This window comes from Brachycentrus maculatus, unplaced genomic scaffold, assembly GCF_059751285.1.
Source record: "Brachycentrus maculatus isolate JH-2025_06_01 unplaced genomic scaffold, ASM5975128v1 h1tg000491l, whole genome shotgun sequence".
Lineage (NCBI taxonomy): Eukaryota > Metazoa > Arthropoda > Insecta > Trichoptera > Brachycentridae > Brachycentrus > Brachycentrus maculatus.
Genome location: NW_028281238.1, coordinates 253,137 through 325,225, shown reverse-complemented (window position 1 = coordinate 325,225; position 72,089 = coordinate 253,137). Strand labels below are relative to the sequence as shown.

Below are 72,089 nucleotides of genomic sequence, written 5' to 3'. Positions count from 1 at the left end.
CAGGCCACAGACTGAGCTGAGCCGAGGCAGATGAAGGCATCATGTAAAGATAGGGCTGCGGCCTCGAAGCACGACCAAACGCTCTAATTGGCTCGACTTTGATTTGCCGCCCAAAGCCACAAAAACCAGAACCGGACGAGGCGTTTGATAATAAAAGCGATAAAAATACAGCGACAAACAGGGTTGCATTTTTTTATTTTCAATATTAGTTTTAATAATGAGCTGCTGAGGCTCATGACAAATACGTGAAATTGAAATATGTGTAAATGTAAACAAGAAAGAAAAGAAAATTTTCTCTTTACAAACAATAATCAGTAACCTGAAAAATATACAAATACATGCATATAATACTAATATTAATATACATTTAAACGAAATTGATTCTTATGTGACCCCTTGAAAGTTCTGCGTTAAGGTGACAACTTGCATTTATATTTATTTTATTTTTAACTACATAACAGTAAACTTAATATTACATAAGTAAGTAAATAAAAATATTTTTTTTAATAATGTTTTACAATAACTTAATAGTTAACTTTACTTTTAAAACTTTCAAAGTTATTTTTATTGCTAACTATCACTGTTTCTTAAAATCTTTTGTGACAAATATTTCGATGCATTCTGCATCATTCAAACACCGCATGATGAACAAAAAAATGATACGGAATGCATTCAAATACGTGTCAGAATAGATTTTAGTCGTTATTTGATTCGGTCATTCAAAGCTAATTACGCCAATAAGTAAATTAATTTAGTTTCGTGTAGTGTATTTTTAACTCCTAATATATTTGACTATTTGACATCAAAATCTTTAGCTGGAAAGATATATATAAACTGAGAAAATGTAACAAATACCATTCCATTCAGGTTACAGAAAACTTAACAGACATCGTATAAAGGCTATTATTAGAAAAACGGAAATGAAATATTTTAATCGATTATTATTTTAATCGATTGCGGTTTTCGATCATAAATCGGAAAACACAATTTCCTCCCTTTTTAATGTCCGGAATGTTGTAGGAAAAGTACGACCATGTAATGAGATGGCTTGGTACTAATATTACTCACAGGACAGGTGCTAGGTTATATTATATTAGTATGTAGTGTATCCAATATGGAATAGTGAGTAGGAGTCAGATTCCAGTTTCCAGTTACCACCTGCTCCAGTATTGCGTGCTTCATAATATTATGTATATTTACCCAACGAAATTCCACTTCATTTCATATACGTACAGCTAGAAATGATAAATGTTTGACAAGCAACAATGGATGCTTCGATAATCGCTTACACGTTCCTAGAAATCACGACACTATGGGATATGTTATTTCCAAATGTATTAATGGGTTTCATGTATTATTTATTGATTTGGCATTAACGCGTTTTTAAAAGTACATGATCATTCAAATATTTAAAGAAAAAACACTTGTATTTTTTTAAGGAATTAATGAAGGAAATACTTGTATTTATGAGTTGTAAATTATTATTAATTGAACTAACTAACTAACTAACCATCACGCCGCTTCCCCACAGGGGTAGGCAGAGAGAATAGAGCGCCACACCACTCTGTCCTTGCAAACATTCTTCGCCTCTTCCACGTTCATGCATCTCCTCATACACACCCGCCGATTGTTACGACTCCTAACCTGACCACTTTCAAGTATTTGGTATACCTGATCGTGCCATGTTTTTCTCGGTCTTCCTCTGCTTCTTTTCCCGCTAACATTCGCCTCATAAATTTGTTTTACCGTTCTTTCCTCACTCATTCGTTCCACATGTCCAAACCATCTCAACACACCTTTCTTAATTATTAATTCTTTCTTTCTTATTATTAATTGCCTTTTTTATTTCTAATATTTCTAAGTAATCTAATTTAAGTCCTTTATTGCATGTGAGTAATATATTTATACCTTTATTTTTATCAAATGAGTGATTATTTTCTATAAGGTAATTTTCTATAAGGTAAAAATAATAATTATTATTAAGACATCTTGCATACTCTTTACATCGGATGTTAAAATTCCTAGATGTTTTTCCTGTAGTCTTGATAAAGAAGCGGTTAGCTTCGAAACCGGTAGACATTAAAATGATTATGTCACAATAAAATATTTAAAGTGATTTTAAAACAAAGTTATATTTTAATTATAAAATAGAAAATCACAAAGTTAGTGCTTCAAATATAAATTATATAAAATAATTAGTTTAAAAAATATCTTCCACAATTATACGACACAGTAAAGCTCAGATATTACATCAGCTATAAATGTAAATAAACTGAATAATAAATAGATTAAGAATATAAAAAGATACTTCTTTATTTCTTCACACCCTTATCCACACCCCAATGGTTCATAGGGCACTGCATCATACAAATGCGGTGTTATATTGATCATTAACACTCGAAGGAAAGGTGATCAGCCCTCCACTTCAGGTACCTGTCCAGGGTAATATTGAATAAATATTTGAGTGAAAAAAATCACTCGTATTTATTTCACTCCCCCCCTAGGAAATGAACCCAGAACGGTAGCCAAGCGTGTTGAAAAGATATTTAATGAGAATAATTATTAATCGAACTCCATATTGCATTTCCTCGAGGACATTTAACGTAGAAATGAAGAATCGCTTTAAAGATCGAAGATAGTTGCAATTTACCCAGAACATAAGCTTCTCTACCCTAATAATAAGTTTCCTAGATAAATGTTCGTTGGGAATATCATGAGTTACATTGCTTTCTCAGGGGGGTCATAAGTCTGTAACAATACTAGATTTCTAGCGATTTATACTGCATTGCTGCTTCGATCGAAAACATAGATTAGTAAGTCATTTTTCCAACCGACATGTATATGGTACTATATATACAAGGCACGCCATTTTCAACTTTAAACTAAACCAAAACGATTTATTTTGTTTTTATCATATTTTATCCCTGCATTGCACAATTTTACTCATAAATACAGATTCTCCTTAAAATGACCATAATATTTTCATTACAGTAAAACCACGATATAACGGACGTCTATTTAAACCAGTGTTCCGCAATTTTTTTCTGTACGAGGTACACTTGCCAAATTAAGAAATTTCAGAGGCACACCAAATTTAAAAAAAGCAGAGTTTATTTAATATTGATTTATTATTAAAATAAAATGCGAAAACATATTATTATATGTTTTTCATAACAAAGTTATTTTAATATCTTCACAAAACTAGACGTTTTTTTGTTTTGTGCTTTTTTGATTTTAAGAAATAGTGGTATTTACTAAGTAAAAGATAAATTAAAAATGCATAGATTTTACCACAAAGTGACTGCCAAATCAATTAATGAAAATATATAACGTCTTTGTTTTGCAAGATTCGTTAAAAATCATAAAAGTGCAAAAATACAAATTTAATGCTTCAGACGTAAATTATTACGAATGCCAATTCATGAATATATTTAATATTTAATGCCATTTTATTACTTTTTAAGTACGCGTGTTTCAAACATTACTGTGAAAATTTATGGGCTCTCTAGAATAATCGGATTCTTTATAAGGCTGTTAAATAATCATATAAAATTAGCGTCAAAATAAAATAAATTATGATAAGTTAAATTTTATTAATAAATATAAATAAATTTTATAATTAGAGAAACGTTGAAAGTGTGGTGAAATATCAAGAATGAAATATATGTTGGAGGATGAAAAAATCGATGACATATGTTTTCGAAAGCCAATGACGGATTGTAAGCCCTAAACGTCTAGAATTTCATATTAATATCCATCATTTTGAGATGGCAAAAATAATATTTATTTAAATAACTCTTTAGTGGACCAAACCAGAATCAGTGAAGGCTTATTTTTTGACATCTTAATATGGATGAAGAAGAATATGGAAGTCTGGATATTTACGGTGCTGACGACCGCCATAGGCTAGTTTAGGTGATTACTTTACACACGTGTAACATTTACCAATTCTACCAATGATTGACAAACACACTTCTCAAATTCTTGAGAGTTCTATATTTATATATATATATATATATATATATATATATATATATATATATATATATATATATATATATATATATATATATATATATATATATATATATATATATATATATATATATATATAACGTGGTAATTTTTTCCTTTTGAAAATTAAGTGTAAATAATATGTAAAGTGGGTGTATAATAATAAAATAAACAATGTGTTGCTTTGTAATTAAAGTTTATTCTTAATTTATCTTTATAATAATTTTTATATCTATCTATCTATCTATCTATCTTATTCTGCCAGTTAATAATATTATCGGAAGTCTTTTGTTTTATTCTGAGCGACGCATGCGGCATCTGGTGGTAGAACTGTTTTATGTAGGTACTTTTTGTAAGTACTTAATAAAATGTATAGGTAGGTACCTAGTTATTTTATTACATCTCCCCCCTTGGGGAAGAAAATTCATAGTAAAATTTTCACTCGTCCTCCGGATCATCTCCTTGTAGTGAAGGGACTGGTATAAGTTTAGTGATATGATAAAGTTTTTTTTTCTTTTTTCCGTTCTTTTTTTTTCTTTCTTTTTTTTTTCTTCTTAACCCTTTTAAAGTAGACACAGTTTTTTTTCAATCCATTTGTTTTTTTCTTTTGAATTCCTTCATTTTTATTCTGATCTCTTAAAGTATCTTCTAATTTAACCAAATTTACAACTTTTAATTGTTCATCTGCATTTTCATTCGAGTTTAATACTGGATTCCTGCTTAGACAATCTACTTCTAAATTCTTCTTTCCTGGAGAATATTTTATTTTATCTTTCGTAGAAGTTTTTTCTACTTTATTTTTATTTTCATTTTTCAAGCACTGTTTCTGTGTTATTTGTATGTCTTTATTTTTATTCTGATCTTTTAAATTATCTTCTAATTTAACCAAATTTATAACTTTTAATTGTTCATCTGCATTTTCATTCGAGTTTAATACTGGATTCCTGCTTAGACAATCTACTTCTAAATTCTTCTTTCCTGGAGAATATTTTATTTTATCTTTCGTAGAAGTTTTTTCTACTTTATTTTTATTTTCATTTTTCAAGCACTGTTTCTGTGTTATTTGTATGTCTTTATTTTTATTCTGATCTTTTAAATTATCTTCTAATTTAACCAAATTTATAACTTTTAATTGTTCATCTGCATTTTCATTCGAGTTTAATACTGGATTCCTGCTTAGACAATCTACTTCTAAATTCTTCTTTCCTGGAGTATATTTTATTTTATCTTTCGTAGAAGTTTTTTCTACTTTATTTTTATTTTCATTTTTCAAGCACTGTTTCTGTGTTGTTTGTATGTCTTCATTTTTATTCTGATCTTTTAAAATATCTTCTAATTTAACCAAATTTACAACTTTTAATTGTTCATTTGCATTTTCCTTCGATTCTAATACTGGATTCCTGCTCATACAATCTGCTTCGAAATTCTTCTTTTCTGGAGTATGTTTTATTTTATATTTTGTAGAAATTTTTTCCACGTTATTTTTATTTTCATTCTTCAAGCACTGTTTCTGTGTAATTTGTAAATCTTCATTTTTATTATTAATCTTATCATCCTCCTTTGTTTTAAACCAGCACGTTGCTTCAGAGTGATATCGAGTTCCCTTATTTAAATTTTCACAAATCTTACATGGTCTATTATCTTTAATTTTATCACTAGTTCTTAGATTTCCACGTCTTCTTTGATCTTCTAATCGTTTTCTTTGATCATCTTCTAATTTTTCTCTCTCACTCCGAACATATCGTAGTAATTGTTTTAATACATCTAATGTTTCATAATCCATTTCCAATTAACATTTATTGTCGTTTTATAACGTGGTAATATTTTGCTTTTGAAAATTAAGTGTAAATAATATGTAAAGTGGGTGTATAATAATAAAATAAACAATGTGTTGCTTTGTAATTAAAGTTTATTCTTAATTTATCTTTATAATAATTTTTATATCTATCTATCTATCTATCTATCTTATTCTGCCAGTTAATATTAATATTATCGGAAGTCTTTTGTTTTATTCTGAGCGACGCATGCGGCATCTGGTGGTAGAACTGTTTTATGTAGGTACTTTTTGTAAGTACTTAATAAAATGTATAGGTAGGTACCTAGTTATTTTATTACATATATATATATATATATATATATATATATATATATATATATATATATATATATATATATATATATATATATATATATATATATATATATATATAATAATTTAGGTGATTACTTTACACACGTGTAACATTTACCAATTCTACCAATGATTGACAAACACACTTCTCAAATTCTTGAGAGTTCTATATATATATATATATATATATATATATATATATATATATATATATATATATATATATATATATATATATATATATATATATATATATATATATATATATATATATATATATATATATATATATATATATATATATATATATTTATTTATTTATTTAAATATATTTATTTATTTGAACCCCCCTGGGAATCGAACCCGGGACCTACAGAACGGTAGCCGAGCGTGCTGACCATTACACTACGGAGGCAGACAAATAAATAAAAGTGATTTTCCACTGTAATATTTATTCAATATTACCCTGGACTGGTACCTGAAGCGGAGGGCTGATCACCTTTCCTTCATGTGTAAAAACGATCAAGATAACACTGCGTTATATGACGCAGTGCCCTATCCACCATTTGGGTGCGGATAAGGGTTTTATAATTTATTATTATATATATAAATATATATATTTATATATATATATATATATATATATATATATATATATATATATATATATAAATATATTTATATATATATATATATATATATATATATATATATATATATATATATATATATATATATATATATATATATATATATATATATATATATATATATATATATATATATATATATATATATATATATATATATATATATATATATATATATATATATATATATATATATTAATCAAACTTGAAAGAATGTATGTAAGTTATTACACACTGACATTAAATATTGTATCAAGACGATAAGGGTATGCTTTCAATTAAACAATGATACTTTTGAGCCATTTGACTCATTGTTTGATATTGGATAAAGTGAGCAAAGAAATCAGGAACAAAACCAAAATAACGGATTTCATGGATCGCGTGGGAAGACTCAAGTGGCAATGAGCGGGACATGTTGCAAGACAGGACCCCGCAAGATAGATTAATTTTGAGATGGTACCTTGGGAGAATAAAAGAGGAAGACCTCAAACAAGATGGTCCGACAACATAGCCACTGTGGGGGGGTAGAAACTGACTGCAAACAACAACTGACCGAAGTGAATGGAAGGATACGATCTTCTGTAGAGCCAGCAGTGGAGAACATAAAGAGAAGAAGAAGACTCATACCAAGACTGATAACAATGATTAAAGAAAACACTTCGTTTTTTACCACTTGAGTTTTATTAAAGACTACATGTTTCAGAAGTTAAACTTCCATCATTCAGGTCTGTATAATAACTAAAATATAAAATATAAAATTGTTCTATAAATAAGGAGAGGGGAATATAGAACAATATTCCCCTCTCCTTATTTATAGAACAATTTTATATTTTATATTTTAGTTATTATACAGACCTGAATGATGGAAGTTTAACCTCTGAAACATGTAGTCTATAATAAAACTCAAGTGGTAAAAAACGAAGTGTTTTCTTTAATCATTGTAACATGTCTTACCACAAAGTTAATGCCAAAACAATAAATAAAAGACTGATAACAATCAGCCATACGCGTCTAGCTCGTATTCCGCCCCAAATATGCTAACGAAATATTTTTCAAGCACTAATATTTGCTGGTTTTATGTTTCGGTTATCAGTGAAAATGTTATCGTTTCTATAATTTAATAAATTATTGAAATCATTTTTCCTTTTTCTAATATTTGCAATAAGCACTAATATTTGCTGGTTTTATGTTTCCGTTATCAGTGAAAATGTTATCGTTTCTATAATTTAATAAGATATTGAAATCATTTTTCCTTTTTCTAATATTTGCAATAAGCACTAATATTTGCTGGTTTTATTTTTCCGTTATCAGTGAAAATGTTATCGTTTCTATAATTTAATAAGATATTGAAATCATTTTTCCTTTTTCTAATATTTGCAATAAGCACTAATATTTGCTGGTTTTATGTTTCGTTATCAGTGAAAATGATATCGTTTCTATAATTTAATAAGATATTGAAATCATTTTTACTTTTTCAAGTAGTTGACAAGGAATTATCCTTGAAAACCCTAAAAAAACAGTGATCATCCCCTTCTTAACTGACCAAACATTCCTCGACCTCCTTTGTAGAAACCAATGTTTGTCGGCTTTTTCCTCTTATGTATGGTAGTAGTGAAATCGAATTTCAACGCCATTCACTCTACTCACATCCTTCTTTTGCCAATTTCATATTTCGCTTCCATACACCAACGTTGGCAATAGCTCTGCGATTTTATCTTTCATGGACATATTCGCAATCGCTGAGTCGATATTCAATCGATATAACTATCCAGTACACCGTAATACGAAAGAAATATGGTGGAAAGTTTGTTTACGTATACTCTGTTCACAGATATTTTACCTCCATTTTGATTTAATTATTTATACTTAAGTGTAAGTGTTAAAGTGTGTTAAAAGGTGTGTTTTGAATATGCGTTTCGTACTTTTTACAAGAATAAAAACTGTTCGGCATAACATATCTAAAATGGTAATATATATATATATATATATATATATATATATATATATATATATATATATATATATATATATATATATATATATATATATATATATATATATATATATATATATATATATATATATATATATATATATATATATATATATATATATATATATATATATATATATATATATATATATATATATATATATATATATATATATATATATATATATATATATATATATATATAATATATATATACATATGTATATATATATATATATATATATATATATATATAATATATAATATATAATATATATATACATATGTGTATATATATATATATATATATATATATATATATATATATATATATATATATATATATATATATATATATATATATATATTTATATATATATTTTTTTTTTTATTATTTTTTTTTTTCTTATTTTTTTTTTTTCATTCATTCATTCAAACCCTTTTTCCGCACCCCAATGGTGCATAGGGCACTGCACTATAAACACAGTGTTATCTTGATCGTTAACACACGAAGGAAAGGTGATCAGCCTTCCGCTTCAGGTACTAGTCCAGGGTAATATCGAATAAATATTAGAGTGAAAAAATCACTCATATTTATTTGACCCCCCCTGGGAATCGAACCCGGGACCTCCAGAACGGTAGCCGAGCGTGCTGACCATTACACCACGGAGGCGGACAATATATATATATATATATATATATATATATATATATATATATATATATATATATATATATATATATATATATATATATATATATATATATATATATATATATATATATATATATATATATATATATATATATATATGTATATATACCAATGAGATTTTATTTTGGCATATTGTTATTGAATCTGTATTTGTCGAGTACGATTATTTATTATTTATGTATTTCCTATGGACAAATTATTTACGCTCACAGAAAATATCTATACCCAATATTTATTCAATATTACTCTGAAGCGGAAGGCCGATCACCTTTCCTTCATGTGTTAACGATCAAGATAACACTGCGCTTATATGATCCAGTGCTCTACTATACACTATCGGATGCAAATGAAGGTTTGAAGAAGAAGAGATATATGTTTAATATATGTACATTGTGAGATTTTATTTTGGCAAATTATTATTGAATTTGTATGTGCCTCGCACGATTTTTTTTATTTTTTATATTTCCTATGAATAAATTGTTATTGCTCACAGAAAATATCAAATATTTGCCCCAATTCTTTCAAATCTCGTGAAATAATCCTAGTTGTGTGACCATATGTACATAGAATACTACTCTATATTAATGTGTTGTATTTTTTTTATTATCATGTTAACTTAAAACAAGATTTCGTACTTAACCTTTCCTTTATCAACGTCAGTTTGGTCTGTGGTATTATTTCATTTTCCAGCATCACCATCTAATATTAAAGTATTCCGACTGACAAGCTTTGGGGAAACCAAGCGAAATTCTTTACAACCATTATTCATAGTTTTTTATTATTAATTTTAAGATATACGTGATAATATTTTAAGTGTTTCTATATTTTGGTCTGCCTCCGTACTGTAGTGGTCAGCGCGTCTGACTACCATGCTGGAGGTTCCTGGTTTGATTCGCAGGAGGGTCAAAATAAATATATGTGATTTTTCACTCTTATATTTATTAAACCCATTATTTAATTGATAAGGCAATAGACCATCAATATCTATCAGGTTTAATAACAATATTTTTAAAAAAAACCTTATCCACACCAAATGGTGCATAGGGCACTGCTTCATATAAACGCAGTGTTATCTTGATCGTTTACACATGAAGGAAATGTGATCAGCCCTCCGCTTCAGGTACCAATCCAGGGTGATATTAAATAAATATTACAGTGAAAAAAATCACTTATAATTATTTTACCACCCATGGGAATCGAACCCAGGACCTCCAAAACGGTAGCTGAGCGTGCTGACCATTACACTACGGAGGCGGATAAATCAGGTATAGTGATACATTATTTAGAAAATATGAAAAGAAGGATGAAACAAATAAATGAACTTTGTTAGAAATCTTGATTGATATAAGGTTTTTTTAATTAATATGAGAAATATTCGTGTTTTTATTATTTACTGAAATACTTCAATATCATACTATCTGTGAGCCATGTGATACTATTTCTGTGAGTATATATCATACTATTTCTGTGAGCCTAAGCGGCCCAATATTTAAAATAGGTATCAAATTGTGGTAGAGTTAAAATGTGCAGCATTATTATTATATACAGGGAGAGGGGATGTGTTGTGCGTCCTGTATCGCCGAACTGGAACATTCATTGCTATCTTCTCGACGCAAAAATGTAAATTAGAAAATCAGATTATGATGAAAAATAAATATTGAAATTATTTCGCAAAATATGCGAAAGGTGCGCTGATTCGCCTAACCGCGATTAAGACGGTAATTTAATATTTTTGTCGAGACTTTCCGACTTTTCTAGAACGATAAGTAAAAGATCAAAAGAGCGTTGTTAAAATGATTAGGAAAATTACGCCGCAAAGTTAGTGTTTTCATTTACGCTGTTTCCTTCAATAAAAACTTTGTAAAGGCGCTTAGGTCCCTATCGCAGATTGGCCGAAATTATTCCAATTCCAAACCCCAATTCTTATCTCTCCCCTAATTGCTCTATTTAACTTAGAACTTACAATTATGGGAATTTATTTTTATTCGTCGCAATTCTAATTTGGAGATTAAACTAAATTTAATTATATAATTAGTTTAACTTTGGTTTAGTTTATACCGGGTTAGCCGAACTCACGAGGGAGTTTCGAAAAATTCCTTACATTAGGAACCGTAAAAATAATAATTTTTCATAATTTATATGGTGCCATTTTAGTAAAATATTACACACCCTTTAGAGCCTTTCGCTATATATTTTTTTATTTTTTGATTTTTTAATGTTGTAACACAAATAATTGCAAAATTTTATTAGTGTCCAAGCGTCCATTTATAATATAATCCAGGATTCGTACCTTACATACAAATTAAAGAGTTTCTGCTTAATAAAAAGCTTCTCTCATCTCATCATAGATGTCTCCAGTTACATTCTAATTCAAACAGTTTGTTTCGAAATTCATCAATACAAACAGAAGTTTCAAGAATTTGAGTAGTGTGATTGTCAATCATGGGTAGAATTGGTTAGTGGTGAAATTGATAACCACCCTATGACCGTCGTAAGCCCCGTAAATGCCCAGGCTTCCATATTCTTCTTCATCTATGTTGAGATGTCAAATAAAATATTACATTTAAATTTATTAACTAGATATTTCTCTTTATAATATTGGGTAGAATTGGTGAATGTTACACGTGTGAAAAGTAATCACTTAAACCAGCCTATGACGGTCGTCAGCCCCGTAAATGCCCAGACTACCATATTCTTCTCCATCTTTGATGAGATGTCAAAAAATAATATGAAATAAATAGGTAAAAAGAAATAAATATTAACTGATATTTTCAATTATATTTTTGTCCACCTCCGTAGTGTAGTGGTCAGCATGCTCGGCTACCGTTCTGGAGGTCCCGGGTTCGATTCCCAAGGGGGGTAAAATAAATATTAGTGATTTTTTTCACTGTCATATTTATTCAATATTACCCTGGACTGGTACCTGAAGCGGAGGGCTGATCACCTTTCCTTCATGTGTAAACGATCAAGATAACACTGCGTTTATATGACGCATTGCCCTATGCACCATTGGGGTACGGATAAGGGTTTTATATATATTTATATATTTTTGTGAAAAAAAACCCGAGCATCAAGTAGTAAAATCAGATAGTACCAAATAAACTCAACTATCCTCATTTCGAAATAGATCGTAATTTAAAGTTGTACCATTTAATGCTTCTAAAACAGGTATACCTAGTTACAAGGGCGCCCCATAAAGTAGCAATTACATTACATATACAGGTACACAGACGCTGGATCCCCTGGCCATGTTACCTGTGTAACAATTAAGACAGTGTGGGAATAAAATCCTTCCCCAAAACCCAATTTACTCATTCCAATCGTGGCTCTAATCCCACTTAATAATACTCTAATTATTGGGCCAAATTCTACGAGCAGCAGTAACATCCATTCCTATTGTATACGCGTTCTCTCGCATACCCTGGCACTGAGTAGGTATCGAAGTTGAGGGAAATTCGAAGAACGTTGTACCCACCTTGATATGTTTTACTCTAATCTTTCAAACTTTAAAGCTAAATTGTTCGAAATCTTATAAACCGAAAAGGGTAATTCTATCCCTGTCTTTTCCTTTTCTTCTTTTCCTATCACTGTCATCTCCTTTTCTCTTTATCCCTTCCTTACCTAACGTCTAAGTGACTCTGAAATCTAGCTACGGCTTATGCAACACCGTTTATCATGTCCCTACTCAGGCTTCAACTTTATAAGTTTCATAGCCTATGCCTACTTGTAGTGGATTTACTCTTTATGTTTAAAGTTACTATAATTTCATGTAATTCATGAGTGAAAATTCTAGGCAAAAACACTCGCTATCCCATCCTTGTCTCATGTCTCTTCTTATACATAGACTTTTCTTATGCATATGCGTGAAGAACTGTAATTGGTAATTATGATTTTTTTTTGTATTCTGATTTATCATATATTGTAACTGTAGTTTTTCCTTCCAATAAAATAAAATAAAAAATACTTGCCAGATTCTGGCAAGTGTTTGAAACTCCCCTTGAATTACTTTGCTTAACATTTTTTTTATAAACTATATTTGACGTAAATTGATAAACTGGGCGATACCGTTAGTAAACTTTAATGAGTTAATAAACTTTTCTCCAATCGAGCTGTCATGTACATGCTTTTAAAACGAGGGGTTGGCGCTGTCCGTAATATGCATATCTGTGTATCGTAGTCGTACAGTAGAAAGTGACTAACTACCAAAACGTAAAATGTTCAGGAGGGCCATTTAAGACACTATTGCTTGGTAAGAAAATAAACACCAATGCAGTAAGTCATTTTTGACTAGTCAAGATATTATACTTCCAAGTTTAAAATCCTTTGGGATTTTTTCAGGGCAATATTAACCTAGTAAGATGTCAAATAGTCAATGATCACGTTTTTGTAAAACAATGCACTTGGTCACTTTCTCCTGGATGACTACGATATATTTGTGCCTTATGTACGGATATGTATGCACTGTATTACCTATTTATTTTATTATTATTCAACTGTTTCAATGATTTCCTCTTTTTTGTGGTTTTTTATTGTGAATATTCCCAATTGTAATAAATAAAAAAGAGCTTTTACCCCACCCCCCCTTCCTTCAAGTCCTCACCACCTAAAGGACTCAAATTTATGGTAAATTTTCCATATTGAATAATGATATTGAATGCATCGAAACACGTATCACAATATATTTTTAAAAGTAGTAATATCCAGTAAATATATATATATTTTTTAATTTTATCCTCGAAGATGATGCTTTTCAAATCTGATTGGAAAAAAGTACTAAAAATAAAAGTGGTTAAAAATAAATAATTTTATTTAATTAAGTTTATCACAACATTCAAGATTTTTGTTTAAATGTTAGAAATTGTAAATCAGAAATAAATTAAAAATTCTCAGATCTTGGTATGGGAAGGAGCTTTCAATAAATACACTTAAATTTTTTGAAAGCTCAATTTTAAATATAAAATATTAAAGCTAAACACAATTTTCTCATTCTCGGAGCTTAGCAACGAACCAACGATGCCTCTGCGCCGCGCTTGTTGGTGCGTGATACAAATGAACGAAACCGAGCTTACCTAGCGAGTAGTAGTAGATAAGTTCTTACTATATCTAAAAGCTCCCGCGGAATATTCGGCGAGGCGTTTGCCCATGATATGAAACCCCATTTTTGCGTTAATCCCTATTAAACCCTAAAATTGCGTTGAACCCCGCAATTTGCGTTAAACTCTAGAATCCTCAGTTAACCGCGTAATTAGACGGATAACGACTAAAAATCGGCTACACTTTACGCAATTTCTTCTGATAATGTGTTAATGGCCAATTAACGAAATCGCTTAGCGAATGAATGGCGAAAACATTATGGTTTGGCCGGTACTTATCGGTAGTACGTTTTGAATTTCGAACGACGCCCGACTGCCAAAATAAAAGACAAAAACAAAAGTAAAAAATAGTTGCAATTTGACTCTTCACGCGGGCGCTCTATATATTGAATTGTTGTGAATACCTCGCTGTATTTTATTGAATTGTTGTGAATACCTCGCTGTATTTTGTGACCCCATCACCACCATCAAGAGAGAATCGCCCTGATCCCAGCGCTGGATCAAGACCATCTATAAGAATAAAAGGTTAGTTCTTTATTCATACGTGCTATTTGATATTTATCGAACTCGCCTTCCCTTGGTACTTGAAAGTTCGAGCATAAATCATCGAACTAACTCGGGAGAGTATCACGACTCCAAATCGATCTAAATATTTCTATCTTGTAGAATCGTCGTCTTATTGTTAATAATATAAGACTGGTCCTTCGAATTATTTTTTTTTGAGTTTCATTTCGCACTGTGGCGAAACCATTTTTGGTCCTATCGAACCGGATTTACATATTTACGATTACTAGCGTACCTATTTACGATTGCGAGCGTTTCGGATTTGGTGTCAATACTAAATTCGATATTTAAATTCCTTGTGAATTTGTTTCCCTTTGATAATATTGCTACTGCAATAAGCATTACGTAAACATGAATGATAAAATACAACTTAAATTGGCGATAGCAAAAAAAGATTATATTTTGGCGGAAATCGAAGAGCTGCATAAACAAGCTCAACATGTTTATCAAAGTCAAAAAGAAACGCGAATTACACAAGAATTTAGAGTACAGGTATCGGAAATTGACAATGATTTTTCCGAATTTAAAAACTTATGTGATAATGAAAACGTGTTGCAAATGAAGTTAAATCCAGATTTTCAACCGAATTTTGAGAGCTTGAAAGTTTTCAAAAGGAAGTTTTATTTTGTTAAAGACACACTTATAAGGATGACAAAATATTCTGAACTCGAGTCGTCAAATACTTCGCAACCAATTCACGGTGTAACAAATTTAGTTTTAAAATCGCAGGATGATCCTAGTTATAATTTAAGTATTCAACCACTAGTATTAAATAAGATAACCGATAACCTTCCAGTTTCCGAGATTAATACCTCATCTCTCAACTATTTAAATGACTTGTCCTTAGCTGACAGAGACTTCCACATTTCAAGACCAGTAGACATATTACTGGGTGCTGAAGTCTTTACTGAAAATCTGCGAGATAAAAGAATACGTGGACCGCCAGGAAACTCAGACGCTATGGAGACCGCATTTGGGTTTAAAATTGTAGGTTCGGCCAATTCTTTGATAAGTTACGATAAGGACGATACTCGTCCTCCTATTCATAATTTTTTGACTACTTCTAAGGAATCAATTGAGACACTAGTATCCAGATTTTGGACATTAGAAGAAGCACCTTCGAGTGAAAAACCAAGTTTTTCATCTGAGGAAAAACAGTGTGAAGAATTTTATAAATCAAACATACATCAGGATAGCACTGGGCGCTACGTGACAGCACTACCCTTTAATAGAGATCCATCTTGTTTAGGAGATTCACTTACAACTGCGACACTTCGCTATCAGAAGTTAGAACGCAAAATTAACCAAAATGACACTCTGCGTCGTGACTATGATAAGGTCATGGAAGAATATCTCGAAAATAAATTTATTTCTCCCATACCACTTAGTAATTATAACGAGCCATTTTATGTCATACCTCATCACGGAGTTCAACGAGCGGACAAACTCACTACAAAACTTAGAGTTGTCCTAAACGCCAGTCAGGTGACTACGTCGGGTCTTTCTCTGAATGATTGTTTACATCCAGGTCCTAATTTACAAGCAGAATTACCCGACGTTATTCTAAAATTCAGATTATTTCCAATTGCACTCAGCGCGGATATCAAGCAAATGTTTCTAAATTTAATTGTACGTCCTGAAGATCGTCGTTTTCTCAATATCCTGTATGAATTTAAAACTGATGACGTAATAAAGATGTACCAGTTTAATCGCGTGTGCTTCGGTTTGAGATGTAGTCCTTACTTAGCTATGCGTACCGTAAAGCAGCTAGCTAAAGATGAACATGATAAATATCCATACGCTACCAAAATCGCGTCCGAAGATTTTTATATGGACGATTTAGGCACGTCCACTCGCACAACGGAAGAAGGTGTTAAGTTGGCGCTAAGTCTAATTGAACTTTTCAAATTAGGAGGTTTTGAATTAGTTAAATTTGTAAGCAACTCGGCGGAAGTAATGAATGCTATTCCGGAAAGTAATCGTTTAACTAGTAAAGTTAAATTTGACAATGAAGAGGATAACCTTAAGATTCTCGGATTAGATTGGTGTCCTAAGGAAGATGTTTTAACAGTTTCTGTAAAATGTAGCCCAATACCTAAATGTACCAAACGCACAATGTTGTCAACGGTGGCAAAGTTGTGGGACATCAATGGCTATTGTTCTCCAGTAATCTTATATGCGAAATCATTAATCAAAGCTTTATGGATTCGTAAGTTAGGGTGGGATGAATTGCCACCTGAGGAAATAAAAACTACCTGGCAAAAGTTCTTAAAAGAATTGCCTCTGCTAAAAGGATTTAAATTACCTCGATTTTTAGGCTTTGAATCGGAATTATGTACTTTAAACATATTAGGGTTTGCAGACGCCAGCGAACGCGCGTACGGCGCCTGTGTTTATACGTGCATAGAAGTTCCAAATAATCCCAATAAAATAAGTCTAATTCTAGCCAAGAGTCGTGTAGCTCCACTCAAAATTGTGTCTTTAGCTCGATTAGAACTTTGCGCAGTCTTATTATTAGCAAAGCTTATTAAATTTGTCATCGATACAATTTCCTCAAGGTGTACAGTAAAAAATATATATGCCTTTAGTGACTCGACAGTCGCTCTACACTGGACTCACTCATCACCACATCGTTTTGACACATTCGTCGCAAATAGGATCACCAAGATTCAAGAACTTCTTGATCCCAAATATTTTTACCATATCAATGGTAAGCAAAATCCAAGCGACTGTATATCTCGCGGGTTGACACCCGCGCAATTAATTGACCACCCTCTGTGGTTAAACGGTCCACCGTGGGCTAGGGAAGATTGCTCTACGTGGCCTATAACTAAATTTTCCTTTGAAGAATCCGAAGATAAAAAATTGGAATACAAACGTTCTAAAGTTTTTCTAACAACGAATACATTCGTTAATAATTGTTTGGAGTTTTACGAATTGTCTAAAAGAGTCTCGTGTTGGGACAGGCTTCTTCGTATAATTGTATATTGTTTACGTTTTTTAAAATGGTTACCTCGTTCGGTGACAGTTACAGTCTCAGATTTGATAGAAGCTGAGAAGGTGGTTATTAGAGCGGTCCAAAGCATGCATTTTTCAGACGAAATAAGCCAATTAAAGGGGTCTCAGGTCATATCAAAACAGTTGAAACGTCTGAGTCCCTTTATAGACGAAGAAGGTATTTTACGCATTGAAGGAAGATTATCCAAAGCAGATCTTCCTTTTGAAACCAAACACCCAGCGCTTCTTCCAAAACGAGACCATGTGGTCGATTTAATAATAGATCGGTACCACAAATTTCACTTACATACGGGATCGGGACTCCTTATGTCTATCCTGCGCCAAAGATTTTGGATTCTTTCTGCCAGAAGCGTCATTAGAGGGCGAGTAAATAAATGCAATGCCTGCTTCCGCATGTCTCCGTCACATCCAACTCCGAAAATGGCTGATCTTCCATCATATCGGATACAGGAGGCAAAAGCTTTTGTTCACACAGGTGTTGATTACGCGGGTCCTCTAAACATTACTCTCACTAGAAAGCGCGGACAACGTTCTCAAAAGGCTTATCTGTGTCTTTTTATTTGCTTAACAACTAAGGCCGTACATATTGAACTTGCTTCGGACTTATCCTCCGATACTTTCTTAGCCGCGTTCAAACGTTTTTTGTCGCGAAGAGGACCTGTATCATGTTTGTACTCAGATAATGGTACAAATTTTATTGGAGCTAAGGCACAGTTAGAAGATATTTATAAGTTAACCGTATCGCAGGAATACCACAATATTATAAGCAAAGAAATGCTTAAGCGTCGTATAGAATGGAAATTAATTCCACCTCATAGTCCACATTTTGGTGGAATCTGGGAGTCAAATATTAAGAGTTTCAAATCACACTTATATAGAGTAATAGGAAGTCAATTACTGACTTATGAAGAACTCCTTACGGTATTAGTACAGATAGAGGCTCTCCTCAATTCTAGACCCCTTTGTGTGTTATCGGGCGAACCTCATCCGGAAGTCCTTACTCCCGCCCACTTTCTCATGTCTACACCTTTGCAATCTCTTCCGGCCTTGGAAACAAACAGTTATAGTCTTGGTTATCGTAAACGGTTATTAGACAGTTTAGTCCAAGAATATTGGAAAAAGTGGAGGTTGGAATACTTGCATACATTGCAAGTGCGCCAAAAGTGGTGTACACCCGATCACCCGGTAACTGTGGGTACTTTAGTTCTAATTATACAAGACGACATCCCTCCTTTACGTTGGCCTCTAGGAAGAATAGAAGAATTATACCCTGGCACTGATGGTATTGCCAGAGTGGCTTTGGTCAGAACCCAAACCACCAGCTTCAAAAGGCCAGTTGTTAAACTGTGTCCAATTCCAAATCAATAGTAGTTTGTTTATCTATTGTTTTTGCATTTTTTTATCTCAGTTTTTCTTTTGTTTGTTTGTTTTTTGCATTAAGTTTCCAATTGTATTGAATTGGACGTTTCCGAACAAGTGAAAGTGTTGAGAGAATTACCTCAAACCTCTTATGGTTCAAATTGAAATGAATTATTTAATTATCCCTTTATTTAAGTATTTTTCCATATTATTTCTCTCTCTTCAACATTCGTGTTTGATCGTTTTGGAGTTCGTGGTTCTTTCGGTTTGCGTCGACGGTTTCGGAAGCTCTAGGAACTTCCAAGGCGGGGGGCATGGTTTGGCCGGTACTTATCGGTAGTACGTTTTGAATTTCGAACGACGCCCGACTGCCAAAATAAAAGACAAAAACAAAAGTAAAAAATAGTTGCAATTTGACTCTTCACGCGGGCGCTCTATATATTGAATTGTTGTGAATACCTCGCTGTATTTTATTGAATTGTTGTGAATACCTCGCTGTATTTTGTGACCCCATCACCACCATCAAGAGAGAATCGCCCTGATCCCAGCGCTGGATCAAGACCATCTATAAGAATAAAAGGTTAGTTCTTTATTCATACGTGCTATTTGATATTTATCGAACTCGCCTTCCCTTGGTACTTGAAAGTTCGAGCATAAATCATCGAACTAACTCGGGAGAGTATCACGACTCCAAATCGATCTAAATATTTCTATCTTGTAGAATCGTCGTCTTATTGTTAATAATATAAGACTGGTCCTTCGAATTATTTTTTTTTGAGTTTCATTTCGCACTGTGGCGAAACCACATTACGATAAAAGTTTCGAATTAAGTGAAACATCATATCATACATATATATAGTAAAACATCTACGTTTATTTGATATTCGTCCTAAAACCCTAAATTTCTTACCAAAAGTCACCTATAGCATCAGACATCGTAACATAACTGTAATTAATATATTATTAGATTAAAACCAATATTTTTAGCTTTTCCACTTTATTTTTATTTGACCAGCGACCGGGTTTCGTCGTTACTGACATCATCAGACTGGTTTTAATCTAATAATATATTAAAAATGCAATTCCATCACGAAGTGTCAGTGGATAATATAAATGTAATTAATAAAAATATACATTTATTTCATGAGACTTACTTCTAACCCTCTTATCTGCACCCAATGATGCACTACACCGTACTGACGCAGTGTTATCTTGATCGTTACTTACATAAATGTAAGGTGATCAATCCAACACTTCAGATAATATTTTTATAAAGTTCAGGGTGATGTTAAACCATTCTCAAACAGACGCGACGTGAGAAAGTTTGTCTTCTATTTTTATCTCTTTCATCCTGGAAATTGTATTGTTTACTTTTTTACGAATTTGACAAAAGTTCCGGAAATATTTCACCACGCACATAAACAACTCCTGTATGTGGTAATGAAAAAAAATAATTGTTTTGGACTCTTATTCATTCAATACCGGATGCTATAGAGTCCCCAAGACGTAAGGAAGCGCCGACTGATGACGTCCTTGTTTCCTTGAAATAATGAAATCCACTCGGTACGTTAATTCGACCCTTAAGGACATTGCGTCGTTTAAGTACGGTAATTCCTTTTTTCAGTACTGTGACCAAACTTTCCTAAAGTTTAATTAATTTTAAACACCACACTCACTTGAAGATATTAGAAAAATTATTATACTATAGATATCCTGTTTCGCAAACCTAACGCTAATACAATTCATGAAGGGTGACAACGTATTTAATAAACAGAATCTATATTACAATGATTAAAGAAAACACTTCGTTTTTTACCACTTGAGTTTTATTATAGACTACATGTTTCAGAAGTTAAACTTCCATCATTCAGGTCTGTATAATAATATATATGTTATTATACAGACCTGAATGATGGAAGTTTAACTTCTGAAACATGTAGTCTATAATAAAACTCAAGTGGTAAAAAACGAAGTGTTTTCTTTAATCATTGTAACATGTCTTACCACAAAGTTAATGCCGAAACAATAAATAAAATATAGAATCTATATTTATTTATTTATTTTACAAAAATAGCCGTTTTGTCCGCCTCCGTAGTGTAATGGTCAGCATGCTCGGCTACCGTAATGGAGGTCCCGGGTTTGATTCCCAGGGAGGGTCAAATAAATATAAGTGATTTTTTCACTGTAATATTTATTCAATATTACCCTGGACTGGTATCTGAAGCGGAGGGCTGATCACCTTTCCTTCATGTTAATGATCAAGATAACACTGCGTTTATATGATGCAGTGCCCTATGCACCATTGGGGTGCGGATAAAGGTTTGAATAATGAAATAAAAATATATATATTGACAAAATATATAAATAAAACACTTGTTTTTTTTACCACTTATAGAAGGATCTAAAATATATGTAAAAATGTTTTAAAAAATAAATATTTGTCAGTCTAAGTAGCTCATTACTAAAAATGAATATCAAATTGTAATGGATTGGGTTCGAACCCAAAAACTCTGAGTCAACAGCCTTCGACACTATCCACGAGACCACAGCCTGACTTTGAACTGATTTCAGTTTTATTTTTTTTATTTATTCAATCAATGCCACCGGAAGCTTTAAATCAACGGCAAAGAAGAATGGTCACCCCAGCGAGGAGACGGCCTCTTCCGAAGCAGCGTAAAGACATCACCTGAATATTTGGAACAAAATTGGGTCAATTTTAATTGTACCAATTTAGTTTTCAGCTTCGAAGCGGTTAAATGTTCCACCCCGAAATTTAATATGCCCATTTTCCGGCCGCGCTCTGCGTTCCAATTGTCACGGAAAACCCTCACAACTTTTTCCATTACCCGAATATAGAAATATCAAAATTTCCTTAGCCGAATCTTTTCAAAATAACATGCTATAATCTTCTTCCAACCCTTATCCGCACCCAATGGCGCATAGGGCACTGCATCGTATATAATAAGTGTTATCTTGATCGTTAAATACACGAAAGAACGGTGATCAGCCATCCACTTCAGGTACTAGTCCAGGGTGATACTAATAATAATAATTTTGGATGAATTTTAAAGCGCCATTTTCGTAAAATACTATCTCAAGGGCGCTTATACAGAATGGATTATGATATGGAAATGATAAAAAATGTACATTAAAGAAAACGTCGTCAATCCGCTGAGTCTGAAGGGGGGAAAGCGGAGCCGCCGTATTATTGCGTCTTCTTCTCGGTCTTCTTGGGCTGGAGCATGACCAAGATGTTGGGCAGGACGCCTCTCTGAGCGATGGTAGCGCCGGAGAGCAGCTTGTTGAGCTCATTTCATTGTGGATATTCAACTGCAGATGGCGGGGGGTGATGCTGGTCATCTTGTTGTCACTGATGGAATTGCTGGGCATCTCCAACACCTTGGCAGCCAGGTACTCCATGACGGCGGCGAGGTATACGGGCGCATAAGCCCCAACTCAGCGCAGTAGATGCGAGCTGGTGGGTTTTGGCTGTTTAAAATTGACCCTGCATTCCATAGTTAATAATTTTATGTGTTTTTTTACTGCTTTAATATTTAATATTTTTAAGCTTTAATAATAAATAGCACAAATAGAGTTGGAGTAAGCATATGTTTTTGGATCGCTATTGTTTATTTTATATACAATATTGACAAGGTCGTAGGAATGCATTTAACACTGCATGGAATGCATTTAGTGTTGTTTGCTCCGAGAAATGGACCGCATCACGGACCACGCTAACTTCAGTTGCATTTTTGTGTTGCATTATTGATGTATTTTTCTCAAATAACAGCTAAACTGTAGAACTTTTTTCACTTTGAACTATTTTAATTTATCACTTATCACAGTATTTCTATGTATACAAAAAAATACGGACTTTAGATGCAAATATCCGGGGGAATCTATTTAAACTTATAGAGTAGCTTTCCTCGGCAGTTGTACAGCGCCAAGCCAAAAGCCAAAAAAAAAGAATTCATTTTGCAATTGGCGGGAATCGAACCCACGGCACCAGTTTCGCAGTGGAAAATGAATGTGGAAAAGCCGGAGTATATTTTCAAAGACAGTGTTGTTACGTTCTATTCTCTCTGCCTACCCCTGCAGTGAAGCGGCGTGTTGGTTAGTTAGTTTGTAAGTAAAAACGCATTTTTTGTTTACATTTTTTTATTGTAGTGAACACATGAAAAGATGAGGCAAATTGCCATACAATATTTTTTTTATTCGCAGATATTTTCATCATTTAAAAACCTTACAAAACCAAGCTTATCAAATCAAATGTAAATTTATATAATTTTTCAATGGTCAAGGCTTGAACACAATGTAAATTATGTTCCTTAGTTTTTATTCATTGATTTGGCGTTTAATTTGTAGAACTCCATTTTAATTTATGTATTAATTTTAAATCAAACACAGATTTTTTGTACTATTATTTTTTTTTGACATCTCATCAAAGATGAAGAAGAATATGGAAGTCTGGGCATTTACGGATTCAAGAACAAAGTTTCTAAATTGGTTCATATATATAGAACTTCCAAGAATTTGAGTAGTGTGGTTGTCAACAATGGGTAGAATTGGTGAATGTTACACGTGTGTAAAGTGATCACTTAAACCAGCCTATGACGGTCGTCAGCCCCGTAAATGCCCAGACTTCCATATTCTTCTTCATCTTTGATGAGATGTCAAAAATTAATATGAAAATAACTCCTTTAAAAATTAATATGAAAATAAAGATAATCCAGATTTTGTGAACAAGTATTTGCACACACTCAAAACGTTATACAGATTTTTTGAGTCTACTAAGTTGTGGCAACTTAGTAGACTCAAAAAATCTGTGTTTGATTTAAAATTAATACATAAATTCCTTAGTTTTGATAACATTATGAAAAATTGCAAAAATTATATAAATTATTTACCTTTCTCACAAAAATAATATCGTCTTCTTCTTTTTTTATTTATTTAATTTTTAATAGCAGGTGTACCCGGTCACACATTGCTATTTCTCATTTGGTTGAATTGAAAATAAATCAAATAGAAAGCACAGATGTTTTTTTTTATTATTTCACAATGCTTATGAACAAATGGTAATATTAAATAAGTGACAGCAGCTGTCGATAAGCACAGCTTCTGCCATGAGCAATATTTACTTTCGCGTGTTTTGCTGTTACATTCAACAGATGGCGCTGCCATTGAGACAAAAAAACTGTTATTTTTACCTGTCACATATATTAAGTAACTACGCGCATGTTCGAATGCATCTCTGCGTAAAAATTTCAAAGAAATCGATGAATAACTTAAGGAGATTTATGATTTTGAATAAACGAACATTACTATTTTTATCTTAGTAGATATATTAAAAAAACATTGCATGTCCTATTTATTGATATGAAAAGAAATATAAAAATAAATAAATCGATGGTAAAGGATGATTATGTAGAAATTAAAAAATATATTTTAGAATTTCGACATCTTTTTTTTGTGATTCACATAAGATAAGCTTAAATTTCACTTATGGTTAAATTTAAGCGAATGATAAAAACTGACCCATACATTGTATATTTGCACATAAGACAATCTCGTCCTATTGAAAAAAAATCACAACGATAAAATTAAAAGCAAAATTTATGTAAGTGCAAGATTTATTTTAATATTTTAAGATTATTTCGACATTAAGATGTAAAAAAAATATCGTTACATAGTAAGTGTAGGGTATACGTTTAAATGGTAATTTTAAGAAAGCCAAAGAAAAACTATTTTCCGAAATGTTTTAAAATTGAATAAAATTGTATTATATATTTTCTTTAAACACTTTCAAACAAAAATCATTAAAAAGTCATAAACAAACTTATTTCCAAAGTGACACAAAATTGTAATAGATTTTCAACAAATACATTTAAACGGTAATTTTCAAAAAGCCATAGACAAACTATTTTCCAACGTATTTCAAAATTTTTATATTTTTTGTAATTTATTCAAACAATAATTATTGAAAAATCATACATAAACGATCGTTTTTTCAGTGTTTTAAAATGACACAAAATTGTAATGCATTTTCATTAAATGCCTTCAAACAATAATTTTCAAAAAGCCATAGACGATCATTTTCCAACATAATATTGCATTGATAATAATAATAAAACCCTTATCCGCACCCCAATGGTGCATAGGGCACTGCGTCATATAAACGCAGTGTTATCTTGATCGTTTACACATGAAGGAAAGGTGATCAGCCCTCCGCTTCAAGTACTAGTCCAGGGTAATCTTGAATAAATATTACAGTGAAAAAATCACTTATATTTATTCTTACCCCCCCCCCCCCGGGAATCGAACCCGGGTCCTCCAGAACGGTAGCCGAGCGTGCTGACCATTACGCTAAGGAGGCGGACATGAGATACTATGAGAAAAATATAAATGTATGACAACTATTATCTTATGGTGTAGAAAAAGACATTTCAAACTTTTTCATGTTATATTTTCATGTTATATGAAAATCCTAAAATTCTGGTTTGACAATAATCTATTATCCCTAAATACAGATAAAACATTCTTTATCCCATTTTGTATCCATAAACTCAAAATACCGACAAATATAAAAATTACAATTCACAATGGTGACTGCAGGGATTCAAATTGCAAAAACTTATGTTCTGTTTTATGTCCAAAAAAAGAAATAAAATATCTAGGTGTTATAATAGACCAACATTTGAAATACCATAGTCACATTAATGAACTAGTAAAACGAATAAGAAAATGCATATATATATTCATTAGAATCCGAAACATACTAACCATCGACAACCTAAAAAGAGTTTACTATGCTATCGTTCACTCACTACTACAGTATGGCATTATTGCATGGGGAGGCTCATACAACAACATACTGAACTCAGTGAAAATAGTACAGAAAACCATAATTAAAGTCATCTTGAAAAAAAAAACATATTTCCAACAAAATTATTATTTAAAAAATTTCAAGTCCCAAATATAGAATCCATTTATAAAAAAACCGCAGTTTTTCAAATACTAAAGGGTGACAACTATTTAAATTTAACAAAGAATTTATCATCGAGATTCTCAAACGATTTTTCTATTCCAAAATGCAACACCAAGCAATTTCAGCAAAACTTCAAATATTTGGCAATCAAACATTTCAATAAACTCCCTAAAGAAATAAAAAAAATAGATGATATAAAAATCCTCAAGAAAAAAATTAAAGCTCTATACATTTAAATCTTTAAAAAAATATATTAAAAAAACTATTATATCTTTTATTATATAACATTAAACCACGAGTGTAAGTCCCTTTCCAAGCACAAGAGCACAGACTCTTTTATGGAGAGGCACAGCGAATCGAAATATAAAAGTTCTACATATGTATAAATGATTCAAATGTTATTATGTTATAAATAAAAATGTAAATATATTAAATGAATAAAAAAAAAAAAAAAAAAAAAAAAATATTTCAAAAAGGTTATACAAATATATTTGTTCAAACTGAAAATTTAAATGTGCATTTAAATATTAAGTAGATATAAATTTCAAGCAAAAATAGTTTCAAAATGTTTAAAAATACGAGACTTTTTAAATTGTCAATATCATTATAAAAAAATAATTTGAAAGCTTTGCAATATTTATTTGACACATATTTCACATTCAAGAACTTGGGTTTGATTGAAAAACCAACAATAATTCAGCAAAAACTAGTTATCAGAGAATACATACACAGGAATATTATTAATGTTTGTATTTTTACAGCACAAACATGAACTAATAAATGACAAAGTTAATTACAATACGACATGCAAGACTAATAAAAACACGTTTTAAAAATATGTTTATATATCTGACAAACAAGTGTGATGTAGGAGAAAAATAGCAGTCGTTGTAAAAGAAAATTGTCAAAACGTCGTAATAATTATCACCTTATATTATATTTTTCTTTTACATACAAATTTTCCAATTTCAAAATAAACATTTGGCCGTCATTGTTTTTTAAATAGGCCGCTAGAGGGATAAAAACAAAAACATCAAAAAAGTGAAATGTCTCTACTTTTTAGTGTCTATGGTCTGCAAATATTATACCATTCACACATCGTCAGTGGTTTTGTATTTATATAGTGTCATCTCTATACATACTAACTCAATGGGACTGGCCTAATGCAGTGTTCCCAGCTGTATAAAAACAAATTGATTTATCGTTTAAATTAGCGTACATAATATAATGAGTGTAGTACTTGACTTGTCCAATAAAAAAAATCTTTGGTTTCATAACTTCATTCCTTAAATAATTATTTATCAGTTACAAAAAACAAACAAAATATTATTATTTAATATAAAAATGGACTTATGTTAGTAGTCTCAATAAATGCAACGTTAGGGGCTTAATCTATTTTAAAAAAATGAGATACATTAAAATAACATAACCCAATATTTATAATGATTGGGGATACGTTTAAGTCAGATATAAGTATGTTTAATAAATGGTGTTTACTTTGTGGAACTCCACAATCCATTATTGTTCATATGAATCAAAAATCGATAACGACTCAACTAATAAAATTCAGTTTGCGACAGCTGTTTCACCTTGTAAGACTAATTTATGAAAATGGTTGACATATATCACTACTGTTATACAAAAAATGAATTTTTAAAAGTCTGAAATAATAGTTATTTAATATAATATAGCAACAACTAAAAACATAGATTTTTACAGCATTTTACATTTTTTTATTTTGTCGTTACCGATATCATCAGACTGGTTGCGAGTTGTTGTTTTATTAGATAAAATGCAGGTCCATAAAGAATGTCAGTAAAAAAACTTATAATTATTTGATGTTGCACTCAGCGCAGGCTTCAAAATACAATCAATTTTTCATAAGTTATAGAATTGGCTATATTTATATGTGTATATATATATATATATATATATATATATATATATATATATATATATATATATATATATATATATATATATATATATATATATATATATATATATATATATATATATATATACATATATATATATATATATATATATATATATATATATATATATATATATATATATATATATATATATATATATATATATATATATACATATATATATATATATATATATATATATATATATATATATATATATATACATACATATATATATATATATATATATATATATATATATATATATATATATATATATATATATATATATATATATATATATATATATATATATATATATATATATATATATAATATATATATATATATATATATATATATATATATATATATATACATATATATATATATATATATATATATATATATATATATATATATATATATATATATATATATATATATATATATATATATATGTATATATATATATATATATATATGTATATATATATATGTATATATATATATATATATATATAAATGTATATATATATATATATATATATATATATATATATATATATATATATATATATATATATATATATATATATATATATATATATATATATATATATATATATATATATATATATATATATATATATATATATTTATATATATATATATATATATATATATATATATATATATATATATATATATTTATATATATATATATATATTTATATATATATATATATATATATATATATATATATATATATATATATATATATATATATATATATATATATATATATATATATATATATATATATACATATAGATTACTCAAGTTGAAAAGGACATGCTGTATTTTTTTATAGGGACATTCTCTTAGTTATCCAAATATATCTCCGTTTAAAATCTACAATCTAAAAATCTAGACAGACATCTGAGATACAAAATATCCTATGTTTTCTAAATTACTCTTTGCAAGACCATCAACTTAGGGCTCTGTACACATGAGGATTTTTAGTACTTATCTTCCACTCTGATCAAATCCACTGGGTTTATCGCAATCTTAATTTAATGAGTATGATAAAATTTGAAGAAAATTCATTTAAAATTCTACATTTTTCGTTTACAAAATGATATTCAGTGTGAGATTACTTCAATTTTACATTTAAGTGACAATCAACAGACAAATTGCATCAACCTTAGTGTGATGTTGGTATGAATTATTGTACATAATATAATAATATATAAAACCCTTATCCGCACCCCAATGGTGCATAGGGCACTGCGTCATATAAACGCAGTGTTATCTTGATGGTTTACACATGAAGGAAAGGTGATCAGCCCTCAGCTTCAGGTACCAGTCCAGGGTAATATTCAATAAATATGACTGTGAAAAAATCACTTATATTTATTTTACCCCCCTTGGGAATTGAACCCGGGACCTCCAGAACGGTAGCCGAGCGTGCTGACCATTACACTACGGAGGCGGACAATACATTATAAATTTAGTTTTACTAAGTAAATGCCGCTATAATACACCATAAATACACTTAGTAAATATGACTATAAACAGTGATACTTACTAAGTAAAACTTAAATTTAAAATGGATAGATTCCACTACAAAGTGACCGCATAATCAATTAATGAAATTGTTGTATATACATATACCTTGAAGTGACATTCATTCCTAGAGAGAATATTTTTTTTCTTTTTTTATTTGGGTTAACAACAGCAACATATGTAAAACAAAACAGTTCAAAGATATACATTAAACAAGCCAATTATAGTTAACCACAGAAACAAAAAGATTAGTACAAAATATTTAGTGTAGATCTAGCAAATGAATGAATGTGTGTGTGTGTGTGTGTGTGTGTGTGTGTGTGTGTGTGTGTGTGTGATGTTGATCCTAGTAGGGACATACAATGCATAGAAGCATATTTTTTAGATCCTGAGAGGACAATATGCTCACCATTCGGCTTCTCACAGATCTTAGCGTGATATTCAACAACTGCAAAGTACATTGTCTAGAAAAATAATGATATGTTCAAAACCCATGCACATTTGGATTTGAATTTAATTTAGATTTTAATATAGTTAGAAATTACTGCGCATTTTGAAAATATCATGATCAAGCATTCAGTGAATTGAGTTTTGGTTATTTAATTTTTTGTTGGCAATTTTTAGTCAATATGCCCACAAATCCTCGTGTACAGGCCCAGCTACTAAAAGCGCTGCCGCTTTTGAAGCTATACGACCATTGCTTGGCATCATTAATTGCGCTAGCATTATACTAAAGCTATAAACCTACAATCCGTGATTGACATTCCTTAAATTTCAAGTGCATTCATTCGCACACAAGTGAAGTACATTTAATTAATATCCATCTACAAGCCAAAATAATGACTAACGTCAAGAAAGACTTTAAAATACTTAGGCAACAATGTGAACTTTATATTAAATTATTTATTAAGATTTAATTTTTTTTTAAGGTATAAATGATGCGATTGATAAATTATAGAACAAACTATTTGAAAACTAAGTAAACGCTGTAAAGAAAAGTATTTTAAGTAATGAATGCATATTTTCATAAATTTCCAAAGATAAATTATACTGCTAAAAAACCTTGGTATATTAATTGCAAAACTATACCTACTAAAATAATACATATTCCAATAGCTACATGTAAGCAATTTTTATTTTTTATTTATTTATGAACATAAAAAATAAAATTGTTATCAGAGATTATAAAAAAACTTTTGTTCCAGTCATAAAAACAGCACATACACATTTTTTTTTTTAAATCGTTAACATCTTCATATAACCAGAATATCATGTTTTCATATATGTACAATGGACATGAGATATTTAAATGCAATTCGGATCAATATAATTTAAGTTTGTAAAACTGTACAATTTTCTAAGAAAGAACACATTAACTTTAATCAAATGTTTTTTTTTTGTTTAGTTATATTAGTTATTTATAAAATATTTTAACATTTATGCCTGTTATAATAAACCGCGATAAATTTGAAAAAAAAACGCTTGCGTAAGACCACTTTTTTGAGTATATTAATGTAAATTGACTAGTCTCTATGTTCTCATCAACGTGTGAAAAAACAGTTTGTATTTTCACCTGTTGAAGAGAACATCCGTAGTTCATAAAACGAGACATGTTAAGAATAATAAACTCAAAAAAGTAGTAGCATAAAAGTGTTTTATTTTTATATTGAAATCATCACATTATTCCAAAGTTAGTGCCTTTTTTTAAAAAACCATTAAGTGAATATAAAAACTTCAGAGTTGATTAAAATAAATAAATAAATGCATTTTCAGAGAAAAGTTGACTTAAAGGGTTTTTTTCAAACCCTTATCTGCACCCCAATGGTGCAAAGGGCACTACATTATATAAACACAGTGTTGCCTTGATCGTTAACGCACGAAGGAAAGGTGATCAGCCCTTCGCTTCAGGTACCAGTCCAGGGTAATATTGAATAAATATTACAGTGAAAAAATCACTTATATTTATTTGACCCCCCCTGGGAATCGAACCTGGGACCTCCAGAACGGTAGCCGAGCGTGCTGACCATTACACTACGGAGGCGGACATCATAAAAAACGGGTTTTAGCATAACAGATCTCATCTATAAGATCTTTTTTTTCAAGTATATTTTAACTTAATAACAGTTTGATCTTATCGAAATGCGATTTCAGCTAAATTAATAAAAATACTAACATCAAATACTTTTTTTAAAACAACTTTTTCTACCCGTTTTCGTTTCAAAGGCTAATTTTAATAAACGAATTTACAAAAAAAAAAATTTTTTATTGTTTACATTAATCATTTCTAATCAAATATATATAGTATAAATTTTACGTTTGTTTTACACTTATTAATTTAAATGTAATAACTAATTATCTCTACAATCTTAGATGCATTTTTTAAGAGATCAAAGATTAATATTTTATATAAAATAATAGTACATATGCAGACAGATAAATTAGCATAAATATTTTAAAGGCAATGAATTTAACCATTTTCTTAGCAATGTATCGCAAGAAAATGAACATATTTTAATTTTAATTTCACTTGGTAAATACCACTATTTCTTAAAATGTATTGTGACATTGTAGAAACTTGTAAGACAGTATGACATTTAATTTGATTGCAGCTAATTTGAGACAAACCTTATTTATATTATAGATGAACTCCAAATAAAGTATTTAAAAGCAAAGAAAAAAGTTTAGTTTTTATTTATCTGTGATGCTGATGTCTTCAAATATGTTAACATATTTTTGAAAGTCAATTCTATCCCTGCCAAAAACAGGGTATAGTTTAATTCATAATTTACATTCCTTGGCTAAATCATTAGGATTATTTTTTATAAATATATATTGCATTGAAAGGCGCCGTGGCGTAATTGGGTAGACGCTCGACTGCGAAACTGGCGCCGCGGGTTCGATTCCCGCCAATTGCAAAATAAATACAAGAAAGATTTATTTTCAATTGGCCTGGGTAAAGTATTTTTCACATTTACCTTCTATAGAAGAAAAAAAACCTGACTATAGAAAAATAGAGGCTTTGCTGGTTATTCCATTGAAAGAAAAAAATTAAAAATCCATTTTTGGTAGAATACATAAAAAGTTTTCTATTCTTATCTGCACTAAGTAATATGCGGAATTCTATGTTGTATTGATGAAGTATTTTGTTTTTGTAAATAACATAAAAAAAAGGTTATCAAGCAATTTTAAATCCAGGATATCATAAAACATTTTTGTGAAAAAAAAATGCTAGTCTGGTCAAGAATTAAACCCAAATATCATGTTTTTTTAACCCTTATCCGCACCCGATGGTGCATAGGGCACTGCATCGTAGTGACACAGTATTATCTTGATCGTTAATTACATGAAAGCAAGGTAATAATCAGTCCTGCGCTTCTTGTACCAGTCCAGGGTGATATTAAATAAATTAGAGAACGAAAATCACCCATATTTATTTTGACCCCCCTGGGAATCAAACCCGGGACCTCCAACACGGTAGCCAAGCGCGCTGACCATTACACTACGGAGGTCGACTCATGCATTTTAACTGGATAATATGCTTATTGGATTATTTTATTTTTTTATTGTACTTAAACACGGAATTTCAATCCTGATAATGGTAACGATCATAATGATTTGGGCAGACTGTAAATTTAAGGAGCTAATATTTTTCAATAATATTGTCATCAGTTCAATACTTAAATGCAATTATTCTTATTGAAGAAATAATTTTAACAACGTAATCACACAGCAAATTTTAATACATTTTGTATTGATAATACCGAATAAAATATAATATTTATTTAAATTAAACAAATGAGTATTATTTTTCGCATTATAAAATTACATATAAGTCACGTTTTATTTTTTATTACTTAAAAATTAACCCTGTATTGTGTGTAATTTGAAGGCTAAAATGGGAAAATCTCAAAATACACAGCAACATAAGGAATTTTTAAAAGACATCAATTTATAAAAACAAAGGTACATTTTTATATACACATATATAAAGGGGTCCACAGACACTCAAATATGTCAGGTGAAGATGTTGGTAATAAAAGTTGGTGGGATTTGTAGCTGGGTTTTTATTTTATTTTTATAATTGGTATACTTGGTTGGTGTGTACATTTAGTTTACTCTGTATATTTTTTATCTTTTCCACAAGTATAGCATAATTGTGTCTTTATGCTTGTCACCTCTTTGCATCTTACGTCCCAAAGTATGCTTTAAACCCTGCAGAGATAATGAATTTAGTCCAAAACTGTTATCATTAATCAATTTTATTAACCAAATCCTTGCACATCTATCATATTATCCACGCTACATGCCACATTATTTACTAATTTAAATACATATTGTAAAGTAATATTCACTTTCCCTAAGAACTTACTCAAAACAAATTAAGTACTTTTTTCCTTTGTAACTGGCAACCCTTTTTGCAGTAGAACTGCGACTAAATTCATGTTGATATGACAAGATTCTAAAAGTCTGATTGTCATAAATTTTTCTCTTTTCTATTGACATTTTTAGTCGCAGTTCAATCATTTAGTTCCCTGATCTACAGATCAACTTATTACTTCAATTAAAGTTTAATTATGACAATAAATTAGGTGAAACTATAAATCGTCCATTATAATTGACATGTCCCTATGTCAGAAGGTTGAACACAAAGCCAAGCTCCTTAACTACCTACTATGTTGTACCCACAAACGTTTTGGCACCAACATACTTTAACATGTTTGCCTTACATGTTTGAGTGTGGATGGGGGTCATAAGCCAAGCTACCAACAATTTGTGTAATTTTAATAACAGGAATGTGAAATATCACTAGCTTACCGTAAAACATTATCAGTTTAACAACTAATTTTAATAACAGCAATAAATAATATATTTTGGACAATTACTTTATAAACTCCATTTTGTGAGTGCATTGGCATATTAACATTTTTTTTCAATAGTTAAAAACTATGTACAGAGTGATACAAAAAAAACATTTATTTAACCTAACCTAACTTAGGTTATTAATGTTTTATTTATTAAATATGTCAAATCAAGTTAAATAGATGAACGGTATTAAACAAAGCAGCATTTTATTTTAATATTATTAATCACACTAACAGGAATGCTTCATGCAAAATAAAATATGTTCTATAAGTTAATGTGTAATAAGCTTTTGAAGTGTTCACACTTACACCCATAAATGCAAATATATAAAATAATTTTAGTCATCCTAAGCATAAACAACAAAAGAGTATGTTAAATATTTGTACTTTTTATGAGTCCCTTTTTCCTGATGAGTTAGAGACTAATTTTTCATTACTGGCAACACCGAGACATTCCTTTTTCAAATTTTCTACAAAGCTGTCACCGCTGCCAACTTCATGTTGTTTCTCTGTTTTCAAAATGGCCGCCTCATCACCAGCTGTTTTCTGGGAATTTAGCCCTCCTTCATTTTCGTTTGTGTTTTCTGAGGACACTCTGTCAGTTTGCCCGGGTAATTGTATGTCATTTTCTCCTGTGGCTGTGCCGGAATCGCATTCCTTTGTCTCGGTTTGGACGGATTCAGATTGTTTTTGTTTAAAATTATTGTTTTGCACCGTGAGGGAAAGAGAGCACGGCCTGGAGACAGTCTTGTGATACGGCCACACTCCGGAGGATTCTCCCTAAATTAAAAATGAAAAATAAATAAATACAAAAGACTTAAATGTATGCTGTTTAAAATCATACAATTAAAGTTGAAAACCATACACTTTTAATATTATTTTTATTCATCTTAAAAAAAAATTTAAGAAACATTTCCTCACAGGTTTATTTTTATTTTTACACAACTATCGTTACATAATTATGTATTTATTTCATATTTTTTAAGTTGTTTTAAATTTTATTCTACATACTTATAATGTACAATTATTTTATTAAAAGATTTGATAAAATAAATATAACTCAAGTGGTAAAAAACAAATGTTTTATTTCAAATTAAATCATGTCTTACCACAAAATGAATGCCGAAACAATAAATAACATAATATATTTATGTATCAAGCATTAAGTCTCCAGGTACTACTAACCTGCGGAGTGTGCACGGCACTGATCTCAGTTTGTGTGGCGATCCCGCCGCAATCCAACTGGGACTGTATCCCGGAATGTTTACTGGATACCAACTGCAGGATATCTCTCATCGACCCCTGTAGCTGCTGAACCTGTTGGGAATAACAATATATTTGGTAACTATTTCTATGTTTTGCGGATGGCATTATTATTGGTTATGCGCAAACCAATATTAATCAGCAAATAATTACATATTTTGGAAGTATTTTTGAAGCTACCAAAAAAAAAATACAGTAATTTGTGATTGAATTTCCTTGAATTATGCAGATTTATTTATTTTTATCGTATTTGTAATCTCTCTTCTCTAACCCTTATTCGCACCCAATGGTGCATAGGGAACTGCATCATGTAGAAGCAGTGTTATCTTGTTTATGAAATACACGAAGGAAAGGTGATCAGCCTTCCGCTTCAGGTACCAGTCCAGGGTGATATTGAATAAATATTAGACTGAAAAATCACTAATATTCATTTTGACCCTTTGGGGAATGGAGCCTGGGACCTCCCAGCATGGTAGCCTAGCGTGCTAACCACTACACTATAATCTACAAAATCTGTAATCACTGGGTTTACCCTCAATAAATCATTTGTTAGGTACATCTCATTCGTGAGTCATGGTATCACGGAAGGGCGGATGACATGATATATTTGATTTATATTTAGATTTTAAAGGTGAGTTTATTTACCTGAGCTTGCAACATACTGCAAGTCTGTGTCAACTCTCTTACTGCATCGTCTTTGCTTGATTTAACATCGCTTTTCTCATTGGCAAATGCTAAAATTTCTTTTGGGCAAGCATCACCTTCTGGAAATTAGAACATAATTGATTCTAATGTGTTAGCGTAAAGGGCTAAATCTTTTAACAGATGATTGGGAAAATATAAAATTGCATGTAAAAAGAAAACATTTCTTTCATCATCCAATTCTGCTACAATACTTAATAAACTACATACAGAAAAACCTCGTTTTCTCTTTACATTTCTCATTTTCTATAATTCAAATTTCCATTTCACCTCCTTATATTCTCGCTAACCATTCTCAATATCGTATATTCAATCTTAAATATAATACAGCATTTACATTTATTCACATATATTCCATTGTATCACTGAAGCATTGTTAAAAACTGAGAAATAAAACCCCTATTTTTTCATACATATTTCATTTACTCCGTTTTACATTTTTTAACACCATTTTTTGCCATTAGAAATAACCCAAGAAGTACGTATGGCATGGTTAAACAATTTGTTATCGCGCAGTTGGCGTGGCAAAGATTTGGCGATTAGTAGAATAGCCCGAATGATCAATCGTACCTTTTCCACAGCTAACTTCCATAGCTGATATCTTCTTCCACAGCGCACTAATTGCTTGCATCTGTAGCTGTTGTATTTTCCTTTCGCTGTCCAAAGCTGCCTTTGTCGCTTCCATATCACAAGACAGCTTTCTATAAGAGACAAGAAAGAATAAACATGGTAGAACCTTCACCAATCATCATCTATGTATTCAAATGACTCATCATTCATCTATAATTTATCATACAATTATTGGCTCTTATGCACTAAGCACCTATTATAATAAAGAATTATCTCTAGGACCAGAATAGATTAATCAGACTTAGTGTATTTCTTTACAGAAAAATAGATTGGATATTACATGCCTATAGACATACACGTGTGCCTTCATTTCAGTTGCCAAAAATCGACATTATCACGTTAAAAGTATAGTATTGTTAGAGAATTGACATGAGAACAGCAAGTTGTCAAGTTTTTTTTTTTAACTTTTGTACGCACATCACATATGGGCTTCAAATGGTTTATCCCATGATCATCCGGAGCACGATCAGCACTGCATATAAATACTTCTCATAAAAATCAAATTAAAATCTAAGAATAATAACAAAAAACAGAACTCACTCTATATACTGTCTAGCTCTCATGGTTTGTATGGAATGCATGATACTCCCGGTTTTCTGATTCAAATTCCTGGTTCTGTATCCCCTCCACAACTTCTGTATGGTGACGGCCGCACAATACGGGGTTTTCCCCTTTTTATTAGCGGATTTATTAGTGCCTGTGGCAACACCTTCGGAAGAGCCACTGTCAGAAACAGACCGCTTCTGTTGCCTGAAAAATATATCCACAAATAACCCCTGAGACAACAGAAAACATCGCCAATGTCGCAAAATGCTGTAACTCATTTTCACTGGTAAAACCAACAACTTTTTGCGATCTCCTCTGTCACATTTTTCGCTAGTGTATTTGCAGAAATTTTTCTCAGTGGGAAAAATCAATTCTATGTTGAAAATAAAAGGAAAATGAATCAGTAAAAAATTGGTTACTTTAATCACTTGGCACATGTATCGTATCATGCTGACCCGAGCACTGCTCGCGCGTTTCTACTTGCTTGCGTTTCATAAAAAAAAACAAACGAACTGAGCTAGCCAGTTATCACTTGATGCTTTTTATTGGAAGGTTTAGTTTTTTATAAATTTTTTATTACTTCTGTTTTATTTTTTGAACTAGACACCTTTAAATTATGAACATAAACTCTTAAAATTAAAAAAAAAAAAACAATAATCTGATATTTTTAGTTCTATTCCTGTGGAAAAAAAAGCATCAAGTAATAAGAACACTTCTTTATGCATATTTGAGATTATTGCTATCGGTACAATAATGGTGAGTAATACATATGTATAAATTGATCACCTAAATTAGCCTATGGTGGGTCATAAGTCCTGTAAATGCTCAGACTTCTATACTTTTATTCATCTTTGTCAAAATATCAATAAAAAATGTTGATGAAAGTAATTTACCTTTGATAGGCAGCGTTCTTTATTGATTGCAACTTTTCAACGCACATTTCGCTGTCTTCATCAGAACTATTAGCTCCCTGGGTATGAGGTGGAGTAACCTGAAAAGGTATGGAAAAAATTAATACATTATCAAAAATATTAATTTCACCACATGAAACAGTTATTACAATAGAACCTTATATATCACTTTAAAGACTGGGGGAATGCAAAAAAAAAATTGGATTACATTTGAGGAAATATAGAAAAATAAGGATATACAAAAAAAAACAATCTCATCAAAAAATGACCGTATATATGTATGTACCGAATGTTTTCTATGAAAGCTTTTGCGATTGGAGCATCTGCGAATGTTGTTCATATGTATATATCGTAGTCATACGGGAGAAAGTGACCAAGTGCATTTTGCGATATGTATGTATAAAATTAACTAACAAACTATCATGCCGCTTCTCCGCAATACACCATTCTTTATTTTATCGATAATGCTTATCTCAGCGTTGCATTATTTCCTTATGTGACCATTCAAACTTCTGTCATACATGCATCTTCATAATGGCTATATATCGTTGTAATCACCACAGTTAGGAGGGGGATGAATACACTAATACCTCACTTTGCGTAACAAAATATCGCGACGCAAATTGAAACAATGCAAAGTGAATTGCTATTTTCCATTGGAAATCATATAACCATCAAACGCCAAATGAGGTCTGAGTGTAGTATAAATGTTATCTTATTTAAAAAAATTAATATTATAAAAATAACCTGAATTTCCATTTGACCGGATAGTGCATTGACAGTCTTGTTATGTCCATTTGTTTTCTTGCTATTCAAATTAGAATTTGAAGCATTGTTCGTGTGCAAAGTCTGATTATACAAATTCTTCGCTGATTGCATTTCTTCGTTGTTTTGCTGCGGCAAACGGGATGAAAAGCTTCCTGAAAAACGTATTTTAACACATATTAACCACTCAAATATTGTTTCGATATCAATGATTATTCATTGATTTGGCGTTTAATTTGTAGAACTCCATTTTAATTTATGTATTAATTTTAAATCAAACACAGATTTTTTGAGTCTACTAAGTTGTATTTTTTTAACAAAAACACAAAAAAAAATATACTGTGACAATTGTTTCGCCTTGTTAGGGCATTATCAAACGAATGTTTCAGACATTCGTAATAAAATACAACTTAGTAGACTCAAAAAATCTGTGTTTGATTTAAAATTAATACATAAATCAATGATTATTGTTAGATTTCAAATGTAATAAGTGACATGCTAGAATTGATTTTTTTGGCCAAGCCAAACATGTGATAAAATGAACATTTTTATTTCATATCGCAAAATAATGTGATATATGTATTGTATAAATCATACAAACATATATGCAGTCGATTTTTTTTTATTTGTCCAAAAAACCATTTTGATTTCAAATAATACATGTTCACATATGAAATTATAAGATTATTTTTAATTTTTTTATATATGTATAATTAATTTTTTCAATTGAAACACATTTTATTTTACTTTTAATTTTCACGTGTAGATGAAAACATCTGTAAGTTTTCAAAAATAGTAATAATAGTGTATAATAAAAATAAAACTCATTAAGTGGTTTATTACATGTGTTTCTTTTTTTTTTAAATAACCAACATGTCATTCCACAAAGTTAATGCCGAATCAATGAATAATATGAATTTAATGGTGTCAATTACCAGGGAGTTGTCAACGATACCCCTGTTTACCCTACAGGCATTATAAAAAAACATTATTACCTTTTCTTTGATCAGTAGAATTCCTCAATTTGGGACTTGACATGGCGCTTCTGGAAAGTTGGGGAGACCCTAAAAAACACAGATCTTTAAATAACGACCATTTACGGCGATCAAAAATAACTTTTCTAATACCATAATTTAAATGCAGATAATTTATTGTCAAAAATAATCTACTTGAAACATTTTTATAAAATGGTAAAATTTCTTCTATAAAATTTTTATTTGAATATGCAATCAACGCTACCTTCTTTTTGTTGAGAATTTTACAGTTCTTAGAGTCATTGAAATTTTATTTTGCACTATCTACTTAAAATTACAAATTATGTTTACTATTTTTTTTAGTTGTAAACATTATTTGTGCGAATAATCACTTATTATATGTAAATACATATCGCTCACTCGTTTCAAGAACGTCATAAATCAAAAAATTTGATTTTTCAGGAGAACTTTTTTAAAGTTTAAAAATATACATAATACAATGTATTAAAAATAAATATCAAGCCACTTATTGAACCTTTTACTGTGCACCTGATCTTTTTAGGTAAAATCTGAAGGTTTTTTCTCCATTTGAAAAATATTTAGTATATTTTGAAAAAATGACGTTCTTGAAAGGAGTGAGCGATATGGCAAAATAACTCTACTTGAAATACTTAATATCAACAGTAAGAATTTAAAATATTAAGATATTTGAAAGTAATGTAAGGCTGAACTGGAGCGAATGGATAACCAGAGAATGACTAAGAAAGTATGTATGGCAAATGTGAACGGGAGAACAGAACGACGACAGCCAAAAAATACTCAAACAAAAACAGAACCTTAAATCTAGTCTAAACCACGAGACCACAACCCGACACAGATAATAAAAAAATGTAATAAAATTTACGGTGTAATAAAAATAATACCTTTGCTATTCCTTATATTTGTCGGTGCAGCTTTTCCAACGGGCGTCTTCTGCACGGCGATCTTCCTACTCCCGGAGCAATTCATTACCGGAAGGTCGGAGTGCGAATTGGAGTGCGGGCTCGCGGCGACCGCGTTGGGAATATACGACTGCCCCTGAGCACTGTGGGCAGTCCCGCTGCACGGCTGAGCGCCGTTCAGTCCGACGGTCCGACGGACTACCACCTGGGTCTGGTTGATGATCAGTCCAGGCTGTTGGGTGAACAGAGGTCCCTGGTAATCGGGACTCATCAGGGAATCCGGAACAGGCACCATTTTTGAAGCGGCTTCCAATGGCTGATTCAATGCCTTATTTGAATCCATGTTTACTGGAAAAAGGTGATTTTAGAATATTACACGAACACTAGAATGGTTTTTCAAATTTATATGAAACATCTATAGCTCTTTTCACATGAAAGAATATGGAAGTATTCCCAGGGCTTATCACTCTGTGTAATGTTCAATTTCAATTTCAATTTTCAATTTTCAATTTATTTATTTTAATTAAAATATATGTACATACATTATAAACTATAAAAAAAAAATTATCATATACATAAAAAATACATTAAAATAAAATATATGAAGAACTATTGCTAAAGGTGAAGAAGAACCCCGCTTCCGAAAACTCCTTCAGACACATGGAACAGATCAATATCCAATGAGATATTGCTCAACATAGCAGTAACTATCGGGAACATATGTTCACATTAAAAGAACGATAGGTGTTTCATCAACGTACGACAGATGCCGTGGCGTAGTTGGGTAGGCGCTCAACTGCAAATCTGGCGTCGTGGGTTAATTCCTGCCAAGTGCAAAACAAATTCCAGAAAGATTTATTTTCAAATGGTCTGGGTGTTTGTGATGTATTTTTCACATTTACCTTCCCTATCCTTACTATCCTACCTGCAGACAAACCTGTAATAGAGTCTTTGCGGGTTACTACTTAAAAAAAAAAAAAAAATCTCAGTACTTACCTTCAACTTTCTCTTTCTTGTCTTCCTTTGCTTCATTCTCCACCGTGTCCCTGGCCACCCTGACCTCGGTGACCTTCTCGGCCAGCCGCTGTCCGCGGTTGCCGTCGGGCTCCGAGTTGAGGATGGCGCTCACGGCCGAGGAGTCGAAGCTCTGGCTCATGGCCGGGCTCAAGCCTGAGAAGCTGGCTGACATGGGGCTGGACTGCTGCAGCAGGCCGTGCTGCTTGTTGGACAGGGCCGAGTGGTAGCTGCTGGACATGGCGCGGTCGGGGGACTTGCTCACCATTCTGCCGGCGATGCGTGCTGGAAATAAAATTTTAAAAAATGAAAAGCCATAGGGCGCATGTGCACTACACTCAATTTTACTGTCTGGCAGTCTGGTTTCTTCAAATAAAAGCGACTACGACAGTATAGCGTGATCGAGTTCATGCATACAGTGATCATGCACCAATCGAGCGCACCGATCAAAAGAAAGACAGACAAGTGCACAAGCCAATTGTGCGTATTTCATGCTAACCGGACTGCCGGACAGTAAAATTCCGCGTAGTGCACAAGCGCTTATAGAATAGGAGGTAAGATAGCGTGTGGCCCCAAGTTTGGGGCAAAGTGATCATTTCTCTAATAAGTTTGAGGCGTTGTGATAATTTCTCCCATATTTCTAGATTATGTCAGGGTTTGGACCACCAACGCCGTTTATTGATGATACAACACAATTAGATCATCTATCGGCTAGTTACATGTTTTATCGACTGAACTTGTCATAAATATCTTACTACTCGAGAGGTTTATATCATCAAAGAAGCTTTTGATAAATCCTTATCGTCAAATTTTTATTTAATTCAATTATTATAATTAGTACAATTTTTACGGGGAAACACTTAAAAGTGTCTTTTATATACTGTTGATAGAGAGTGGGAGACGCTTATAAGCGTTCTATTTGCTTACTTTTGGTAGAGCGCAAGATATGCCAAAAAACATTCTACAGATCGGAATTGGTTTGCAGTGATTAGTATATGACCCTAATCAGTATACTCATTAGGGTCGGGGTTGATGAAAAAAAACGCCCAACACATTTTTTATGGTGAGGACATATTTTTGCATTTTAGAAACCTTGAGTTGCGATGGTGTGCGTTTCAGAAACCTTATGTTACGGCAGACATTTTTGTGCATTTCAGTTAGCAACTTTATATTTAAAAATCATGTCTCAAACCTCTAATCTTGTCTGCTATGTAGCAGATAGATGTCACTATAATATAAAAATATGGTAAATTGAGAATGCACTATACTTTATTTTACTTATTTAATTACCTTGCATTCTTGGAGAATGTTTGGCTCTTGGTGGGGTCGGTCCTTGGTCACGCAGCTGTTGCTGATAACGCTGGGCCTGAACATGTAAAAAAAGCACTCTGTATTTTACAACTATCAGAATGTCATCCAAACGTATATCCTAACACATCACCACGAATGCATGGAACACTATAAGTAAGATTCATCCTGCACAAAAAATCACAATTAAATAATCCATAGATAAATACCTAAATATGGACCCAGATGCAATTTTTTTTATCAATGGTCCACATTTGACCTCAGATAAAGAAGATTAAATTATAGATGTCTTAAAAACGTGTCAATTTCAAAATTATGTATCAATCCTAGTCAATAATACAAAAAATATTCATATCGCTCACTCCTTTCAACAACGTCATGTATCAAAAATCGTCAATTTGCAGTTGTGCATGTTTTCGGAATGCTCAGAAAATGTACTATATCTCAACAAAAGCGGCATATTTTTAACTTAATATTTACCCGCTACAGGGCAGAAAGTGTTGTTTTTGCATTTTGAAGAAAAGATATTGTTTAATTATTTTTTGAAATATATTAAATATTTTTCAAATGGAGAGGAAACATTCAGGTTTTACCTAAAAAGATCTGTTGCACAGCAAAAAGTTCAATAAGCAGCTTGATATTTATTTTTAATACATTTCACAAAATTTTTAAACTTTTAAAACGATCTCCTGAAAATTCAAGTTTTTTGATATATGACGTTGTTAAAAGGAGTGAGCGATATATGGTATTTTGCTTCTGTATTATTACCTACATAAATACATACTACACTAGAGGTTTTTTATACTTATTTTTTTTAATATATAGGAGTGGATTAAGGTGGGTTCATATATGAACATGCAACGAGTGTCGGGTTATGGTCCCAGGGTTAGTGTCAAAGACTCTCGAGTCAGAGTTTCTGGGTTCGAGCCCACTCTACTACAATTTGACACCTATTTTAATAATGAGCCGTTAGGCTCACAGAAATAGTATAAAATAGTATTTTAGTAAGTATTTTTGTAAATAATAAAAACAAAAATATTTCTATTTTTTTTAAATAAATAAATTTATAATGTCTTCTAATCAAAGTATTAGGGTCATTAACCTTTACTGGTCCAATGTCGAATCTCATTTGACATCGATTTTTTGCTCTTAGGTCCCATGTCGGATGTCATTTGTCATTTTTTCATCATTAGTATTATTTATTTAAATTCCAAGCTTACATTTATTTCACTCGTATCTATGACAACAGTATGTGGAGCAGAAGACAAAAGGTTTTTTTCCAATTGGAATGTAACTGTCACCTAGATTTTTTTTTTTAATTTTGGGGGACCGGAAAGGGTTAAAGGTTTATTTGGTAATGCTAGTAGTAAAACCCATTTGCTTGGGTTTTTTAGAAAAGTGACACACACCTTACTGAGGATGAGCCGTAGCTTTCTCTGTTCTTCAGTCTCGGGTGCAGAGTCTCCGTATGGGCAGGTACTGCACAGGTACTGAACCAAGCGCTCCTGCTCCCCCTCGTGGAACTGCCGACCGCGCCCCTGGCTGTATAGCCACTCGGCTTTCAAGCTGTCAACCATAGAAAAACATTTGACCGATCAGCCAAAATGGAATACATCCTGTATGAACCGTTTTAATGATTATATATAATACATATATGCTAAAATTGCTGAAGACCTTTTTTGCAAAAGTGGTCCTTAATCGTCCGCCTCCGTGGTGTGATGGTCAGCATGTTTAGCTACCGTGCTGGAGGTCCCGGGTTCGATTCCCAGGGGGGGTGAAAACAAATATTAGTGATTTTACACTGTAATATTTATTTAATATTACTCTGGACTGGTTCCTGAAACGCAAGAGTGATCACCTTGCCTGTATGTATGTAATGATCAAGATAACACTGTGTCAATTCGATGCAGTGCCCTATGTACCATTAGGTGCAGATGAGGGTTATAAGTAAGTAAGGTCCTTTTTATTAGGTGTGTACATAATTAACAATAGTTTTCTCAAATATTGACCGATTCTAGTATTTCTTTCTGGTATTGGTGGAGAAAATATCAAACTACTCAAATAAAACAGCATTTTTTAATAAACATACTTATAAATATTAATTTGAGAAAAATACAGAAAATTTTCAATCACATGTGAAATTGACTCGTCCCAGGAGTTTTCACTATCGCATCCTTTGATTGGCAAAGATTCCAATTTCATAACAAACATTTTTGTGCAATAACTTCGAGTCACAACTGGTAAAAACACCTATTTCTAAGCAGCTTTCTTTTTACCGCAATGGTTGCGCCATCTGTTGGAAATAACTACAATATACGGAACACTAAAAATTTCTCAAGGCGGATACTGTACTTTTTGATGGCTGCGAAAATATTGTGTACCCACAAGCATTGTGAAAAATTTGCGTGCTTTTTCTTTTCGTTCTTTTTCATTTAATCAAACTGAGCCTCATCAACATATGGCTCGTTGCAGTGAGTAAAAATCAGAATATTTAGTTTTTTGTAAAAAAAATAATAATATATATATTTTTTTTAATTGTTTGCAGACTAGTAATTTTTTTATTTAATGTTTATGTTTATTTATTTTTTTTAAATTACTAAGTATAAATTTAACATACCTCTCCATTGCGTTCACGGCGTAGCCATCCACTTCTTTAACATTCATGACCCAATTTTTAATAAAGGGCCTGTAGTCAAATTCACTGTTGGCAAAGTGTTAAGGATCAACATACTAACCTACTCAATATTGAATCAAAACATGACATATGTCGTTGCAGAGGGAAGTGAAGTGCATTGCATTATTCAAATTTTATTTGGTTAACAAAAGATATACAAATATTTTTTAAATACCCAAGTGCAACACAAAACAGTACCAACAAAATTACATATACTAGAGAATAAAAAATTTCAACAGCCTCTCTTTAGAAATTAAAAATATAAAAGACACAAACACTCTAAAAAAGAAACTTAACGAACACTAAAAATATGTACAGACAGTACAACAGAAAACTAAACATGATAACTACCTCGTACTGCATAAATATATATGTTCCCCGGTAATATATATGTATTTTTAATGTTAAACATGATACTATAAACAAAAACAACAACAAAAAGTCCCTCTCCAAGCCCAAGAGTTCAGTTTTTTTTTGGAGAGGCCAGCGCAACTAAAATTATAAGATTGTATTGAGTAGAAATGTAAATAAATATATTAAACTGTATAAAAAAGTGTATAAAAAAGAAATCTAAATATTATTAAATATTAAATTGTATAAAAAATCTTAGTCACAACTGTTGTCAAGAAAAGGCGATTCAGTTGGCTTGGCCATGTACTCCGCATGCCTCCTGAGAGCCTCAATCAAGCTTGCCTGTTTTACAAGGCATCAGGTTCGCGCCGCCCAGGACGACCACTGCTGACAATTCGTCGGCAGTTCTCGTCAGAACTTCGGGACGCGGATCTGACTTGGGAGGATGCAAGGGAGTTGGCAGCCGACAGAAAAGCCTGGAGACAGTTTGTGGACTCCATATGCTCCACCTAGGGAGCGGATATGGTTTAATTGATTAAATTAATAAAAAAGTGTAATTATGTCAATAATAAATAAATAAATAAAATAAAAATTAAAATAATAAAATTAAAATCAGAAGGATACATTTTGTCGTGGTCAAGGGCGGGCTTGAGACAGGGATTTCCCTCCACCGTGATGGTCTCCAGCAGCTCCAAGTGGCTCAGGTGACAAATGGTGTTCAGATCTGACAGCATATTGCAAGCCAAGCCCAGAGTCAGTAGAGATGCGGGTAGATATCGCTCACATTGCTTCAAGTTGCTTATCAGATTTTTTTCCAAATACAAATGCTGAAAACAATTATAAAAAATAATAGTACTCTTCTTGAAATAAAACAAAAAACTTGGCTAACTATCACGCCGCTTCCCTGAAGGGGCAGATAAAGAGAGATAAGTCTTTCGGGAAAGTGTTCCCGCGAAAAAATAATGGAAGTTTGTGTAGTGTGAGTCTTGGTGCCATCCTGTTGGAACCACACATTCCTCTCATCCATTTTTCTAGTCTGGGTGTAAAAAAAATCGAAGAAATAGATATGGCGACAATGTTTTCAGGCATCTGAAGGGCCGTCATTTTTCTTCTTCACGCTACCAGAATCCCTGAATGTGTCACCCACAAACAAATCGATTTACAATCAGAGGCACAACCTGCGGGCGCGATATTGTATTTTTCGAATGCACGCTGAGTTTGATGACGTAACCGCCCAAAGAAAAAATTAGGCCTCCATGGCAAACGCGCACTCCTCGTTCATCCACTAAACTTATCTCAAAAAATTACTTTAGATCCCATACAAATGCGCTATAAGAATGCGCTCTAGGAGTAACTGACACTTTGTGGTGCAAATTGTAAAAAAAGGAAGTGACCGTGCCTCACCCTGTATATATAAATTGCATTTAAAAATAGTTTTTTACAGTTGTTGTTTTATTCTTATAACAAATACGGAAACCAAGAAATGTCAGTAAAAAAACTTTAATTTAAGATATTTTATTAAAAGATATTTTATTAACACAGTGTGTCATTATTCGGCTTAAATTGTCTGGTATATTGTAAATAAGTATAGTATGTAGAAAACTTATCTAAGATATTAAAATCTTGCCACAACAAAAAACTCGAGGATTCTTTACCGACTTTTGGATTAATAAGCCAAAGGTAGGGCGGTTAAAAAGTCACATCTAACCACAGTTAGTAAATATAATTTAAGTATATATTGCAGTTGGTTATTTACCTTTAGATACTTCAAGAATGATATATCGGTTATGTGTGATATCTGATTACCAGAGAGATCCAGATGCTCCAAGTTAATGTTATTGTTGAGTTGTTCTATTGACTTTATGTTATTGCCTGCAAAGTTAGTCGGGGAAATCATAATAACAGGGTTATTGAAAACAACTGAGAACATTTACAAACAAATAACAAGAGAATGTGGCACCAAAAATATAGTGAAAATATACAAACTCGGTTTTCCATTTTCATATATCGCTCACTCCTTTCAAGAATGTCATAAATCAAAAAACTCGATTTTTCAGGAGATCGTTTTTAAAGTTTAAAAATATAATACAATGTATTAAAAATAAATATCAAGTCACTTATTGAACTTTTTACTGTGCAACAGATCTTTTTAGGTAAAACCTAGATGTTTTTTCTCCATTTGAAAAACATTTAGTATATTTAAAAAAAATATTAAACAATACATCTTTAAAATGCAAAAACAACACTTTCTGCCCTGTAGCGGGTAAATATTAAGTTTAAAATATGCCGCTTTTGCTGGGACATAGTACATTTTCTGGGCATTCCGAAAACATGTACAACTGAAAATTTACGATTTTTGATTTATGACGTTCTTGAAAGGAGTGAGCGATATGTCTGTTGAAAAATGAGGAAATGGAAATATTTTGGGTATACTGGCAAAAAATGTTAATACTGAAATTCCTGTTAATAATCCCTGTTATTTAAAACTTTTAGCCTGAATAAAATACCCGCTATTAAACTCAAAGTTAAATTTACTGTTAAAACCACGTCAATATGACATTTCAAACTACTTAGTGTATTTTGCCAGTTTATAGAATGTTGAAAAATTTATAATATGCATCATCAAATCAAAATGACATATTTTCGAAAGTTGAAAAATTTATAAAATTCATCATCAAATCAAAATTACATTATTTGCCAGTATGTACACCGATATGATAAGGTTTGAATTTGACGGCTCAATCTTCATTAAAATGGTCTTATGACATTTAGTCTTGTTATTTATTTATTTAAACACATACACAACCATAAACCATTAAAAAATAATAATAATAATGGCACATAATAAGTTTGGAAATAAATAAAAATACAATAAAAATAATAACGTCATTGGTTAAATGTAAATAAGTCCGCCTCCACAGTGTAATGGTGCGCGTGTGTTTACCGTGCTGGAGGTCCTGGATTCAATTCCCAGGAGATAAAATAAATATAAGTGATTTTTCACTCCAATATTTATATGAAATAACCATGAAATGGCACTTCAAAGTGCTGATCACCTTCCCTTCATGTGTTAACAATCAAGATAACACTGCTTCTATATGATGCAGTGCCCTTTGCACCATTGGATGTGGATAAGGGTTTTAAAAAATATATAAATATATATTATTATAAGCTTATTGTAATAGGTCTGTTAAAATATATATTTTTATCTTATGTGACCTATTTTGAAATAAAAAATAATAATAATGTACCATTGTTTGTTTTAATAAATTTAAAAATTGTTCAGTATTGCCAGCAGTGAAAAAAAAATCTACTTTGAATAATAAAAAAAGGTATTATGTATGTGTATCACACCCCTAATTTTAAGATAATTAAGACAAATAAAATATGGTAGATTGAGATAAACATGTATATTAAAATTTCCATATTGAAATACATATATGACTCTATGTACTAAGCCATTTTATCTTAAATGTTAATAAGGTATGGTCCACCTCTGTAGGGTTGTGGTTACCATGCTGGAGGCCCCGGGATTCGATTCCCAGGGGGGATTTTACGCTCTAATTTTTATTGATCACTACCCTGGACTGGTACCTGAAGCTCACAACATAATTTCATGTAATTTAAGATCAATTTCGATACGATGCACTACCCTATGTGTCGTTGGAATCATATAAATGTTAGAATAAGAAGAAATACGACTTGCGATATTTCAGTTTATTTTTGTCGAGATAATTATCTACATTACTCTCAATATATTTACATAACTTACCTCAAATATCAATATATTATGAACAAAAGGTGCAATATAGTCTGATTTGGCTTTTTAAAAAAATATATAGGTTAGGAAAATTAAAGCTCCCTTAGGTATGGCAACACCAACGATAGGACATGGTTAAAACGACTAGAAATAATAAGTGCAAAGAAAACCGATGTGAGTGCAAGAAAATAAAAAGCAAATGACACTACGTATTTTGTTAAACTTACATGATAGATCTAATCTTTTTAAATAAACTAATTCTTTGAGGCCTTCAATGGTAATGATGGAATTGTTGCTAAGACTCAAACTGCGTAAACTGGTCAGGCGACAGACGCCGTACATACGCATCAAATTGTTCTTGCATACGGACAACTAAAAAACAAATATCAAATGTCATGAGGAAATCTGAAAAATCAGTAAGCCACTAGGTAAATTAATAAAAATAACATGTTTCTAAGTGAAATGAAACTGTAACATTGTTCAGCATCCAATACCAAATAAAAAGAGATTTAAAAAAATTATATATCCAGACCAAAAATACAACAGTATTATATGATTTATATATTGATTTGGCTTTTAATTTGTAGAACTCCATTTTAATTTACGTATTAATTTTAAATCAAGCACAGATTTTTTGAGTCTACTAAGTTGTATTTTATTAACAAAAACACATAAAAAAATTATGTTGTGACAATTGTTTCGCCTTGTTAGGTCATTAACAAACGAATGTCATTCGTTTGATAATGACAATTATCGAATGTCATTCGTTTGATAATGACAATTATCGAATGTCATTCGTTTGATAATGACAATTTTCGAATGTCATTCGTTTGATAATGACAATTATCGAATGTCATTCGTTTGATAATGACAATTATCAAATGTCATTCATTTGATAATGACAATTATCGAATGTCATTCGTTTGATAATGACAATTTTCGAATGTCATTCGTTTGATAATGACAATTATCGAATGTCATTCGTTTGATAATGACAATTATCAAATGTCATTCATTTGATAATGACAATTATCGAATGTCATTCGTTTGATAATGACAATTTTCGAATGTCATTCGTTTGATAATGACAATTATCGAATGTCATTCGTTTGATAATGACAATTATCAAATGTCATTCATTTGATAATGACAATTATCGAATGTCATTCGTTTGATAATGACAATTATCGAATTTCATTCGTTTAATAATGACAATTATCGAATGTCATTCGTTTGATAATGACAATATCGAATGTCATTCGTTTGATAATGACAATTATCGAATGTCATTTGTTTGATAATGACAATCGGCAATTGACATTCGTTTGATAATGCCCTAAGAAGGGGAAACCATTGTTACAATATAATTTTTTTTATGTGTTTTTGTTAATAAAATACAACTTAGTAGACTAAAAAAATCTGTTTGATTTAAAATTAAAACATAAAGTATTATATGATTTTGTCCGCCACCGTAGTGCAATGGTCAATATTTCTATGAATACGACTGGAGTGTTTCAAATACCCTCCTTCGGAGCGTGAGTAATTTTTATACCCTTCGGGTGAAAAGGTTAAGAGACCACCCTACCCTCGGGTTATTTTCAGGCATATTCTTTATAAACAGGTAAAAAAAATATTTGTTGTCACAAAATGTTGTCAGGTACGAAACCTGACAAAAATTTATCAGTGTATCCGGTACCCATGAAATATTTTTGGAAGAGATATTTTTTCTCGTAGGTCATATGGGTTGGCGCGGAATGGTGAAGAATAACCGCGCGTATCACGTACGCTCGTATGTGTAGGGCGGTTAAAGTAGATATGTTTAAAAATAATGGAAGACAACACTTTATTTACCTTTTATGCTGTCTTCATATTACAGTTAAATGTGACTCAAAGCATTCAGAAATGACTCTTTTTTAATGCTCATGGTGACGAACCATAAGAATAATATTCTAATGTTGAATAATTTATATTTACTGCAATTTTTATAAAATACTACCTAAAGGGTGGTTGAATTATAATAACATATAAAATTATAATTTTAGAAAAAAAATTATAAATGTCTGACTCTGTCTAGGTACAAATTACTACAGGGACTGAGTTAAACCATACACGACCCTGCTCCTTCTTAAAACTTCGAGCCCAAAAACGATTTCGGTACAATCGTTTTCAATGATTTTGTTTTGGATGTCATCTACGTATTATAATTACTAAATGATTCATCCTTTGATCGATAAAACAAATGAAGTTTTGTCATTTATTTGCGAATTTGTGGCATACCCAAGAAACCAAAATAAACAAGAGGATGTTTTTGATAAATAATGCTAGATGGCACTACGTAGAGGTGAATTTATAGCATTGCGAAATCCTTTATTATGAAAAATTTCAAAGGCAGCTTTGTCCTATCTTATCGCGATAGAATTACTCATATAAAAACCGATTCACAGAATTGGATGCCGAACTACAAACTATAAACAAATAATTATGTTGTTGTATGGACACCAAACAATCTAAATTTGACGTATAATGTCATTAAATTAATATCGGTAATGTCAGTAAATAAAGTATGATTGACTGGTATAAACTGAACAATATTGTGAAATTAAATTAACTTACATTCTCCAGCCGGGAGTAAGAATCAAGAGCATCGAGCCTCTGTAGTTCATTCTCATCAAGAATCAATGTAACAATCGTTCGAGCCTGATTTTCCGTAGCTTTTTCAATTTTCTTCAAATACTTTTTGGAGAAATCCAATGTTTCCAAACACTCCTCTGCTGAAAACATAACACGCTGAAATGACATAAAAAGCAAAAAACACACACCCACAAATAGATTAAACGGCGATTGTATACAAGGGAACGCAATGAAATGTATTTTAAATATTTTAATACCCATTATGGATTGTTTTTCACGAGATAATAAACATTGCCAGAAAACCAAATTGCAATTCAATTGACAATTGACAGCGACAAGAAAACAGACGTCATGTTTTCATCTATATATTATACAAAAAGCATAGATCATATTGTCAGTGCCTTCTAGATAAGCCAATGATCGATTCAAAATATTTTATAGATTTTATAATTCTACACAAAGAGTACCTACCTTTTTACCTTATCGTCCAATGTATATGAAGGGTCAGGCGGGGTAGTAAATAAAGTTCAAATCAATTGATTTTTAACACAAACAAATATTTTTTATACATAAATGATAATATTTGGAAAGCCTTTTATTTTATTTCACATTTAAAAAAAATATTGCGACTGCGAGAAAAAAACTGCAAGATGAATTTTGCGAATACAGAAAAAATATTTTCAGTATCAAATTTAAGCAAAAAAGACACTGACACACAGACAGATCAGGAAAAATTTAAAACGTTTAGGTACACTTATGTGATGGGGTTTGAGCAAATAAATTTTTAAAATTTGGTTTTCCGCCACCTATACCTTTTATAAATGTTTTTTTTGTTGATATAAATGAAGTTAATTTTTTTATTGTTACACAAGAAGAAAACTAAAAAATAAAAGATGCTCATTATTCATATGAACATGAAAGCAATGAATTAAAGGAATTATACAACCATTGCTCGTTCTGTAATATATGATAAATATATTTTTACTAATATGAATAAAGAACGTAAAATAGTATTTTTATGATTTTACACTATTTTAAACTGTTAGCATTAAATAAATATTTCAACTATTTTATTATATTTCATTTGTTTATCTGGTTCTGAAATGAATTAAATTTTATTTGCTTTCAATGACTTTTTGGTTCAGTTGTTCTCGTAATTGGATATTGGATTACATATTTAAAAACTTAAACTCACTTATCCCAAATCTTTTGTATGTGGAATTTGCTGTTTTCCAATTAAAAAATAATGTACATTTTTAGAGTAAAGATTGTAAAAAAAATATATGTATATTATATTATACGAGTTTGTCATAATCAGTCGAATTTCGTTGGTATATATTTTTAGCACAAAGGGTACGAGAACGACAATAATTCACGAGAAATACAAATTTAAATGAATGAGGGTAGGAAGTAAAAGTTAAGGATGAGTATTTGTTGAGTTTAAAAAAAAGTTAAATGGCTTAAAAATAAAAAAAGACAAAAGAATGCCTCCATACATTTAAAACATTACGATTAGGTACATTTAATCAGCATTACACTTTAAACATTTGCATCGTGTAAGCAAAACTAATCTGACATCCACGAGGTAAAAAAAACTAGGTAGGACTCCGTAAAAAAATAACACGTAGGTATATGAAAGTATTAATTAGCCTTTATGTACACGTAATGGCAATACAAGCTATGACGTATGACGTTAGTGACAACATGTCAAAAATGGCTGACTCTTGCCCAACGAAGGGCGAAATTGAATCAATATTTACTAGATTACGAGCAGTTCCTGCGAATAAAGTAAGCTAAATACAACCTAATTTTGCAAATTGATTGTTTCTTATTATGGTTTTAAAATAAAATTATTACATTTGTACTTCTAAATTTGTATATTAACGTGTGTGATGACGGAGTTCTCGAATGTACATATCTGGAGTAATCATTGTATTTTTTATACAGGCATGCTTCGACTGCGGCGCGAAAAACCCAACATGGTCGTCTGTGACTTATGGGGTTTTCATATGCATAGATTGTTCAGCAGTACATCGAAGTCTTGGCGTTCATTTGACATTCGTCCGATCCACTCAACTTGACACAAATTGGACATGGTGTCAAATCAGGAACATGCAACTCGGTGGGAATGCAAATGCCGTAAGTCTCCTCCGACTGATCAACGATTTCGCTGATTTATCTTGTCAACAACTGTTTGTTTAAAACATATCGCCAAATTTCAAGGATAACGACAATTAACGACTGGCACAGTTTGGCATTGTGATAATTCTACATCAGATAAGCGAGTGCTGTTTCTTAATAAAACGGCAATAAAAGAATAATGATGAAAAATTGCTTACTTTTTAAATGTTTAGTTATAAGCAGTCATAAATTCATTCGGAAATATGTTGAATATGTTTTTCACGCTGTGTTTGGTCAAGAGGTTACGTGAGTTAAATATAACTCCAATTATGGATTGGACTTTACATTCTGTGAATTGGATACGCTTCACCTTTGCCATGTAATGTGAATGTATGCACTTTCTGTGTGGCACCCCGGACAGATTATCATTACATTTTTATTGCTTTGTATTTCATCAAAACACATTCATTAACAAAAAAATTAAATATAACCTTCTTGTTTGTATGCGTTATGTTTATAGTTGTGGCCCAAATCATGTTTTTTTTCATCTAATTTGGCAGTCAATGTGTTAAGAATAAGTTTTGTTAATTTTTATTAGGAATCACAAGTGGCCTTTTTTTGACAGGCAGTGATAGATCATCATCAAACACCGTACGATATTGAAGGCATTGAAACATATGTCGCAATAGATTTTAAGAAACAGTGGTATTTAATTTAAGATGGATGGATATTTCCGCAAAATGACTGCCGAATAAATTGATGGAACTTATTCTTTCAGTCAGTAAATTTATGACGGAGTAATATTTTGTGACATGTCATGCTTTTTATATACTGGAAGCCATATATTGTTGTTGTGTTCAAAATGTCATTGAATGAGATTTTTTTATAAATTGTGTCTGATTACCCCTAGATCATATTAAAATGAATTCAGTAATAAGTAAAAAAAAAAATAACTAAACAAATAACGTTTCATATAAAATTCACAAAATAAAAATTAAATATTGTTTCAAGCGTAACCTGCATTTATGAAACAATAGTTCTAGCATTCAAATGTAAAATTTATAAATTTTTGATATTTTTAACACGGTGAAAGCCATCGATGGGGGGAAAATAAAAATGCGTGTTCCAGTGTAGTCAGTACACAAAAAAAATTAGAAATTTTTAAGATTGGAAAAACAAGAACATTCATAGCTAATCCCCTTAATTAATTATAATTGAAGTAAATAATTACAATTATTGAGATTTATTTGCTGAAAAAAAAAAAATCTGGCAACGCTCACGGAACGGGCATAGACCCACTCTCGTTGCAAGCCCGAGAGCTACTGCCGCTTGCCGCTAGTATTGGTAGTGGCTGCACTCCTCGCATTTCCACCGTGAAGTATGCAAGAGTAAGATGCGAATATAATGTCACGCTTCCCGCACACTCCACGTATCGTCGAGATCCAAGGTCGAGGCGCTGTTTATACATGAATTTGTTTCCGATGTTCACAATACACCTCCAATGTACCCGATAAATACAGATTATTTTTTATATTATTTTTAAATCAATGCGCAAATATAATATTGAAGAAATATCTAAAATCTTAACCTTGTATTTATAATATTTATAGAGGAAAGGGAGGGTTAACCAAACACAATTTGTTGTCCTAAAAAATTGCAGATACGCAAGATGATACATGTTCGCTAATATCGTGGATACACGGCTTGAGAAAGTTATCTTTAACTAGTTGTAATTTGCAGGCTCAGTTCTTCCGTCAACACAATTTGGTGACAGATGACGCCCGCCAGAAGTACAGCTCGAGAGTTGCCCAACTCTATAAGGACAAACTGTCTTCCTTGTCTAGTAATGCTATGAAGTTGCATGGCACTCAGGTTGGTACTACTACTTCATTACAATCGATCTGTCAGAATTATTTGATTGGCTTTTATAATCGTCAATCTAACTATTTTTTATGTACAAGCTGTATAATTCCCAAGCAAATAAATTAAAATAAGATATATGGTGATTTTATAACAAAGATATATTGTGGGTTATAAAATAGAAAATCACAAATATTTGTTACAAAAAATATTATCACTAAAATAAGTTGTTGTCTTCGTGTTTTAGGTTTTCATTGACACCCACCAGGATCACCACATTGCCAAGGAAGAGAAAAAAGAGGTAGATTTCTTCGAAGAGCACACTAATCAGCAAGATTTATTTGTGCCTTTTGAAACTAACCAATCACTCGTAAGGAATACTAATAACATCGACAGTCCCCAACAGGTAAGTACCCCTGGGTTTTTGTGCTACATTCATTTTATAAAACCACAGATAAAATAAAGATGCTGCCTACTGATTCTTCTTTTTAAAATGGCAGTGTCGAGTTATTTTTTATTTACACTTTTTACATTTGAATTTAAAATGATAGAATTCCTGTTAGTGGCATTAGTTTTATTAGTAATGTTAGTTTGTTTAGTGAGTTATTTTACATTTATCATACACCTTTACAAATTTATGCAATTAATTTTGAGAAATTATAATATATATAAGTTTGTAAGGAGAGGTTAATAAGGTCGAGATGTTAGTGGGAAATGGAATGTTTAATGCTGGAGAGGTCTGAAAGGAAGGGTAGCCGTCATTTAACGGGCACCCAAAGAAAATGTGATGTAGATCCTCGTCTTCAAGACGACATTCACACAAGGCAGTATCCCGGACATGTATTCTAAACAAGTGAGAACTGCACCTGCAGTGGCTTGTCCGCATTCTGCATATGGATGTTGTCTGGAACTTGTTTGTTACTGCCTCCTTATCTGCAGGACTAAAATTATAAATGGTATTACTGTAGAAGAAATGAATCCAAATTTGAAACTACAGCAGAAGTGTACCAAATTCAATGGTAATAGACAATATTCTCTTTTGTAATCATCTACCTGACAGTGCATTGTCTGTGGGCCACAGACTTTCATTATGTCCCTCAAGTAAACGAAGGTTAAATTATTTCAATTAGTGACTTGGGTCGACAGCTTCTACCAGACTACTTAGTTTTTGTAGATTCCATTTTAATTTCACAAATAATCCATTCTAGACCACGGTGGCAAGTTTTTTGCTTACTGCTAATAAAATTAAAATCTAATGTGCATTTAATTAAAATTTTGTTTTGAATTGGGTTACTCAATTTAATGTTTGGTTGGTTTGAAGACATCACCTTTTGTCAATATGCCTACCAATATACTAGATGATTTTTTTGTTACTTTTGTAACATATATGTTCTTAAACACAATACTGAACTTAATTTTTAGTTTTTAGAGCATTTTTTGAGTCAGCCAACTACACATTACCTCATTCTGTAGTCATCATACTTTGTGCAAATGTATGTGGATTTATTGTTTTTGTGTGGATTTCTTTTTGCCCATGTTTTGTATTTTCTAATAATCCAATATTGTACTTGTACATATACAGTATTTTTTTTAACATTTATCAACTTTATATAAGTTTTTATTAATTCCTTATATTCATCTATAGATTATAGTATTCGTTTAAAAAAAAATAATTAAAAAAATCGATATAAACATCATGCGAATTGAAGAATTTAATTCAATAAATCAAAAAGTTTACTTTCGTCAGCCTTATTCCATATATATAAAAAGTTAAAAAAATATTTTGATTAAATTAAAATGTTTGTAAAATAAGACCTATACTTTATTTTTGGTACTTTTTTCCAACCGGTTTCAAAAATTTGTCAAAATCGGTTGGAATAAATTGCCAAAAATAAAAGTGGATAAAAAAAAGTTTGAGTTTTATTTATAATGTTTATAAAATGTGTCACAAAGTATCATGAAAAAAACATTAAAGAAATTAAATTTTGTTTCGATTTCCTATATCAAGTTCCTACATAACATTTATTATTCATGGAATTTGTAAATGTTGTAATGTAACGTAATATTTTTATTGGGTATCTTCATTTCAATAATTCATAATCGCTTCTTGGGAAATAGTTAAAATTTAATTACCCTTTTGCAGTATTATGATTATTATTCCATTTTCTTATCACTATCTGTAGCTATTAAATAATGTTTTAGTATGTTAATTTTTTTTTTTACTATATATGTAGTTTATTTGATAACAAAGTTTTACTGCATTGTCAATAAATGTCTAACTTTATACCATTGCCATTTATGTAACATTTTGCTTTGTATTTTTGTAGAATTTGGCATCAGTTTCAAAACCTATCGTTGATAGCAACACTCAAAATGGCGCATTGAACCTCGGTCCAAAAGTTGATCAGCTTACCGACTCCACACTGGTTCGTGATGAAAATAGAAAGCCATCTATTGGAGTGAGGAGAGTGCAGCCTAAGAAAACTGGGGTAGGTTGATAAATATTATTACTTTATTCTAATTTCTGTTCTGAGGTATGTTGCCATTCTTTTATGTAACATTTTCTTACTCTCTGGTAAGTTTCAGAACGAATATTTAAATTTATAGAAAAAACTTTTTAAAATTATTAACCATGTGACACTTTTGAATTGTAATAGGTTTAGATGTAATAAAATATATATTCTGGGTAATCCCGTGTTATCTTTGCTCATTGTAATGGTCATAGCATCAAGTTAACATGGAATTACCCAGAAAATATCTTATTAACAATAAATAAAAATATTGTATCAACAATAAAATGTAAATATAAGAAAATATGTTTTAGTTTATTTTTAAAAATGAATGAAACTTAATACAAAATACTGATCAAATAATGAACTTTTTGAATTTGATTTATCCATTTTATATTAAGTGCAATATGTGAAATAAACTACTGCTAATTGAGATTATACTTGATTCCAAATAAGGAATGAATTTGGTTATGTATGAGTGATCCTATATAAATATATAATATTTATTCCATCGGTGTTTTTAAAACACTATTGTTGCTGCCTTTATACAAATTGACAAATATACACAAGTACGTCGAATCGGTCACTACATTGGATCGATGCCTTTCGACTTGGATATGTATAATGTAGTGTTCTGTGCACCATCGGCTGCAGATGAGGGACAAAAGCAGCTAAGACTGTTTCATTGTTAAATCTTCCAATTCAGATTCTTGATTTAGTTTTTTACTTTTTAGCTCGGGGCCAAGAAAGGCGGTTTCGGCGCCACAAAGGTGAAAGCAAATTTTGACGAAATAGAGCAGGCCGCCTTGGCCGACAAGCTCCGAGTGGAGAGTGCGGAAAAGAATCACACCGTGTCCAAAGTGGATGAGGAAGCCGCGGTCGCGTCCATGCGGCTGGCCTATCACCAGCTCACCACGGCCGATCAGAAGAAGGGCAAGGAGCTGGAGAGGCTCGGCATGGCTATTACTTCATCCAAAAACACCAAAAGCGCCGGGATTTCACATTCCGCGCTGGGAGACATGCAGGTTATCCACCAGGACTCTTCCGAAGCGCCAAAGCCGAAGAGTAGCTTCGATGACTATGATGAGTTTTCCAATTTTTCCTCAGGATTCACGATGTACAGGTAATATATTTTAAAAATTTCTTTATAATAAGCGATATATATTTAAAATATAAAAGACGCATTGAAATATGAAAGACGTTTTAGTCACCCCGTGAAAAATAGTTTAAATTTTAAGTATTAAAAAAAGTCAGTATTATGATATCAAGGTATATTTTAATAATATTTAATATTAGTTATACTTGGTTAATACAGTGGAACCTCGCATAACAAGTAATTCGCATAACGAGTGTCAAAAAAAGTTAATAAGTTGCTCCCTTAACAAGTGAAATTTTGCATAACGAGTTATAGAGAAAGGGCAATAAACAAGAAAGTCCCTTTTTCGCAACATTAACTTGTGAGCCGGGACTTTTGGGTCAGTCAAAACAAAAAATATTTCGTTTAACGAGTAAGATTCTGTAATGAATAATGATTGTTATGAGGAGTTCCACTGTGTATTCTTTCCGAATTATTTAATTTATTTTTTGGCCAGCGAGTGCCAAGACTTCTTTATTCCTGTTACTATATGTTAAGAAATTCCCTTTATATATTGCTCACTCCTTTCAACAACGTCATATATATAAAACTTGATTTTTCAGGAGAACGTTTTTAAAGTTTAAAAATATAATACAATCTATTAAAAATAAATACTAAGCCACTTATTGAACTTTTTACTATGCAACAGATCTTCTTGATTGTAAAACTTGAAGGTTTTTTCTCCATTTGAAAAATATTTAGTAAATTAAAAAAAAAATTAAACAAAACCCTTTCTTCAAAATGCAAAAACAACACTTTCTGCCCTGTAGCGGGTAAATATTAAGTTAAAAATATGCCTCTTTTGCTGGGATGTAGTACATTTTCTGGGCATTCCAAAAACATGCACAACTGAAAATTGACAACTTTTGATTTATGACATTTTATTTTTTTTATCAATCAATCGAAAAAGATTCAATGTCATCAATATATTTTCTTTTTCAGTGAACCATCAAATAAAGGCTTAGATTCGCTGTATTTCGAAGGCGGCAGCAGCTCCAGAGAAAGAGGAAATAACGTCACCAGCAGTTCCACTGGTAACTGGGAGATCATAGAGACGGAGTCCTCGCAGCCCGTCAGAGGGATGTTTGACAGCGAGGTTCCAACTCCCAAACCGTCTAAAGGATACGGTGAGTTGACACCATCTTATACTGACCTGTCAAATAGCAATGTTTTGCAAACGATCCAGTTATGAGTATTTTTATGATTTGAATTTCACCTTTTGTTTTTTGACATCTCATCAAAGATGAAGAAGAATACGGAAGTCTGGGCATTTACGGGGCTGACGACTGTCATAGGCTGGTTTAAGTGATCACTTTACACACGTGTAACATTCACCAATTTTACCCATTATTGACAACCACACTACTCAAATTCTTGGAAGTTCTATATATATGAACCAATTCAGAAACATTGTTATTGAATCATTAGAACTTCACTAGAGACATCTATTGGTGAGATGAAAAGAAGCTTTTTATTGAGCAGAAACTCTTATATCAGTATGTGAGGTCCGAATCCTGGATTATAATCACATACATGAGAAACGCCAGAAAATATCATTTTCATTTTTATTATTTTAGCTTATAATTTGACCAGATAATTTATTTACAACATTTTGAGTGAGTCCAAATACTTGTTCACAAATCTGGAAATCCAGATTTCACGTGTTTTATAACAAATTATTAAAAATACAAATGTAATATATTATGCATACATTTTATATCGTGTGATTTAGAATCTAAAAATTCAAATGCTTCTTACTTAACACATTGTTGTCTAGCGGTTTTTTCACCAACCCCGACCCTAATTATACTCAGACAGTCTGCCGCCCGACTCTTAGTATACTAATTACAAGTAACCGCAAACCCAATTCTGATCTGTACAATGTTTTTTGGTGTCTCTCGCGCTTTGCCAAAAGAAAGCAAATAGAATGGTTATAAGCATCACTTGCTCTCTACCAATGTAATATGTAAAAGACGCTTTTAATAATTTCACGCAAACAATGTACATATTAACATAATGTACACACAAAAAACAAAAAAATGTGTTTATACCAATTCCTTTATTTTTGCCTTTGGTCCATATTTTTGTTTACCCTCCTATCTCAGCTGGCAACAAACTAAAAATGTTCTGAACTATGTATAGAAGTATTCTACTTCCATATTTATTATTCACTCGTGGGGCCAATTAACCCTTCGTTGTGGGTGAAGAGGGTATCATAGTTATGTGCTAGAGCACGGGTGGCCAACCCGCGACGCCCTTACGTGCGGCCCGTGACCAGGTATGAAGAATATATTTTTAAACCAGTGATATTTGTGATACACGGTTTGATGCATCAACAAAATTTATGCCCTCAAGTATTCTATGAGCCAAGTCATGCATGTTGTTATATAATCAGTGAAAAATATCCGTTCGCACGCTCTTCAGCATTGCCAATTTAACGCAATCTCAAAAAATCTCAAAAACCATTTAAAGTGTGCAACTTCAACTATTGAAATAGATTTAGAAAAATTAAGTAAGCGAAGAAAAACTCAAATCTCAAACTGAGTGGTCATTTATAAATTGGTTTTTATTTAAATAAAAATGTTATTATTGTTTGATATGTGTCCTAATTAATAATATTGATTGTTAAAAATTTTCAAAATGTTTTTTGCTACATATACCAATACATTCATTGTTGGATGTTTTCTACTCACTTCTGTTCGTAGTAATGTTTTCTTTCTTCGCAATCACCCTTATTGTACTTTCTGATTACCTCCGCATTCAAATTATACATAATATGTATGTACTTACAAAAAATCAATATGTATGAAATTCGTTGTTATAAAAAAAAATCCAATGTCTGTATGCGGCCCTTGAGAAAATTTTAAGTCATCGATGCGGCCCGAGATGCTATTTGGGTTGGCCAGGCTTGTGCTAGAGGATACTTTTTGTAATGATTTTATCAATATAACACTTCTGCAGGTGCGAGCTCTACCAACTCATCGTACGGCAGTGGCAACCGGTCCTCCAGATTGTCCGGATCCAACGACACCTCGACTGACGAGACAGCCGTGAAGAAGTTCGGGGGCGCCAAGGCCATCAGCTCCGACCAGTTCTTCGGGGATGACTCCTCTAATAAGTTCGAAAGAGACGCTAATCTCAACAGGTGAGAACCGCAAAGCCTAGAAATGAAATACAAATATAAAATAAGTTAAAATATTTCCAACACTTTGAGTGTGTCCAAATACTTTTTCACAAAATCTGGATTATCTCCAATTACAGGAGATAATCCTGACTTTGTGAGCAAGTATTTGGACACACTCAAAATGTTGTAAATAAATTATCTGGTCAAATTATAAGCTTAAATAATAAAAATGAAAACGGTATTTTCTGGCGTTTCTCATGTGTGTGATTATAATCCAGGATTCGGACCTCACATACTAATATAAGAGTTTCTGCTTAGTAAAAAGTTTCTTTACATCTCACCAATAGATGTCTCTAGTGAAGTTCTAGTGATTCAAGAATAAGGTTTCTAAATTGGTTCATATATATATATATATATATATATATATATATATATATATATATATATATATATATATATATATATATATATATATATATATATATATATACATATATATATATATATATACATATACATATATAGAACTTTTAAGAATTTGAGTAGTGTGGTTGTCAATAACAGGTAGAATTGGTGAATTTTACACGTGTGTAAAGTGATCACTTAAACCAGTCTATGACGACCGCGTCAGCCCTGTAAATGCCCAGACTTCCATATTCTTCTTCATCTTTGATGAGATGTCAAAAAATAATATAAGTTTAAATAAATCATATCATCTTATCAATCAGGCTTCTTGTTGGCTCCCTAATGCGAACTGGTATCTCAAGTTCCTTCCCTATGCTTTCATTCCTACCTACAAACAAACCTATAATGCCGAGACTTGGCAGTTGGCAATTCCAATTAAATAATAAAATATATAAATATTTACTATAAACTATTGTCCGCCTCCGTAGTGTAATGGTCAGCACGCTCGGCTACCGTTCTGGAGGTCCCGGGCTCGATTCCCAAGGGGGGTAAAATAAATATAAGTGATTTTTTCACTGTAATATTTATTCAATATTACCATGGACTGGTACATGAAGCGGAGGGCTGATCACCTTTCCTTCATGTGTAAACGATCAAGATAACAATACGTTAATATGACACAGTGCCCTATGCGCCATTGGGGTGCGGATAAGGGTTTTATTTATTTTTTATTATATATTTATAATAAACTCTACACTTTTCTTACATATATTTTTTTTCTCTTCAGATTCCAAGGCAGCAGAAGCATATCCTCCTCAGATTATTTTGGCACTAACGACAGACAGCAAAGTAAGTTTAAAAATAATAATATCCATATTTGAAGCACCAACTCTTTTATTTATTATTTTTTTACTTATTAAAAATAATTATTAAATAACTTTGTTTCAAAATCACCTAAATAGGGAAAACATTATGTACTTTTTTTATCAGTACCAGCAAAAAACATTTAAAATGATATTTGAAATAAAGACCTTTTTCATGATGTATCGACGCATTTTGATTGTTATTTTCAATTAGTGTAAAGTACAAGTTAATATAAACATGAAAACTCACGGATGTATTCAAATAATTCAGATCAAAGCATGGCAAAATAGGTGTTTGAAACAAACATTTGATAAAATAAGGAATAACTAGAATTTATAAATATTTTAATTAAATTAAACACTTGAATAATAAAATTGAAGATGAAAACAATTGTCGTTTTCGAAACTAGTCGTAAATAAAAATAAAACTCAATTCAGTGGATTATTCAAGTGTTTAATTTAAGTAAAATAATCATGTCATTCCACAAAGTTAATGCCGAATCAATAAATAATAGAATATATAAAAGCACATTTTTTCCAGTAAAGTTAGCTGCGATTTGACAATGATCATGTGTTAAAATAAATTTTGAGTTGAATTAGGCATTTAAAATTATTGCAACAGTATGACAATTGCACCATGCTTAATCAGGTTATTTTTTTCAAATCAAAGGCTAATTGTTTTTTATTTGGTGCAGGAAACAACCCCAGTGCCAGCAGACAGTTTGTTCCACCAGACCTGGAAGACGTGAAGGAAAGTGTCCGACAGGGAGTCACTAAAGTGGCGGGAAAGCTTTCCTCTCTGACCAACGGCGTTCTATCCTCCATCCAGGACAGATACGGATACTGATGGATGTTCTACAAACCCAAACGATGCTAGCCGCGAGTCACTGCTTCCATATATAAATATTACACAGTGATACATAGATGATATTAGTGACCATTGGTATTGTAATAGAGTTAACAATATACTTCTTTAAAAAAACATCATACACATAAAATCATACGCATTTCATCAACAAAATCAGATCATGTATTTTTTAGCAACATTCATCATCCTATGTAAATTAAGGGGGACTGTGGTTATTCCGTAGATCAGTGTTTCCCAATTACTGATACACGTACACCCGGGAGTATGTGCGGCAATCTCTTGACTAAGATAATTTAATCAGTAAAAAATAATCACGCAAACAACATTTGCTGAAATATTTCTTTAATTTAAATTTTACCTAGTATATACCTCTATTTCTTTAAATCTATTGTGATATATGTTTTAAAAAATTTAGCATTATTTTCATATACCGTGTGCGGTGTTTGAAAATTATGATCAAAACCGGTACCAATAGATTTAAAAAAATATATTGGTACATATTTATGAATTAAAATTTAAATAAAAAAATTCATATATAAAATCACAAATCAATGAATGATGATATATTTTTATTTGATCAGGTTAATGCACCGAGCACTGTGGTTCCTGCAATAAGGGGTACGCAAGTTTGAGGTCTTTGAAGTGTTACGCAGGAAAAACTAATTGGGAAGCACTGGCAAAGATAATCTTTAAAAAAAAATTATTCATGATTTGAGTTACAGAAATTGCCAGATTTATTCTGCTGCTAACCAAAAGGATTTTAAAAAACAACTTTATTACGGTTCGATATGCCTTGAATAGTAGATATAATTATTTATAGAAATACCCAACACTATATTTTCTTTGCTTTACAACTTTACAACTTCAAAAAGTTGAAGCTTATATCTTGTACATTATCTTTGACGAATACTATCAAATCTGCAGAAAAATATTTTTTAGGAAAGTATTTAACATAAAATATACGTAACTGTTTATTTATGGACAAGAATAAATTTTTAAACAAATATCTACATCTTTTAAATTCCGCACATTGACTTTTGAAATGTTACACCAATGCAGATTTTATTTTGTTGGGTTAGGAGTTAAATTTTTTGTTAGATTAATTTCTTCTTCCTTCAACAGTTCATAGAAATATTAGTGCTCTACCTCTCCTCCAGAAAGTTTGTTTGAACTAATTTATCTGTGGAGAGAGTTTTATTTACGCATTTTAAAATTCAAATCATTATGATAATTGCCGTAAAACTCTTTTTAAAAAAAGTTTTATAAATTTTTATTAAATGAGGAGTCATAAATTTAAGTTTGGACAAACCGTTTTTTGTATAAATAACTAATAATTTATATTTGAAGCACTAACTTTGTGATTTTCCATTTTATAATTAAAAAGTAACTTTGTTTTAAAATCACTATAAAATTTTTATTATAACTTAATTATAATGTCTACTGGTTTCGAAGCTAACCGCTTCTTTATCAAGTCTGATTAATACCTAATTAATCAGTCTTGGTAAAGAAGCGGTTAGCTTCGAAACTGGTAGACATTATAATTAAGTTATAATAAAATATTTGTAGTGATATAACAAAGTTGCATTTTAGTTATTAATAACTTATTTTTGGGTTTTCTGCAGATCTGTTTTAATTAATTAAAAATATGTCTTAAAAAAAAATTTATCTGCATTTATAATAAATAAATATAAACTTGCCTTTATTCTTGCTGAATCATAGTATTTATAATATTTTACATATCAATTTTTTAAATGTAAAAAATCAATTCCTTAAAAATCAACATTTCTTTTTAGAATCACAATATTGTTTTTGAGTTGGTAATTTGTAGCGTTTTCACCATAAATGATGTCATCTTTATCATATAAACACCATACGTATTTCATTGCAAAGGCATTTAAAAATAATGCGTCGTTATTTTACTGGAAAACCATTTTATTTAAATAATCAATTTTCAAATCTTTATATTACTAAAATTTGCTAACATGTTTTTGAGTTATTGGGCTATTGCAGACAGTGGAGTAAATATTATATATATATTTAGAAAAAAATGGTTTTGGTCAGTATAGAACGAAACGTTGTTTAAAAATTTATTTTATTATTAATTTTCAATTCAAAATACATATTCCATTATTATCTCAAGAGTAAATTAATAAAAAGTATATTTAAAAACAAACTAAAAAAGGTTATCATTATTTACTAAATTTTTGTATATATTATATAATAAAATGGCGGTGAAGGGCAGAGCATCTTTGGGAATTATCACAATTTCATTAGAATTATTGATTCATTTCTTTTATATGGTATTTTGTTAGTGCTATATATTCATTTTGTATAACAATTGGTAACAAATTTGTAGTTTTGCTATATACAGTAATAAAATGTCCTTGTTAAAAGAAGTATCTCTTTAACCTGTTAACCGGGGAGTTCACTTTTTAATTACGTAACATACAACGGGCGTCAACTCTTTCACTGGGACGTGTCAGTACATCACGCCCGGTCGACATAATTTCATATATTTTATTTATGCTTAAAATAAATGAATAGACAATGAAATGTTTTTTTTTGTTAATTTATATTTAAATCAAAAAGGTAAATACTAAATTGCAAACAAATAGAAAAGAATTATTCTTCTTCTAACCCTTATCCGCACCCAATGGTGCATAGGGCACTGCATCATATAGAAGCAGTGTTATCTTGATCGTTCTATAAACGTAGGAAGGGTGATCAGCCTTCCGCTTCACCAGTCCAGGGTCATATTAATTAAATATTAGACTGAAAAATCTAATATTTATTTTGACCCTCTTGGGAATCGAACCCGGGACCTCCAGCATGGTACCCTGGCGCCTAACCACTACACTATGGAGGTGGACAAGAAAAGAATACCAACAAAAAAATGGAAACATTGAATTTTGATGGACTAAAAAAAAATGTATTCTGGAATAAAAAGGTTGGAAAATATACTGCGAAAATAGGTAGGTAAGGGTAAGTACGTAACTGTCACTGGTCACTCGGAACACGTCCACCACTCACAACATAGAAATGATACTGATTCCCTCCGTGTCTTAATTTTTTTTCTTTAAGGATAACCCGCAAAACCTCTATTAGAGGCTTGTCTGCAGGTAGGATAGTAAGGATAGGGAAGGTAAATATGAAAAAATACATCACAAATACCCAGACGTATTGAAAATAAACCTTTCTTGAATTTATTTTGCACTTAGCGGGAATCGAACCCGCGACGCCAGTTTCGTAGTCGAGTGTCTAACCAACTACGCCACAGCGCCTGTCGAGACATGTATGGATGACTAAATTACCTTTGTTGTTGGAAAATATAGCTCCCGCCCATTGCAGGGCGCGAATTATATTTTAGGGACGTATTCATATGTCCTACCCGTACCCGATATTGTTTTCGTTTGACTTATTTATACATTCCACTCGGTTAACAGGTTAATCAGCGACAAAAATCATTGATTTTTTTTTGTTATAGATTCACCCTCAAATATCCTATTTTTTGTATGCAGATAAAACTGCAGTATCTTCATTCTAACCTTGAAGTTCTATTTGTAAAAGTAATTCAATAAACCTTTTTAAAACAATGTTTTCTTTTCTTTCTTTTTTTATACAAAACTAGCTGTACCCGGCCAAGTATTGCTATGGTTCAGTCTGGTTAAATGGAAATAAATAAAATAAAAATAAAATACATTAATATGTGTGATTTACAATGCTTGTAAAGCAATGAAAATGTTAAGAATCTACAAAACAACAATGCTATTGAAAAACACTGAAAACTGTGACAGCAGCTACCAAGAAGCATGCTATCTGCTATGAGCTTTGTTTGGTATTACGTGTGTTGCTATTACTTTCAACAAACGGTGCTGCCATACTGGTATAAAAACTGTTTTTTAAGAAAGCATTTTTTTATTCGTTTGTTAAAAACACTTTCGTATTTGAATGCAACGTTGTGTCAAAATTTCGAAGCAATCTATGATAATATTTGTGATAATAATACATGACACAAAGAAGATAAATTTACGTTATTAAATATTACGGATTGTATTTAACGTAACTGTTGTGTCCGCTCCCCAATGCAGTGATTAGCGCATTTGTCTACCATGCTGGATAGTGCAGTGTCCTATGCACCATTTGGTATGGATGAAGGGCAGAAAAAGTGAGGTATTAATATTAATATTTTAAAAAATGTCACCTTATATGCAAAATAAATGACATTATGACTCTTTTTGTTATTGGCACAATTCAGTCGTTTGCAGTCACCTAAAAATTTTTTTGGTCCACCATAAGTAGATACACCATCAATTTCTTCTAACCCCTTATCCGCACCCAATGTGCATAGGGGACTGCATCATAATGACACAGTGTTGATTACTTACAAGAAGGCAATGTAATTATCCTGCGCTTCAGGGACCAGTCCAGGATAATATAATATTAAATCAATATTAGAGTGAATTACTAATATTTATTTTCACCCTCCCTGGGAACTGAATCCGTGACCTCCAGCACAGAAGCTAAACACGCTAACCATTACACCACGGAGGCAGACAATTTATTTCTTTTACTACACCATCAACTACACATTTTTAAATTTTCAAACACATATGTTGTCATATGTGTCCGCCTCCGTAGTGTAATGGTCAGCACGCTCGGCTACCGTTCTGGAGGTCCCGGGTTCGATTCCCAAGGGGGGTAAAATAAATATAAGTGATTTTTTCACTGTAATATTTATTCAATATTACCATGGACTGGTACCTGAAGCGGAGGGCTGATCACCTTTCCTTCATGTGTAAACGATCAAGATAACACTGCGTTAATATGACACAGTGCCCTATGCACCATTGGGGTGCGGATAAGGGTTTTATTATTATTATTATGTTGTCATATTAAAATAAGAATTTCAATGTGTAGATACTGCATTTTTATCTGTACAAATAGTAGAAAATATGATGCAAAAAAATTTATAAATATTTTTTTATAGATGTCACTTTTCTTCTTATAAGGACTGTATACATGTATTTGTGTATGTACACATAAATACATATTGTTCTGAATTTATTTTTCATTATTTCTATTATTCCGTAAATTTAAATAGGATGTATATAAATTAATTAAAAATTAAGTGCAGAGTGTAAATGTCTTTCTTTATATTCTTATAAACTTTTGTTATATTATTCCAGTATCTGATTTCTTAAAAACTAATTGTAATTAAGGTTCTTCTCAATAAATTTATTGTATACGTTAATGCAGTGGTTCTAAACCTTTTTGAAGTCAGGGAGCACTTTTGATTATAAGGAAAATTCGCGGTCCACCAAAACTAAAGATCCAAAAAAACATACAAAGATAACTTTTATTAAAAGTAAAACCGATCATTTTATTACAGACAAGTTAAAAACTACACTAGTTAAAATATATATATATATAAACATAAATACTCGAATGAAACTTTTTGCTGCAAAAATTATTTAATTTGACACCTGAGCTTGTTAGCTTTTATGAAGTTTAGCAATATTAGGTCTAATATTTGATGTAGCTACTCTCATTTCTTCATCCAAATTGCTAAGCCAAGGTTCACAAATCCTTTCAATGAACCTACCGTTGAACCTACACATAACTCCTATGATAATTTCAATTTTTCAAGTGTGATGATATAGAATCAAAAAAGTGAGTGCACACAACTTCACTTTGCAAGGGTGCTGCCATCCAGCCATTATATTTGCAACTGAAATTGCACAGTAAATGAGCCAATATTAATAACACATTGTGTACGGTGTGCACATATTTGTGCGTTTCAGAAACCTTGTGTGGTGGCGGGGTGCACATTTTTGTGCATTTC

At 31.3% G+C, this 72,089-nt stretch overlaps 2 protein-coding genes and 1 long non-coding RNA gene across 7 annotated transcripts; 1 reads left to right on the top strand and 2 right to left on the bottom strand.

Moving 5' to 3' along the window:
• Positions 1–17,875: 17,875 nt before the first annotated feature.
• Positions 17,876–20,291, bottom strand: LOC148302023 (uncharacterized). Its single transcript, XR_015838713.1, has 2 exons — positions 20,029–20,291; positions 17,876–19,996 (listed from the first exon to the last, which is right to left on the bottom strand). It is a non-coding gene; the product is annotated as an uncharacterized LOC148302023 (long non-coding RNA).
• A 13,799-nt stretch (positions 20,292–34,090) lies between these two features.
• On the bottom strand, positions 34,091–53,742 carry Cep97 (centrosomal protein 97kDa). 5 transcript variants are annotated; one of them, XM_088272273.1, is made up of 18 exons: positions 53,619–53,742; positions 53,344–53,501; positions 50,958–51,102; positions 48,727–48,842; positions 47,595–47,797; positions 46,563–46,646; positions 45,355–45,511; positions 43,928–44,003; positions 42,620–42,922; positions 41,606–41,971; positions 40,704–40,772; positions 39,691–39,863; positions 38,926–39,023; positions 38,027–38,236; positions 37,427–37,557; positions 36,800–36,918; positions 36,077–36,208; positions 34,091–35,671 (listed from the first exon to the last, which is right to left on the bottom strand). In XM_088272273.1, exons 1-18 carry the CDS (start codon positions 53,620–53,622, stop codon positions 35,282–35,284), a joined length of 2,934 nt encoding a protein of 977 aa, XP_088128399.1. In that variant the 5' UTR covers positions 53,623–53,742; the 3' UTR covers positions 34,091–35,281. The 5 variants fall into 5 exon arrangements, with proteins under 5 accessions (XP_088128399.1, XP_088128400.1, XP_088128401.1 ...); XM_088272274.1 differs by having other exon boundaries at positions 53,344–53,498; XM_088272275.1 differs by lacking the exon at positions 48,727–48,842.
• A 1,308-nt stretch (positions 53,743–55,050) lies between these two features.
• On the top strand, positions 55,051–67,438 carry ArfGAP3 (ADP-ribosylation factor GTPase activating protein 3). The gene is made up of 10 exons (XM_088272270.1): positions 55,051–55,149; positions 55,309–55,500; positions 57,223–57,354; positions 57,590–57,748; positions 59,670–59,831; positions 60,587–60,975; positions 61,930–62,114; positions 63,949–64,132; positions 65,304–65,365; positions 66,075–67,438. The coding sequence occupies exons 1-10, from the start codon at positions 55,066–55,068 to the stop codon at positions 66,224–66,226; spliced, it is 1,701 nt and encodes a 566-aa protein (XP_088128396.1). The 5' UTR covers positions 55,051–55,065; the 3' UTR covers positions 66,227–67,438.
• The last annotated feature ends 4,651 nt before the right edge of the window (positions 67,439–72,089 follow it).

Bases quoted from the DNA above. Each gene is read 5' to 3' on its own strand.
- Cep97 (XM_088272273.1), bottom strand. The intron at 51,103-53,343 runs GTAAGTTAATTT...TTTGTTTTTTAG, and splicing joins CTTACTCCCGGCTGGAGAAT to TTGTCCGTATGCAAGAACAA. The intron at 41,972-42,619 runs GTAAGTACTGAG...ACCTTTTTCCAG, and splicing joins CAAGAAAGAGAAAGTTGAAG to TAAACATGGATTCAAATAAG.
- ArfGAP3 (XM_088272270.1), top strand. From the start codon at position 55,066: ATGTCAAAAATGGCTGACTCTTGCCCAACGAAGGGCGAAATTGAATCA. The intron at 60,976-61,929 runs GTAATATATTTT...TTTCTTTTTCAG, and splicing joins TCAGGATTCACGATGTACAG to TGAACCATCAAATAAAGGCT. The intron at 65,366-66,074 runs GTAAGTTTAAAA...TATTTGGTGCAG, and splicing joins CACTAACGACAGACAGCAAA to GAAACAACCCCAGTGCCAGC.